Source organism: Loxodonta africana, chromosome X, assembly GCF_030014295.1.
Source record: "Loxodonta africana isolate mLoxAfr1 chromosome X, mLoxAfr1.hap2, whole genome shotgun sequence".
NCBI classification, from domain to species: domain Eukaryota; kingdom Metazoa; phylum Chordata; class Mammalia; order Proboscidea; family Elephantidae; genus Loxodonta; species Loxodonta africana.
In genome coordinates, this window is record NC_087369.1 from 65,082,906 (window position 1) to 65,154,994 (window position 72,089).

General features: G+C 38.2%; 1 protein-coding gene across 1 annotated transcript; it reads right to left on the minus strand.

Moving 5' to 3' along the window:
• Window positions 1-2,974: 2,974 nt before the first annotated feature.
• LOC111747763 (serine/threonine-protein kinase WNK3-like) lies at window positions 2,975-40,955 on the minus strand. Its single transcript, XM_023539341.2, has 5 exons — window positions 40,932-40,955; window positions 39,846-39,910; window positions 36,336-36,483; window positions 7,880-7,996; window positions 2,975-3,240 (listed from the first exon to the last, which is right to left on the minus strand). The coding sequence occupies exons 1-5, from the start codon at window positions 40,953-40,955 to the stop codon at window positions 3,067-3,069; spliced, it is 528 nt and encodes a 175-aa protein (XP_023395109.2). The 3' UTR covers window positions 2,975-3,066.
• Between the last annotated feature and the right edge of the window lie 31,134 nt (window positions 40,956-72,089).

The following is a 72,089-nucleotide window of genomic DNA, read 5'->3' on the forward strand; positions in this document are numbered from 1 at the left end:
TTCTGACTCTCAGGATAGATGACAGATATACTATGCTCCTGATAGAGCAAGTTTCTTAATTTTTCATCCAGAGTTTTAATTCGGTTGTCTGCAAACTCCATTTTTGGAGGTCTTTCCCCATCTGATTCCAGGATAGTCGTAGGTAGAAAGGTAGTTGGTTCAAGGCCTGGGGTCTGAGTGGGAATGACTGTTTTAAGAGAACTTGCTTCAGTGTTCACTGTGGTTTCTCCTTCTTGGTAAATAAATTCTGCATCCACAGTTGGCTGCTGTACCAATAAGGATTGAGGCTTTTGATCAGACATAAATGCTGGAGTTGTAAGAGAGTTACCAGCAATCTGGGTTGACTCTCCGGGATGGGTCATAAGTATATCAGCTTGACTGGCAGCTTGACGATACGGATACACAGGTAGGAATATGCATGCCTGGTTGGTGAATCCCTCACATTCAACTGGAATGGCACAAACTGAAGTAGTAGTATAACTGGAACTACTAGTAACTGGTGCCAATATCTGCCTGTCATCTTCCACTTGATAAAGTAGAGCTGGCTGCTCAGTTTCTACACTAGCATATTCAGAAATCTTACCATCAACTAAATCCTTGTGTTCTGACTCGAAGGTAAAAAGTGCATGCTGGCATGGATTATTTTCTATAGTGGGCAGTGTGTCTTGTGATATTTCCTTATTACTTGTGTTTCTCTGACCTGAAATAATAACAAAGAATGGATGAGCATGTATTAGTAAGTTCGAAGCATGGACTGGTACCAAAACTCAACAGAGATAGGAAGAACAAAAGGCAAATGAGAACCTGTGTGAAAGTACTCTTGTAAATAAGACTCGAAATATACAGAATTCAATCTGTCAAAGAAAAAAAACTTTCTTTATCTCATAAATATTACATTAAAAGTAGTTTAAGTAAAATCCTAATATTAATGTACTCAAAAAAGCTCATGAAAATTCTTACAAGCATAAAGCACTCAGGAAAACAAGTTAAAGATATGGTATATATTTTACATCTCCATTCCTCAGAGTCTGGATAAAGCTGCCAGAGTATTAAAACTTACTATAAAGTGGCTGTAGCCCAGGAACTATAGACAGAGAATGCTGAAGAGGAGGAGACTGAGCCTCATGATTTCTTATTGTTTGATTGATACAGAATCGCCACCGACCAACTGGGGATGACTGAGGGGCAGACTCATCTGTAGAAAAAAATGAACACATTATTAAGTAACTATCAATTTTTTCACCTTACTAAGGAAACTATTTTAAAACACCATTTTGTCTTATACTTCTACTTCCAACAGCACTAGGATATGTGTAATTTATAAGACCAGGCCCTGCAACCTGACAGTCTAATGACCTAAGCACAAGATATCTTTAGAGTAGGATTTTAGACTTTACTGAAACAAATACTGTATCAACAGCGATTAGAAGTAAGGCCTTTTTTGAAAAAATGGAAAGCACCTTTTTCCATTAAAACCTGTATCTTTTATTCTGTATCCTGATTATGCTGGTGATTAAAGAAACCTGGGCGAGTATTAAAATTCACAGAACTGTTCACCAAAAAAAGTCAATTTTGTTGTATGCTGGTTTTTTAAAAAAAATAAAATAAACACCTACACCTTTACTCCTACTTTGTAAATTTATTCAAATAAGTAACTCTCTTTTATATTTTACCCTATGTTGTCAGCCAGAAACTTGCCCAGACCAGGCAAATAAGACACAGGATCCAGGCATACTGTCATGGATTGAATTGTGTCCCACCAAAGTATCTGTCAAACTGGCTTGGTAATGATTCCCAGTATTGTATGATTATCTACCACTTTGTCATCTGATGTAATTTCCCTGTGTTGTAAATCCTATCACTATGATTTAATGAGATGGATTAGCAGCAGTTACACTGATGAGATCTACAAGATTAGATAGCATCTTAAGCCAATCTCTTATGAGATATAAAAGACAGAAGCAAGTAGACAGATGGGGGGACCTCATTCCACCAAGAAAGCAATGCCAGGAGCAGAGTGCATCCTTTGGACTCAAGGTTCCTGCATGGAGAAGCTCCTCGTCCAGGGGATGATTGATGACAAGGACCTTCCTCCAGAGCCGACAGACAGAGAAAGCCTTCCCCTGGAGCTGATGCCCTGAATTTGGACTTCTAGCCTACTAGACTGTGAGAAAATAAATGTCTTTTTGTTAAAGCCACCTACGTGTGGTATTTCTGTTATAGCAGCACTAGATGATTAAGACACATACTAACACAGTCAAACTAAATTTCAGGTTAATGGCATCTGGTTCCATTACTCCTACACCACATTTTGCCTCTTCATGTCAATATAATTCCTTGAGAGAGCTTCATTTGTCTATGGCCCTTTTCCCTCTCCCAGATACTCCTAATATATCCATGACCAGAGCTGAGAAGAACAAAGATATGAAGTAATCAGGAAAGAAAACAGAACACCCCATTTCAGTCCCTGACAGTTTATCCAGTATCTGATTTATAAAAACTTATCAGTGATGACAGCAGGTTAAGGAAGATCACTAGTGAAATGAAATCAAGATATGAATGACTATTAAAATATGTGGCAAACTTAGAACATAATGATTTCAATTAGAAAGTTTCTGTCCCTCTCATATCAGGGGAAGAAAAAACTTACAAGTTAAGTTTCAAACAGTTAAGCTGTTAAAAGACATCAGTACTGTGACGGCTTTTCTGGTAACACCATATGACAAATCAGAAATAAGTTAATGATACAGAAAACCAGTACTTGGAAGAAATTTGGAGAATGGTTTCTTACTTCTGGGTTATAAGGTCATTTCAAGATGTGGGAGAACCTACATTAACAATTTATCAACTCCTTTATTGGCTAATATCTTTTCCAAAGACGGTCTGTAAATTAAAGTTTCCAAACGTCTCGCTTCAAAAGCCAAACGGTAAATTTTATTAAATATACTTACTGGTGGTTTGAGTGGATGCAGAAATTATCTGTACTTGTTCAGATGATCCTGTCTGAATTAAAAATGAATATATAAATAAAGAAGCTCCTGATATATAACCAAGAAGACCTATTTACTAAATAATTGCTCTTACTTGGTTACTGTTGGATTCCACAGTAATAGAGTCAACTCCAATGGCTCTTTCTGCAGCAAATTGGACATGAAGGATCTCCTGGGCTTGACCTACAATAGCCCTCAATTCTTCTACAAATTTTTCTTTCTCAATTTCCAGCACAAAGTTATCTTCAACCTGCCAAAAAAGTAATTCTAATTATGAAAATGAACTTAGTTTCTTCAAAATTAAATATTGCATCAATGATGACCACAATGAAGAACAATTTTAAAATTGAACATTTAGGTCCAAATGCCACAACAGAGTTAACAAACACAAGTAATAAAATGCCACACAACACATTAAATTATTGTTTCTATTTTGACAACCCCCCCATATATCTATCAGTTTGTCGTATTGTGGGGGCTTGTATGTTGCTGTGATGCTGGAAGCTATGCCAGTGGTATTCAAATATCAGCAGGGTCAACCATGGTGGACAGGTTTCAGCTGAGCTTCCAGACTAAGACAGACTAGGAAGAAGGACCCGGAGGTCTAATTCTGAAGAGAGTTAGCCAGTGAAAACCTTATGAATAGCAGCGGAACACTGTCTGATACAGTGCTGGAAGATGAGCCCTTCAGGTTGGAAGGCACTCAAAAGATGACTGGGGAAGAGCTGCTTCCTCAAAGTAGAGTAGACCTTAATGATATGGATGTAGTCAAGCTTTTGAGACCTTCATTTGCTGATGTGCCATGACTCAAAATGAGAAGAAACCACTGCAAACATCCATTAATAATCAGAACCTGGTATGTACAAAGTATGAATCGAGGAAAAATGAAAATTATCAAAAATGAAATGGAATACATAAAGATCGATATCCTAGGCATTGAACTGGACTGGTATTGGTCATTTTGAATCAGACAATCACATGGTCTACTATGCCGGGAATGAAAACTTGAAGAGGAATGGCATTATATTCATCGTCAGAAAGAACAGTTCGAGATCTATCCTGAAGTACAACACTGTCAATGATAGGATAATATCCATACAGCTACGAGAAAGACCAGTTAATACAACTATTTTTCATTCAAATTTTCACATCAACAACTAAGGACAAAGATGAAGAAATTGAAGATTTTTATCAAATTGTGCAGCCTGAAATTGATGGAACATGCAACAGAATGCACTGATAATTACTGATGATGGGAATGCAAAACTTGTAAACAACGGTGAAGGCTAAGTAGTTGGAAAAGATGGCCTTATTGAGTAGAAACCATGCTTGAGATCACATGACTTAATTTTGCAAGACCAATGACTTCTTCACTGCAGATACCTTTTTAAACCAACATAAACGGCGACTATACACAGAGACCTTGCCGGATGGAATACAAAGGAATCAAATCAACTACATCTGTAGAAAGAGATGATGGAAAAGCTCAATATCATCAGTCAGAACAAGGCCGGGGCAGACTGCAGATCAGACAATCACTTACTCATATGCAAGTTTAAGTTGAAACTGAAGAAAATTACTAGTCCATGAGAGCCAAAATACAACCTTGAGCATATTCCACCTGAATTTAGAGACCATCTCAAGAATAGATTTGACATGTTCAACACTGATGACCAAAGACCAGATGAATTGTGGAATGACATCAAGGACATCATACATGAAGAAAGCTAGAGGTCATTAAAAAGACAGGAGAGAAAGAAAAGACCTAAATGGATATCAGAAGAGACTCTGAAACTTGCTCTTGAATGTCGAGTACCTAAAGCAAAAGGAAGAAATGATAAAGTAAAAGAGCTGAACAGAAGATTTCAAAGACTCAAGAAGACAAAGTAAAGTATTATGATGACGTGTGCAAAGACCGGGAGATGGAAAACCAAAAGGGACAAAAACTCTTGGCATTTCTCAAGCTGAAAGAACTGAAGAAAAAATTCAAGCTTGGAGTTGCAATACTGAACGATTCTATGGAGAAAATATTAAATGATGCAGGAGGCATCAAAAGAAGCTGGAGGGAATACACAGAGACACTACACCAAAAAGAACTGGTCGATGTTCAACCATTTCAGGAAGTAACATGTGATCAGGAACTGATGGTACTGAAGGAAGAGGAGCAAGCTTCACTGAAGGCATTAGCGAAAAACTGGGCTCTGGGAACTGACAGAATACCAACTGAGAAGTTTTAACAAATGGATGCAGCGCTAGGTGTGCTCACTTGTCTATGCCAAGAATTTGAAAGCCAGTTACCTGGCCAATCAACTGGAAGAGACCCATATTTATGTCCATTCCCAAGAAAGGTGATCCAACCGAATGCGGAAATTAGTGAACAATATCATTAATATCACATGCAAACAAAAGTTTGCTGAAGATCATTCAAAAGTGGCTGCAGCAGTATATCAAGAGGAAATTGACAGAAATTCAAGCCGGATGTAGAAGAGGACATAGAACTGGGGATATCACTGCTGATGTCAGTCAGGTGGATCCAGGCTGAAAGCAGAGAATACCAGAAAGATGTTTACCTGTGTAAAGGCATTCGACTGTGTAGATCAGAACAAATTATGGATAACATTGTGGAGAACAGGAATTCCGAACACTTAATTGTGCTCATGAGGAATCTGTACATAGATCAAGAGGCAGTTGTTCGGACAGAACAAGAGGATACTGATTGGTTTAAAGTCAGGAAACCTGTGCATCAGGGTTGTATCCTTTCACCACACCTATTCAATCTGTATGCTGAGCAAATAATCCAAGAAGCTGGACTATATGAAGAACGGGGCATTAAGGATTGGAGGAAGATTCATTAACAACCTGTGTTATGCAGATGACACCACCTTGCTTGCTGAAAGTGAACAGGACTTGAAGTACTTACTGATGAAGCTCAAAGACCACAGCTTCAGTGTGGATTACACCTCAACATAAAACCAAAATCCTCACAACTGGACCAATAAACAACATCATGATAAATGGAGAAAAGATTGAGGTTGTCAAGGATTTCATTTTACTTGGATCCACAATAAACGTCCATAGCAGCAGCAGTAATGAAATCAAAAGATGCATTGCATCAGACAAATCTGCTGCAAAAGACCTCTTTAAAGAGTTGAAAAGCAAAGATGTCACCTTGAGGACTAAGGTGCGCCTGACCCAAGCCATGGTGTTTTCAATCACCTCTCATACATGTGAAAGCTGGACAATGAATAAGAAAGACTAAAGAAGAACTGACATCTTTGAATTGTGGTGTTGGTGAAGAAAACTGAATATACCATGAACTGCCAAAAGAACGAACAATCCTGCCTTGGAAGAAGTACAACCAGAATGTTCCTTAGAAGGAAGGATGGTGAGAATACGTCTCATATACTTTGGACATGTTATGAGGAGGGATCAGTCCCTGGGGAGTGACATCATGCTTGGTAAAGTAGAGGGTCAGCAAAAAAAAGAAGACCCTCAACGAGATGGATTGACACTGGCTGCAACAATGGGCTCAAGTAGAACAATGATTGTGAGGATGGCACACAACCAGGCAGTGTTTCATTCTCTTGTGCATAGGGTTGCTATGAGTTGGAAGAGACGTGGCACCTAACAACAACAATAACAACAATTTTGACACCACAGACACTTGTGAGATTGGCAATACCTATTAAAGAAATCAGCATTAAAAAAAAATCTAGGGTTGTATATATGGCTTGGAAACCCTGCTGGTGCAGTGGTTAAGAGCTAAGGCTGCTAACCAGAGCTATGGCTGCTAACCAAAATGAAAAAAAAAAAAAGGAAGGCGGTTTGAATTCCATCAGGCACTCGGAAACATTATGGGAAGTTCTACTCTATCCTATAGGGTCTCTATGATTCGGAATTGACTCAACGGCAACAAGTTTGGTTTTTGATATATGGATTGTCATTTGAAGACCATAACTGAGACAACGTATATGTTTAAAATTAGGATGGCTAAACTCAAAAGCTTTTAAATCACAAAATCAAACACCTCAAAAGATGTTAAAAAATGGTCCAGAACATCTTATATGAGGATTAAACATTCATGGGAAACACCCATGAAGAGAAAGTTCAGAAAATACTGTGTTTAACATGAGGCAGAACTGACATAATGATTAACATTTAAAATGTTTAATTCTGCTTGACAAGGAATGCATATTCAATGAAAATTGGCAGTAAGAAAAACATTTATACATTCTCCCTGCCACCCTAGCCCAAACTCAACAAAAAAGGGGAAAATACTAACTGAAGCCTAACAATTCAAAGAGGGCCCCTGGTGATGCAGTCATTAAGCACCCAGCTGCTAACCAAAAAGTTAGTGGTTCAAACCCACCAGTTACTCCTTGGAAGAAAGATGCAGCAGTCTGCTTCTACAACCTTGGAAACCCGATGGGGCAGTTCAAACAATTCAAAGAAAATATGAAAACTAAATAAAATGATGAAATAATTTGAGCACCTATATGCAGGATGTTAGTACACATTAGACTCATCCAGGGAGCTTTACAAACTATTGAGGCTTAGGCCCCACTTCCATAGATTCAGCTTTAATTAGGGACTCAAAAAATGGGATTGTTTTTAAAAAGCTCTTCAGATGATTTTAACAAGCAGCCAGAAAGAACCACTCATCTAGATTATCTCTTAATGAGCTACCCCTCCTTTATATTTTCCAGATAAATAAATTTAATCCAGAGGAGATGTAGTGAGTCACCCTTGATCATAAACTCTTTGGCCTGTACAAAATTTAAAAAACAGGACACTAAAAAGAAGATGGCTCTGAATAAAAGGGGGGAGAGTTAGGGTGAAAAAGAGGCAGAAAATTCTGAAGGGAAATAGTTTCGCTTTATTGTACTTACCATATAGTCTGCAATATCCTCTGGAGCATCACCATCAACATCAAACTTAAAGGTGACCATCTTGTTGTTGTGTGTCTCCAGCTGACACTCCACCATGTTGTCTCCAGAGGTCGACACCTGAGCACAAACATTTTACCAGTTTAAATGTCATTGTCTTCTCCATGCAAATTGTGCAGGGAAGATCTAGATGAATTCACTACAATACATGGGGGAAATGGTTTAAATGGTTCAGAATCTAAAAAGATCGTTTTTCCCTTGGTGAAGTACTACCTAAACTGTCATTCTGTGACAAAGCTAAGAAGCTCAAATTACTTAGCAAAAAATGAGTTAGGAATGTGATCCTGTGTTAGTGGGAAAGAGAAGTGAACACAACTTTTTTTTTTCTTTTTCATTGTACTTTACATTAAGGTTTACAGAACAAATTACCTTCTCATTAAACAGTTAGTACACATACTGTTTTATGACATGGGTTAACAACCCCACAACATGTCAACACTCACCCTTCTCGACCTTGGTTCCCTATTACCAGCTTTCCTGTCACCTCCTGCCTTCTAGTCCTTGCCCCTGGGCTGTTGTGCCTCTTTGGTCTCGTTTTGTTTTATGGGCCTCTCTAATCTTTGGCTGAAGCATGAATCTCAAGAGTAGCTTTTAGGGTGTCTGGGAGCCATACTGTCGGGGTTTCTCCAGTCTCTGTAAGGCCAGTAAGTCTGGTCTCTTTTTTTGTGTAAGTTAGAGTTTTGTTCTACATTTTTTCCAGCTCTGTCTGGGACCCTTTATTGTGCTCCCTGTCAGAACAGTCAGTGGTGGTAGCCAGGTACCATTTCGCTGTACAGGACTCAGTCTGGTAGATGCTGTGGTAGTTGTGGTACATTAGTCCTTTGGACTAATCTTTCCCTTGTTTCTTCAGTTTTCTTCATTCTGTCTTGCTCCCAAAGGGGTGAGACCAGTGGAGTACGTTAGATGGCCGCACACAGGCTTTTAAGACTCCAGATGCTACTCGTCAAAGTAGAATGTAGAACATGTTCTTCATAAACTATGCCAATTGAGCTAGATGTTCCCAGAGAACACAGTCCCCATAGCCCTCATCCCAGCAATTCAGTCCCTCAGGGAGTTTGGATGTGTCTATGGAGCTTCCATGACCTTGCCTTGTACGGGTTGTGCTGGCTTTCTCAGAATTGTGCACTGTTTTACCCTTCACCAAAGTCACCATTTATCTATTGTCTATTTAGTGTTTTTCATCCCCGTTCCTCCCCTCCCTCTTAACCATCAAAGATTCTTTTTGTGTGTAAACTTTTTCATGAGTTTTTACAGTAATGGTCTCATACAATATTTGTCCTTTTGTGATTGACTTATTTCACTCAGTATAATGCCCTCCAGATTCATTCATGTTATGAGATGCTTCACAGATTCATCATGGTTCTTAATCGTTGTGTAATACTCCATTCCATGTATGTACCATAGTTTCTTTATCCATTCATCTGTTCATGGGCATCTAGGTTGTTTCCATCTTTTTGCTATTGTGAACAATGCTGCAATGAACATGGGTGTGCATGTCTCTATTCGTGTGACGACTCTTAGTTCTCTAGGATATATTTCCAGGAGGAAGACTGCTGGATCATATGGTATTTCTATTTCTAGCTTTCTAAGGAAGCGCCATATCATTTTCCAAAATGGTTTATCATTTTCCATTCCCACCAGCAATGCATAAGAGTTCCAATCTCCCCGCACCCTCTCCAACATTTGTTATTTTCTGTTTTTTTTATTCGAGCCAGTAATGCTGGAGTGAGATGGTATCTCATTGTGGTTTTGATTTGTATTTCTCTAATGGCTAGTGATCTCTAGCATTTCCTCATGTGTCTGTTAGCCACTTGAATGGCTTGTTTGGTGAAGTGTCTGTTCATTTCCTTCACCCATTTTTTAATTCGATTATTTATCTTTCTGTTGTAGAGGTGCTGGATTTTCCTATAGATTAGAGAGATTAGACCTTTGTCTGATTTGTACTAGCCAAAATTTTTTCCTAGTCTTTAGGTGCTCTTTTAACTCTGTCTGTAAATTCTTTTGATGAGCATAAGTGTTTAATTTTTAGAAGATCCCAGTTACCTAGTTTATCTTCTGGAGTTTGGAGTTTGTGTGTTGTTGGCTATGGATTGTATCCTGTTAATGCCGAGTATTAGTGTCTCTAGTGTTGATCCTATTTTTTATTTTACAAACTTTATTAGTTTTTTGCTTTATATTTGGGTCTTTGATCCATTTTGAATTAGTTTTTGTGTATGGTGTGAGATATGGGTCCTGTTTCATTTTTTTGCAGGTGGGCATCCAGTTTTGCCAATGGCATTTATTAAAAAGACTATCTTTTCCCCATCTGATGGACTTTGGGCCCTTGTCGAAGATCAGGTGACCACAGGCGGATGGGTTGACATCTGGGTTATCAATTCTGTTCCATTGATCAAGGTATCTGTCGTTGTACCAGTACCAAGCTGTTCTGACTACCGTAGCTGTATAGTAGGTTCTGAGGTCAGGTTCTGTGAGTCCTCCTATTTTATTCTTCTTCTGCAACAGTGCTTTACTTATCTGGGGTCTCTTATCTTCCCATATAAAATCAATGATTAGTTTTTACATCTCTTTAAAGAATGTTGTTGGTATTTGGATTGGGATTGCACTGTATTTGTGAATACCTTTGGGTAGAAATGTCATTTTCACAATGTTGAGTCTACCTAGCCATGGGCATGTTATGTTTCTCCATTTATGTAGGTCTCTTTTGGTTTCTTGCAGTCGTGTTTTGTAGTTTTCATTGTATAGGGAGTCTTTGGGATTCCTATGTATAGTATCATATTATCTGCAATAAGGGACAGTTTTACTCCTTCATTACCAATTTGGATGGTTTTTTATTTTTCTTGCTTTATTGCTCTAGCTGGGACTTCCAGAACAATGTTAAATAGGAGTGGTGATAAAGGGCATCCTTGTCTTGTTCCTGTTCTCAAGGGGAATGTTTTTAGTCTCTCGCCATTAAGAATGATGCTGGAGGTTGGTTTTGCATAGATGCGCCATATTATGTTGAGAAATTTCCCTTTTATACCTATTTAATTGGGAGTTTTTATCAGGAATGGGTGTTGGACTTTCTCGAACGCCTTTTCTCCATTACTGAGGTGATCATGTGATTCTTTTCTTTCATTTTATTTATGTGGTTTATTACACTGACTGATTTTCTAATGTGTCCACCTTGCATATCTAATATGAATCCTACTGGGTTGTGGTGTCTTAATTCTTTGATATGATGCTGAATTCTATTGGCTAGAATTTTGTTGAGAATTTTTGCATCTATATTGATAAGATATATTGATAAGAGATATTGCTCTATAATTTTCTTTTTCTGTGACGTCTTTGCCTTGTTTTGGTATCAGGGTTATGCTGGCTTCATAGAATGAATTCGGAAGTATCCCTTCCTTCTGTATGTTCTGAAATATTTTGAGTAGCACTGGTGTAAGCTCTTCTCTGAATGTTTGGTAGAATTCTCTAGTGAAACCATCTGGGCCAGGGCTTTTTTTTTGTTGGAAGTTTTTTTAAATTACCTTTTCAATTTCTTCTCTTGTTATAAGTCTGTTCAGATTTTCAATATCGATTTGTGTTAGTTTGGGTTGGTAGTGTGTTTCTAGAAATTTGTCCATTTCCTCTAGGTTTTCAAATGTGTTGGAGTCTAGTTTTTCATAATACTCTGTCATGATCCATTTTAATTCAGTTGGGTCTGCTGTAATATCCCCCATTTCATTTATTTGGGTTATTTCTGTTCTCTCCCATTTTTCTTTTGTCAATTTTGTCAGTGGCTTGTCGATTTGGTTGATCCTTTTAAAGAACAAACTTTTGGTTTTGTTGATTCTATTGTTTTCCTATTCACTATTTCATTTATTTCTGCTCTGATTTTCATTATTTCCTCTCTTGTGGTGGCTGTGGGCTTCTTTTGCTGTTCTCTATTTGTTTGAGTTGTGAAGCTAATGTTTTGCTTTTGTCCGTTTCTTCGTTTCTGATGCGTGCATGTATTGCTATAAATTGACCTCTGAGGGCTGCCTTTGCTGTGTCCTAAAGGTTTTGGTATGATGCATTTTCATTCTCATTTGATTCTAGGAATTTTTTAATTTCATCTCGGATTTCTTCCATTACCCAGTGATTTTAAAGAAGGGTGTTATTCAGTTTCCATGGAACTGAGTTTTTTTTTTCTTTGCTCTTCCTGTTGTTAATTTCTACTTTGATGGTGTTGCAGTCAGGGAAGATACTTTGTATTACTTCAATGTTTTGGATTTGTTGAAGGTTTCTCTGTGCCCTAATATGTGGTCTCTTCTGGAGAATGTTCCATGTGTGTTGGAAGGGAATGTGTACCTTGCAGTTGTTGGGTGGAGTGTCCTATATATGTCTATGAAGTCAAGGTGGCTGATTGTGCCCTTTAGCTCTTCTGTATTTTTGTTGGGATTCTTTCTAGATAAAACACAACTTTTTAAGAAAGGAAAAAAAGTAAAAAATCACTATACTTATGGACAATGAAAACATCTAAATAAAGTCATTCACTTCCAAAACTCTCTCACCCCCACAAATGACTCTTTAGGAGAAGAAGTTGCACCATAAGAGAAATATAAACTAGTCCAACCTTTCTAGAAACCGACATAGCAACATACATTTAGAAACTTTAAAAATCGTTATATTCCTCAATAAGAAGTCATAGGAGCAGACTCGAGCAATTGGAATGAAGAGTGGGGGACCTGGAGGACAAGGGAATTGACACCAATATACCTGAAATAAATCAGATAAAAGAATTAAAAAAAATGAAGAAACCCTAAGAATCATGTGGGACACTATCAAGAAGAATAACTCGGGTGTGCTTGGAGTCCCAGAACAGGGAGGGATAACAGAAAATACAGAGAGGATAGCTGAAGATCTGTCGGCAGAAAACTTCCCTGACATCATGAAAGACGAAAGGATATCTATCCAAGATGCTCACTGAACCCCGTATAAGATTGATCAAAAAAGAAAATCACCAAGACATATTATCATCAAACTTGCCAAAACCAAAGATAAAGAGAAAATTTTAAAAGCAGTCAGGGATAAAAGAAAGGTCTCCTACAAAGGAGAATCAGTAAGTTCAGACTATTCAGCAGAAACCATGCAGTCCCGAAGGCAATGGGTTGACATATATAGAGCACTGAAGGAGAAAAACTGCCAGCCAAGGATCATATATCTAGCAAAACTCTCTCTCAAATAAAAAAATATTAAGGTGAAATTAAAACATTTACAGATAAACACAAGCTTAGAGAATTTGCAAAAACCAAACCAAAGCTACAAGAAATACTAAAGGAAATTGGTCAGAAAATCAATAATATCAGATACCAACACAACACAAGGTCACAGAACAGAACATTCTGATATCAACTCAAATAGGGAAATCTCAAAAACAAATTAAGATTAATTTTAAAAAGAAAAAAATACTCAAAACAGGGAATCATTGAAGTCAATATGTAAAAGATCACAATAATCAAAAAGAGGGACTAAATACAGGAGGCATAGAACTGCCAAATGGAGAGGGAAACAAGGCGATATAGGACAATACGAGTTAGGTTTTCACTTAGAAAAACAGGGGTAAATATTAAGGTAACCACAAAGAGGTATAACAACTCCATAACTCAAAATAAAACCAAGAAAAACATAATGACTCAGCAAACAGAAATTCAATTACTATGAATATGAGGAACACATAATTTACAATGGAAAACGTCTCAGCACAAAAAATAAGTGGAAAAATGAAATTGTCAACAACGCACATAGAAAGGCATCAAAATAACAGCACTAAAAAAAAACACATACTTATCTATAATTATGCTGAATGTAAATGGACTAAATGCACCAATAAAGAGACAGAGAATCTCAGACTGGATAAAGAAACACGGTCCGTCTATATGCTGCCTACAAGAGACAGACCTTAGACTTAGAGACACAAACAAACTAAAACTCAAAGGATGGAAAAAATATATCAGGCAAACAACAAACAAAAAAGAGCAGGAGTAACAATATTAATTTCGGACAAAATAGACATTAAAGTTAAATCCACCACAAAGGATAAAGAAGGACACTACATAATGATAAAAGGGACAATTGATCAGGAAGATATAACCATACTAAATATTTATGCACCCAATGACAGGGCTGCAAGATACATAAAACAAACTTTAACAGAACTGAAAAGTGAGATGGACACCTCCACAATTATAGTAGGAGACTTCGACACACCACTTTCGGAGAAGGACAGGACTTCCAGTAAGAAGCTCAATAGAGACACAGAAGACCTAATTGCTACAATCAATCAACTTGACCTCCAAAAAACACAAAATAATAAATGTTGGAGAGGCGGCGGAGAGATTGGAACTCTTACAAACTGCTGGTGGGAATGTAAAATGGTACAACCACTTTGGAAATCTATCTGGCGTTATCTTAAACAGAAATAGAACTACCATACAACCCAGAAATCCCACTCTTCGGAACATACCCTAGAGAAATAAGAGCCTTCACACGAACAGATATACGCACACCCATGTTTATTGCAGCTCTGTTTACAATAGCAAAAAGCTGGAAGCAGCCAAGGTGTCCATCAATGGATGAATGGTTAAATAAATTATGGTATATTCACACAATGGAATACTATGCATCGATAAAGAACAGTCAGGAATCTTTGAAACGTTTCATAACATGGAGGAACCTGGAAGGCATTATGCTGAGTGAAATTAGTCAGAGGCAAAAGGACAAATATCGTATAAGACCACTATTATAAGATCTTGAGAAATAGTATAAACTGAGAAGAACACATACTTTTGTGGTTACGAAGGGGGGTGTGAGTGAGGGTGGGAAAGGATTATTTACTGATTAGTTATATAAGAACTACTTTAGGTGAAGGGAAGGACAATACTCAATACACGGAAGATCAGCTCAACTGGACTGGACCAAAAGCAAAGAAGTTTCCGGGATAAACTGAATGCTTCAAAGGTCAGCGAAGCAAGGGTGGGGGTTCGGGGACTTCTAAGTCAATTGGCAAAATAATTCTATTATGAAAACATTCTACATCCCACTTTGAAGTGTGGTGTCTGGGGTCTTAAATGCTAACAAGCGGCCATCTAAGATGCATCAATTGGTCTCAACCCAGCTGGAGCAAAGGAGAATGAAGAACACCAAGGTCACACAATAACTATGAGCCCAAGAGACAAAAAGGGCCACATGAACAGAGACTTACATCATCCTGAAACCAGAAGAACTAGATGGTGCCCGGCCACAACCGATGACTGCCCTGACAGGGAGCACAACAGAGAACCCCTGAGGGAGCAGGAGAACAGTGGGATGCAGACCCCAAATTTTCATAAAAAGACCAGACTTAATGGTCTGACTGAGACTAGAAGAATCCCGGCGGTCATGGTCCCCAAACCTTCTTTTGGCCCAGGACAGGAACCATTCCCGAAGAGAACTCATCAGACATGGAAGGGACTGGACAATGGGTTGGAGAGAGATGCTGATGAAGAGTGAGCTACTTGTATCAGGTGGACACTTGAGACTGTGTGGGCATCTCCTGTCGAGGGGAGATGGGAGGGTAGAGAGGGTTAGAAACTGGCAAAATCGTCACAAAAGGAGAGACTGGAAGGAGGAAGCTGGCTGACTCATTAGAGGGAAAGTAAGTGGGAGTATGGAGTAAGGTATATATAAGCTTATATGTGACAGACTGACTTGATTTGTAAACTTTCACTTAAATCACAATAAAAATTATTTTTTAAAAATTGTTATATTCTTTGACGCGCTGATTCCACTTACAAATCTATCATAAGGAAATAATCAATAGATGTATGCAGAGGCAGGGCCAAGATGGCGGAATAGGCAGAAGCTTCCAACGACCCCTCTTACAACAAAGACCCCCCCGAAAATACTGAAACGATTATATTTCTGACAAGCTAGGAGCCCTGAACAGCAAAGGCAAAGTTAGAAAATGGAATGAGCGGCAGGGGGAGGGAGAGATGATTCAGAAGCGAAGAGGACTTGTTGGACATGAATCACTAGGATCCCTCAGGTACCACTCCCAGGAGTGGCTGCGGCAGGCGAGTGGTAGCGTTCGATTCCATTTTCCTCAGGGAGAAGCAGCCAGCCACACAGTGTACTCTCACCTCCGGAACCAGAAAAGAATGGCACTCTCGGGAAAAACTAAGTACTTGCGGATATTTTACCATGCCCCCTGCCCCCAAGCCGGCTTCAGAGGCTGTTGATTCCCCTGGGCCAGAGATAGGCCCTATTGAGTGCTGGGAACCATTCAACCGGCCTTCGAGAAGGAAAAAATTCACAACTGGGGGAAAAGACAATTTGCCACCTCCACTAACCTGAGGATTTCAGGACAGAAGCGGCTCCTATCCAGACATAAACGGTCCGTAACTTTGAATACCCTTCCCCTCTGCATGGACATGTGTGGGCCTATTTTGGGAGATTAGGCCCTTCTTCACAGACTGCAACTGTTTCAGCTGGGCAGTAGAGAGGTGGGTGTTTGATGTTTGACATTGCTTTGCCTACTAAACAGGATTCTCACCTATGCACATCAGGGGCCTAAGGACTGGTGGCTCCACTCAGGTCGCCCAGCCTCCTGCAACAGGGGTCCAAGGATAACTGGTACCTCCCAGTCCTTACAACCAAAAACACTGGGTGCCCATGGTCCGTCTTCACAACACACCCACCTCTACACTCTAGGGAACAGGAATGTGCTTTCCTCAGAGACACTAGGGAGATGATTCTCAGCCCCAAGCCTTGTTCAGTGCGTGATCCCCTGCTGAAACTGGATACCGGTACCTACGCCAAACACCCCTACCCTCTAATACCGTAGGGCAGAGCCTGTACCACACACCAGAGCTGAATCCATACAAGAAAAGTGAATGGACTCCAAGACTGATATATCTGATAACAGCTCTAGCCATCTGGTGACAGGAAGTCAGAGCTTCAAAGGCAAAAATAATCAAGCTAGCTCACTAAAGCAATCCACTTGGGCATATCAAAGCAAAATAAACAAGCTATCATAAAATAAGTAAACATAAAATTAATATAACTTACAGATGGCTCAGAGACAACAGTCAGTATCAAATCACATAAATAAACAGACCATGTCTGGTTCAACAAGCTCTCAAAACAAAGAATCAAGTGATCTACTAGATGAAAGTGCCTTCCTTGCATTACTGGATGCAGAATACAAAAGATTAATACACACAATCCTTCAAGAGATCAGGCAATACGCAGAACAAGCCACGGAACACACAGATAAGGCAGCTGAAGAAATTAAAAAGGTGATTCAAGAAAATAATGAAAAATTTAACAACCTGCAAAAATCCATAGACAGCAATCAGACATTCAGAACTAGCAATCAAATTACAGAATTAGACAATTCAATAGAAAGTCAGAGGAGAAGAACTGAGGAATGGGAAGGCAAAATTGGTAAGCTTGAAGATAAAGCACCTGGCACCAATATTTGAAGAAAAATCAGATAAAAGAATTTTAAAAAATGAAGAAAGCTTAAGAACCACGTGGTACTCTATCAAGAGAAATAACCAACCTAGGAGTGGCTGGAGTACCAGAACAGGGAGGGATAGCAGAAAATACAGAGAGAATTGCTGCAGACTTGTTGGCAGAAAACTTCCCTGATATCATGAAAGATTAGAAGATATCTATCCAAGATGCTCATCAAACTCCACATAAGGTAGATTTTAAAAGAAAGTCACCAAGGAATATTATAATAAAACTTGCCAAAACCAAAGACAAAGAGGGAATTTTAAGCAGCAAGGGATAAATGAAAAGTCACCCACAAAGGAGAGTCAATACGAATAAGCTTGGACTACTTGGCAGAAACCACGCAGGCAAGAAGGGAATGGGGTGACTTATATAAAGCATTGAAGAAAAAATCTTCCAGCCAAGAATCATATATCCAGCAAAACTGCCTCTCAATTATGAAGGTGAATTCAGGACATTTCCAGATAAACAGAAGTTTAGGGAATTTGCAAAAACCAAATCAAATCCATAAGAAATACTAAAGGGAGTTCTTTGGTTAGAAAATCAATAACATCAGGTATCAACCCAAGACTAGGACATTGGACAGAGCAATCAGATGTCAACCCAGACAGGGAAATCACAAAAATAAATCAAGATAAAAAAACACTCAAAACAGGGAAACAGCTTTGGTATCATGTAAAAGAAGACAACATTAAAACAACAAAGAGGGACTAAGAAATGTAGTCACAGATCTTTCATATGGAGAGGAAGACAAGGCAATATAAAGGAATAAAGGACAGCTTTAAACGTAGAAAAGCAGTGGTAAATATTAAGGTATCCACAAAGGAGATTAACTATCCTATGCATCAAAATAAAATACAGCAAAAAATAATGACTCAGCAGAAAAAAAAAATCAACAAAAGCGAGTAAGAGGAAAAGACAACATATAAACTACTCAGCACAAAAAATTAAGTGGAAAAAGAAACTGTCAACAACACGCAAAAAAAGACATCAAAATGACAGCACTAAATTCATACTTATCCATAATTATGCTGAATGTACATGGACTAATTGCACCAATAAAGGGACAGAGACTGGCAGGATAGATAAGAAAACACAATCTGTCTATATGCTGCCTATGAGAGACACATCTTAGACTTGGGGACACAAAGAAACCAAAATTCTAAGGATGGAAAAGAATATCTCAAGCAAACAACAATCAAAAATGAGCAGGAGTGGCAATATTAATTTCTGACAAAACAGACATTAAAGTTCAATCCCCCACAAAGTGTAAGAAAGGACACTATATAATGATCAAAGGGACAATATATCAGGAGTATATACCCATATTAAATATTTATGCACCCAATGACAGGGCTGCATTTGCATAGAGCAAACTCTAACAGGATTGAAAAGTGAGATACACAGCGCCACAATTATAGTAGAAGACTTCAACTCACCACTTTTGGTGAAGATCAGGACATCCAGAAAAAGCTCAATAAAGACACGGAAGACCTAAATGCCTAAATCAACCAACTTGACCTTATAGACATAGACAGAACACTCCACCCAAACAGCAACCAAGTATACTTTCTTTTCTAGTGCACATGGAACATTCTCTAGAATAGACCACGTAGTAGGTCATAAAGCAAGCCTTAGCAGAATCCAAAACACTGATTACAAAGCATCTTCTCTATCCATAAGGCCATAAAAGTAGAAATCAATAAGAGAAAAAGCTGGAAAAAGAAATCAAACACTTGGAAATAGAACAACACCCTGCTCAAAAAAGACTGGTTATAGAAGACATTAAGGATGGAATAAAGATTTTTACTGAATCCAATGACAATGAAAACATATCCTATCGGAACCACTGGCACACAGAGAAAGCAGTAATCACAGGTCAATTTATATGAACAAATGCACACCTACAAAAAGAGCATAGGCCCAAAATCCATGAATTATCGCTAAACCTTGAACAAATAGAAAGAGAGCAACAAAAGAAACCTTCAGGCACCAGAAGAAAGCAAATAATAAAAATTAGAGCAGAATTAAATGAAATAGAAAACAGAAAAACAATCGAAATTAACAAGACCAAAAGCTGGTTCTTTGAAAAAATTAACAAAATTGATAAACCACTGGCCAAACTGACAAAAGAAAAACAGAAGAGGAGGCAAATAACCCAAATAAGAAATGAGATGGGCGATATTACAACTGACCCAACTGAAAATGAAAGAATCATATCAGATAACTAGGAAAAATTGTATTCTGACAAATTTGTAAACCTAGAAGAAATGGATAAATTTCTACAAACACACTGCCTGCCTAAACTAACAAAAACAGAGGTAGAACAACTAAATAGACCCATACCAAAAGAAGAGATTGAAAAGGTAATCAAAAAACTCTCAACAAAAAAAGCCCTGGTCCAGACGGCTTCACTGCAGAGTTCTACCAAACATTCAGAGAAGAATTAACACCTCTACTACTAAAGGTATTTCAGAGCATAGGAAAGGACGGAACACTCCCAAACTCATTCTTTGAAGGCAGCGTATCCCTGATATCAAAACCAGGTAAGGACACCACAAAAAAAGAAAATTACAGACCTATATCCCTCATGAACTTAGATATAAAAACCCTCAACAGAATTCAACTACATATTAAGAAAATAATTCACAATGACCAAGTGGGATTCATACCAGGTATGCAGGGATGGTTGTACATTACAAAAACAATTAATGTAATCCATCATGTAAATAAAACAAAAGACAAGAATCACATGATTTTATGAATTTCTGCAGAAAAGGCATTTGACAAAGTTCAACACCCATTCATGATAAAAACTCTCAGCAAAACAGGAATAGAAGGAAAATTCCTCAACAGAATAAAGGGCACTTTTACAAAGCCAACATCATCCTAAATGGAGAGAGTCTGAAAGCATTCCGCTTGAGATCGGGAACCAGACAAGGATGCCTGTTATCACCACTCTTATTCAGCATTGTGTTTTACGTCCTAGCCAGAGCAATTAGGCTAGATAAAGAAATAAATGGCATCCAGATTGGCAAGGAAAAAGTAAAATTATCTCCTTTTGCAGAGGACATGATCTTATACACAGAAAACTTTAAAGAATCCACAGGAAAACTACTGAAACTAATAGTGCAGCAGAGCATCCAGATACAAGATAGACATACAAAAATCAGTTGGATTCCTCTACACTAACAAAAAGAACATCGAAGAGGAAATCGCCAAATCAATACGATTTACAGTAGCCCCCAGGAAGATAAAATACTTAGGAATAAATCTTACCAGAGGTGTAAAAGACTTATACAAAGAAAACTGCAAAACACTTCTACAAGAAACTAAAAGAGACCTACATAATTGGAAAAACATACCTTGCTCATGGATAGGAAGGCTTAACGTTGTAAAAATGTCTATTCTACCAAAAGCGATCTATAGATACAATGCAATTATGATCCAAATTCCAATCATATTTTTTAATGAGATTGAGAAAGAAATCATCAACTTCATATGGAAGGGAAAGTGGCCCCGAATAAATAAAGCATTACTGAATAAGAAAAACAAATTGGGAAGCCTCACTCTACCTGATTTTAGAACCTATTACACCGTCACAAGAAACCCTGTTGGCGTACTGGTTAAGTGGTACAGATGCTAACCAAGAGGTCGGGAGTTCGAATCCGCCAGGTGCTCCTTGGAAACTCTATCGGGCAGTTCTGCTCTGTCCTAGAGGGTCGCTATGAGTCAGAATCAACTCGACGGCAGTGGGCCTTAGGTTTTAGTATACCACCACAGTAGTCAAAACAGCCTGGTACTGATAAAACTACAAATACACAGACCAACGGAACAGAATTGAGAATCCAGACATAAATCCATCCACATATGAGCAGTTGATATTTGACAAAGGCCCTAAGTCAATTAAATGGGGGAAAAGACAGTCTTTTTTAACACATGGTGCTGGCATAACTGGATATCCACCTATAAAAAAATGAAACAAGACTCACACCTCACACCATGCACATAAATAAACCCAAAATGGATCAAAGACCTTAACATAAAATCTCAAATGATAAAGTTCACGGAAGAAAAAATAGGGACGTTAGGAGCCCTAATACATGGCATCAACAGTATATAAAACATGACTAACAATGCAGAAGAGAAACTAGATAACTGGTAAGTCCTAAAAATCAAACACATATGCTTATCCAAAGACTTCACCAAAAGAGTAAAAAGAGGACCTACAGACTGGGAAAAAGTTTTTAGCTATGACATTTCCGATAAGAGCCTGATCTCTAAAATCTACATGATACTGCAAAAACTTACCTACAAAAAGACAAACAACCCAATTGAAAAATGGGCTAAATATATGAACAGGCACTTCACTAAAGAAGACATTCAGGTAGCTAACAGATACATGAGGAAATGCTCACGATCATTAGCCATTAGAGAAATGCAGATCAAAACTACAATGAGATACCATCTCACCCCAACAAGGCTGAGATTAATCCAAAAAACACAAAATAATAAATGTTGGAGAGGTTGTGGAGAGTCTGGAACACTTATACACTGCTGGTGGGAATGTAAAATGGTACAACCCCTTTGGAAATCGATTTGGTGCTTCCTTAAAAAGCTAGAAATACAACTGCTATACGATCCAGCAATCCTACTCCTTAGAATATATCCTAGAGAAATAAGAGCCTTTACATGAACAGACATGCACACCTATGTTCATTGCAGCACTGTTTACAATAGCAAAAAGATGGAAGCAGCCAAGGTGCCCTTCAACGGATGAATGGATAAATTATGGTATATTCACACAATGGAATACTATGCATCAATAATGAACAATGATGAATCCATGAAATATTTCATAACATGGAAGAATCTGGAAGGCATTATGCTGAATGAAATTAGTTGCAAAAGGACAAATATTGTATAAGACCACTATTATAAGGACTCAAGAAATAGTTTAAACAGAAGAAAATATTCTTTGATGGTTAGGAGAGGGGGGAGGGAGGTTAAGAGGGAGGGTATACACTAATTAGATAGTAGGTAAGAACTACTTTAGGTGAAGGGAAAGACATCACACAATACAGGAGAGGTCAGCACATCTGTACTAAACCAAAAACAAAGAAGTTTCCTGAGTAAACTGAATGCTTTGAAGGCCAGTGTAGCAGGGGCGGGGGTTTGGGAACCACAGTTTCAGGCAACATCTTGGTCAACTGGCATAATAAAATCTATTAAGAAAACATTCTGCCTCCCACTTTGGAGAGTGGCGTCTGGAGTCTTAAATGCTAGCAAGCACCCAGCTAATATGCATCAGTTGGTCTCAACTTACCTGGATCAAAGGAGAATGAAGAACACCAAAGACACAAGGTAATTATGAGCCCAGGAGTCAGAAAGGGCCACATAAACTAGAGGCTACATCAGCCTGAGACCAGAAGAACTAGATGGTGCCCAGCTACAGCCGATGACTGCCCTGACAGGAAACACAACAGAGAACCCCTGAGGGAGGAAGAGAGCAGTGGGATGCAGACCCCAAATTCTCATAAAAAGACCAGACTTAACGGTCTGACTGAGACTAGAAGGACCCCAGCGGTCATGGTCCCCAGACCTTCTGTTAGCCCAAGACAGGAACATTCCCAAAGGAACTCTCCAGACAAGGACTGGACTGGACAATGGGATAGAAAATGGTACTGGTGAAGAATGAGCTTCTTGGATCAAGTAGACACATGAGGCTATGTTGGCTTCTCCTGTCTGGAGGGGAGATGAGTGGGCAGAGGGGGCCAGATGCTCATCGAATGGACACGAAAAAAAAGAGTGGAGGGAAGGAGTGTGCTCTCGAAAAAAAAGAGTGGAGGGAAGGAGTGCGCTCTCTCATTAGGGGGAGAGCATTTTGGAGTATATAGCAAGGTGTATATAAATTTTTGTACAAGAGACTAATTTGATTTGTAAACTTTCGCTTAAAGCATAATAAAAATTAAAAAAATAGATATATAGTAAGATTTGTGTTCAAGGATATGTGCTACAGAGGGAGAGAGAAAGTTAGCCAGAAAAAGAAGGTAGACTGGCAGAAAGAACCTATGTGAGGAATAACATAACACTTCTGTGAAATGGAGTATCTAATGTAGCCACTTAAAATACCATGTTATTGAAAAATTACTTTATGACACAATAAAATGTACTATATGCATATATATATGTAAAGTTTCAAAAAAGGCAGGATATAAAATTGCACGTGAGTTTAAACATCCATTCAAAATTGGTTATACATATGGGCTTTAAAGTATAATCTGAGTTCAGATCTATCATTTGCTAGAACTTTAGGCAAATTATTTTACATCTATGAACTTTAGTGTCTTCGTTTGTGCAGAAGAGTATATTACCACCGACCATACAGGGCTACTGAAAAATTAAACGTATAACATTTGCAGTGCCTTTCCCCCCCCAGTTGCCACTAAGTTGATTTTGACACATGGCGACTGACCTCATGTGTGTCAGTGTAGGCCTGTCAGAGTAGGGTTTTCAATAGCTGATTTTTTCAAACTAGATGGCCAGGCCTTTCTTCCAAGGTACCTGCAGGTGGATCTGAACCACCAAACTTTCAATTAGCAGCTGAGTGCTTAACCATGTGCACAACCCAGATACTCCATTTGGGGTGTCTAGTACAGAAGAATTCAGTAAGTTTTTGCTACTATTATTATTAGTAGTATTACAATCTTAATCATGTAAAATGGTACTGATACATTAAAAAAAGAGATGGGAATAAAAAAAATGGGAGCTATCTCTGAATGGTGGGATTACAAGTGATTTTTATTTTCTTCCTTATATTTCTCCAAGTTTAACAATTAACACATAATACTTTTATCAGGAATTTTAATTTTTTTATTGTACTTTACATGAAGGTTACATAGCAAACTAGTTTCAAATTAAACAATTAATACACATACTGTTTTGCGGCATTGGTTGTCAACACCATGACATGTCAACCCTCTCCCCTTCTTGACCTTGGGTTCCCCATTACCAGCTTTCCTGTCCACTTCTGCCTTTTCGTCCTTGCCCCTCGGCTGGTTTGCCTATTTAGTCTTGTATTGTTTTATGGGCCTAATCTTTGGCTGAAGGGTGAACCTTAGCAGTGACTCCATTACAGGGTTGTAAGGCTATTCCGGGCCATACTATCGGAGTTTCTCCACTTTCTGTCTGACTAGTAAGTCTGGTCTATTGTGTGCATGTGTTAGAATTTTTTCTACATTTTTTTCTACTTCTGTCCAGGTCCCTCGATTGTGATCCCTGTCATAGCAATTGGTGGTGGCAGCCAGGCACCATCTAGTTGTGCTGGACTCAGTCTGGTGGAGGCTGTGGTAGTTGCGGTCCATTAGTCCTTTGGAATAATTTTTCTCGTGTGTCTTTGGCTTTCTTCATTCTCCCTTGCTCCAGATGGAGTGAGACCAGTAGAATATCTTAGATAGCCGCTCACAAGCTTTTAAGACACCAGATGCTACTCACCAAGGTAGAATGTAGAACATTTGCTTTATAAACTATGTTATGCCAATTGATCTACATGGTCTCCACAGATCTCAGCGCAGTAATTAGTTCCCTGAGGGAGTTCGGATGTGTCTGTGAATCCTTCATGATCTTGCCCTGGACAACTTGTGCTGGCTTCCCACGTATTGTGTCTTCTCCTTCACCAAAGTTACCACATATCTATTGTCTATTTAGTGTTTTTCTCTCCCACCCACCCCCCCTTGTAACCATCAAAGATTTGTTTCTTTTTGTGTGTAAACCTTTTCATGAGTTTTTATAGTAGTGGTCTCATACAGTATTTGTTCTTTTTTGATTGACTTATTTCACTCAGCATAATGCCCTCTAGATTCATTCAAGTGTGACATGCTTCGCAGATTCATCATTATTCCACAGCATTGCATAGTATTCAACTGTGTGTTCATACCATAGTTTGTTTATCCATTCATCTGTTGATGGGCATCTAGGTTGTTTCCATCTTTTTGCTATTGTTAACAATGCTGCAATGAACAATGGCGTACATATGTTTATTAGTGTGACAGCTCTTATTTCTAGGATATATTCCGAGGAGTGGGGTTGCTAGATTGTATGATATTTCTATTTCCAGCTCTTTAAGGAAGCACCACATTGTTTTCCAAAATGGTTTTTATCATTCTACATTCATACCAGCAGTGCTTAAAGTTCCAATCTCCCCACAGCCTCTCCAAAATTTTCATTTTCTATTTTTTTGGTTTATGCCAGTGTCATGGATTATGTCCCCCCCCCCACCCCAAAACTTGTGTATTAACTTGGTTAGGCCATGATTCCCAGTATTCTGTGGTTGTCTTCCATTTTGTGATTGTGATTTTATGTTAAAGAAGATTAGTGTGGGATTGCAACACCCTTACCAGTTCACATCCCTGATCCAATCATAAAGGGAGTTTCCCTGCTAGTGGACTGCACCACCTGTTATCTCTCAAGAGATACTTATGGTGGAACTACTGACCTTTGGAACACTTGCCCAAGCAGGGCAGATGCAGGTTTAAGACCCCAGAGGCAGAGAGGCCAGGAAACAGAAGCTGAAGAGACAAGGAACATAAGAAGCCGAGCTGCCTCAGTCTCAAATGGTATGGCCATGACCTCAGGGGTGGAGCCATGGCCTCTGGTGTTTCTAAGGATGGAGTTGCCATTCAAATGGACTAGGAGAATGGTGCACCTAAAGCCTAGGCAGCAGAGTTGCTGTCACAGTGGGCCTGGAAGGCGGAGGTCAAGCCCAGGGCCAAAAGGCCTCCACTCAGAATCCAGAGAGTATGGCCAATACCTAGAGTCTAGAGAGCAGGGTCATTGTGTAAATTGTCTCAGAGAACAAAGAATTACTTTATGCCTTCTTTCCCTCCAATTTCTCCTATTTGTAATGGAAATGTCTAGCTTGTGCCTATTCTACCATTGTATTTTAGAAGCAGATAATTTGTATTATAGATTTCACAGATGGAAGAGGAATGTTCGGATTTTGGACTTGGAGTTAAGACTTTTGCTATGATATGATGGGATGAATATGATTTGCATTTTGCAAGAACATGATTTTCTGGGTGCCAAAGGGTCATGTCATGGACTAAATTATGTCCCCCCCACAAAATGTATGTATTAACTTGGTTAGGCCATGATTCCTAGTACTCTGTGGTTGTCCTCCATTTTGTGATTGTAATTTAATGTTAAAGAGGATTAGGGTGGCATTGTAACACCCTTACCAGCTCACATCCCTGATCTAATACAAAGGAAGTTTCCCTGGTGTGTGGCCTGCACTGCCTTTTATCTCTGAAGAGAAAAGGGGAGCTAGCAGAGAGTTGGGGACCTCATACCATCAAGAAAGCAGCACCGAGAGCAGAGCACCTGAGAAGCTCCTCGACCAGGGGGAGATTGAGGACAAAGACCTTCCTCCAGAGCTGACCAAGAAAGAAAGCCTTCCCCTGGAGCCGATGCCCTGAATTTGGACTTTTAGCCTACTTTACTGTGAGGAAATAAATTTCTCTTTGTTAAAGCCATCCACTTGTGTTATTTCTGTTATAGCAGCACTAGGTAAGACACCCAGTAATGCCTGGGTGAGATGGTATCTCATTGTGGTTTTGATTTGCATTTCTCTAATGGCTACTGGTAATGAGCATTTCCAGGTGCTTGAATGACTTTTTGGTGAAGTACCTGTTCATAGCCTTTGCCTATTTTTGAATTGGATTATTTGTCTTTTTGTTATAAAGGTGTTGGACTTTCCTACAGATTTTAGAGATTAGACTTTTGTCTGATTTGTAATAGCCAAATTTTTGTTCCCAGTCTGTAGGTCCTCTTTTTACTCTTTTGGTGAAGTCTTTTCATGAATGTTAAGTGTTTAATTTTTAAGATCCCAGTTATCTAGCTTATCTTCTGGTGTCTGTGTATTGTTGGTCATGGTTTATATCCTGTTAATGCCGTATATTAGGGCCTCTAGCATTGCCCCTATTTTTTCTTCTATGATCTTTATACTTTTTGGTTTTATATTCAGGTCTCTGATCCACCATTAGTTTTTGTGTATTGTGTGAGGTATGGGTCCTGTTTCATTTTTTTACAGGTGGACATGTAGTTTTGCAAGAACCATTTGTTTAAAAGACTGTCTTTTCCCTTTTTTTCCACATTTGATGGACTTTGGGCCTTTGTCGAAGATCAGGTGACTGTAGGTGGATGGATTTACATCTGAATTATCAATTCTCTTCCATTGGTCAATGTGTCCGTCGTTGTACCAGTACCAGGCTGTTTTGACTACCATAGCTGTATAGTAGGTTCTGAGGTCAGGTATTGCAAGTCCTCCTACTTTACTCTTCTGCAATAGTGCTTTACTTATCTGGGGCCTATTCCCTTCCCATATAAAGAAAATGGTAACTTTTCCCATCTCTTTAAAGAAAGCTGTGGGTATTTTCATTGGGATTACATTGTATTTGTAGATTGCTTTGGGTAGAATAGGGTCACTATGAGTTGGAATCGACTTGACGGCACTGGGATTTTTGGTTTGGGTAGAACTGACATTTTCACAATGTTAAGTCTACCCATCCATGAGCATGGTATCTTTTTCAACTTATGTAGGTCGCTATTGGTTTCTTGGAATAGTGTTTTGTAGTTCTCTTTGTATAGGTCTTTTACATCCCTGGTTAGGTTTATTCCTGGTGGCGAAGTGGTTAAGACCTCAGGCTGCTAACTAAAAGTTGGCAATTCAAATTCACCAGCCGCTCCTTGGAAATCATATGGGGCAGTTCTACTCTGTCCTATAGGGTTGTTATAAGTCAGAATCGACTCAATGGCACACAACAACAACAACATAAATGGTATCAAATTTCTTGATTTTCTTTTCGTAGTTCTCTTTATTGGTGTAAAGGAATCCAACTGATCTTTATATGTTTATCTTGTATCCTGCTGCTCTGCTGAATCTATTAGTTTCGGTAGTTTTCTCGTGCAGTCTTTTGGGTTTTCTATGTATAGTATCATATCATCCGCACATAGTTTTACTTCTTCCTTACCAATTCTGATGTTCTTTCTTTTTCTTGCCTTATGGCTTGAGCTAGGACTTTCAACACAATGTTAAATAGGAGTGGTGATAAAGGGTATCCTTGTCTTGTTCCTGTACTCAAGGGGAATGTTTTCAGCCTCTCTGCATTAAGAATGATGTCAGCTGTTGGTTCTGTATAGACGTCCTTTTTGTGTTGAGGAATTTCCCTTCAATGCCTATTTTATTAGGAGTTTTTACAAGGAATGGGTGTTGGACTTTGTTGATGCCTTTTCTCTGTCAATTGAGATGATCATGGGATTCTTTTACTTCTTTTTATTTATGTGGTTTATTACACTGATTTTCTAATTGTGAACCATCCTTGCATAAAAGGTATGAATCCCAGTTGGTCGCAGTGTATTATTTTTTTGATATGATGGTACATTGTATTGGTTACACTTTTGTTGACAATTTTTGCATCTATATTCATGAGAGATATTGGTCTGTCATTTGCTTTCTTTGTGGTGTCTTTGCCTGGTTTTGGTATCAGGGTTATTATGCTGGCTTCGCAGAATGAATTCAGAAGTATCTCTTCCTTTTCTATGTTCTGAAATATTTAGAATAGCACTGATTTAAGCTTTTCTCTGAATGTTTGGTAGAATTACCAAGTGAAACCATCTGGGCCAGGGCTTCTTTTGTTGGGTGTTTTTTTAATTATTATTATTACCTTTTCAATCTCTTCTCTTGTTGTGGGTCTGTTCAGATTTTCTTCACTTTGTGTTAGTTTGCGTAGGTAGTGTGTTTCTCGGAATTTGTCCATGTCCACTAGGTTTTCAAATTTGTTGGAGTATAGTTTTTCATAGCACTCTGTTACGATCCTTTTTATTTCAGTTGGGTCTGTTTTAGTATCCCCTATTTCATTTCTTATTTGGGTTATTTGTATCTTTTCCTGTTTTTCTTTAAGTGAGCATTGACTTTTTATTTAATCTTTCATTTATTGTGCTTTAAGTGAAAGTTTATGAATCAAATCAATATCTCAGACAAAAACTTATACACACCTTGCTAGGTACTCCTAGCTACTCTCCTCCTGAGATAGCACACTCCTCCTCTCCACCCTGTACTCCCCGTGACCATTCAACCAGCTACTGTCCCTGTCTGCATTCTCATCTTACCTCCAGACAGAAGCTGCCCACATAGTCTCGTGTCTACTTGAGCCAAGAAGCTCACTCCTCACCAATATCATTTACTCTCTTATACTCCAGTCCAATCCCTGTTTGAAGAGTTGGCTTTGGGAATGGCTACAGTCTTGGGCTAACAGAGGGTCCAGGGACCATGACCCCTGGGGTCCCTCTAGTCTCATATCATTAAGTCTGGTCTTTTTACAAAAATTTGAGGTCTGCATCCCACTGTTCTCCTGCTCCATCAGGGATTCTCTGTTGTGTTACTTGTCAGGGAAGTCATTGGTGGTAACCGGGCACCATTTAGTTCTTCTGGTCTCAGACTGATGTAGTCTCTGTTTTATGTGGCCCTTTTTGTCTCTTGGGCTCATATTTACGTTGTGTCTTTGCAGTTCTTCATTCTCCATTGCTCCAGGTGGGGTGGGACTAATTGATGCATCTTAAATGGCCTCTTGATAGCGTTAAAGACCCCAAACACCACTCACCAAAGTGGGATGCAGAACTTTTTCTTAATACACTTTGTTATGCCAAATGACCTAGATGTCTCCTGAAACCATGGTCCCCAGACCCCTGCCCCTGCTACTCTGGTCTTTGAAGCATTTGGTTGTATTCAGGAAACTTCTTAGCTTTTCGATCAGTCCAGTTGTGCTGACCTCCCCTGTATTGTGTTGTCTTTCCTGTCGTCTAAAATACTTCTTGTCTACCACCTAATTAGTGAATACCCCTCTCCCTCCCTCCCGACCCTCATAACCATCAAAGATTATATGTTCCGTGTTTAAACTTGTTCTTGAGTTCTTGTAATAGTGGTCTCATACAATATTTGTCCTTTTGCAACTGACTAATTTCACTCAGCATAATGCCTTCCAGATTCCTCATGTTTCACAGATTCATCATTGTTCTTAATCGTTTCATAGTATTCTACTATGTGCATATACCATAATTTATCCATTCATCTGTTGATGGACACCTTGGTTGTTTCTATCTTTTTGCTATTGTAAACAGTGCTGCAAATGAATATGGGTGTGCATATATCTGTTCATGTGAGGGCTCTTATTTCTCTAGGATATATTCCAAGGAGTGGGATTGCTGGATCGTATGGTAGTTCTATTTCCAGCTTTTTAAGGAAGCACCAAATTGATTTCCAAAGTGGTTGTACCATTTTACATTCCCACCAGCAGTGTATAAGTGTTCCAGTCTCTCCACCACCTCTCAACATTTATTATTTTGTGTTCTTTGGATTAATGCCAGCCTGGTTGGGGTAAGATGGTATCTCATTGTAGTTTTGATTTGAATTTCTATTTTTTTTGATGGGTTTAATGGCTAATGATCATGAGCATTTCCTCATGTATTTGTTAGCCATGTGAATGTCTTCTTTGGGGTGAAGTGCTTGTGCATAGCCTTCGCCTCTTGTTCTTCTCTTGTGAATTTGGCCAATGGTTTGTCGATTTTGTTGATCCTTTCAAAGAACAAAAAAAAAAATTTTTTTTTCAAAGAACAAACTTTGGTTTTGTTGATTCTTTGTATTGCTTTTCTGTTCTATTTCTGCCCTGATCTTTATTATTTCCTTTCTTCTCGTGTCTTTGGGCTTCTTTTGCTGCTCTCTTATTTCTTCGAGTTGGAGTGCTAACATTTTGATTTTGTCCTTCTTCTTTTTCAATGTGTGCATCTGCAGCTATATAAATTAGCCTCTGAGCACTGCCTTTGTTGTGTTCCAAAGGTTTAGGTATGATGTGTTTTCATTTTCATTTGATTCTAGGAATTTTTTTATTCCATCTTTGACTTCTTCTATTATCCAGTGGTTTTTAAGCAGGATGTTTCTCAGTTTTCATGTATTTGATTTTTTTTTTCCTTGCTTTTCCTGTTATAAATTTCTACTTCTTGTTATGGGTCTGTTCAGATTTTCATCACTTTGTGTTAGTTTGTGTAGGTAGTGTGTTTCTAGAAATTTGTCCATGTCCACTAGGTTTTCAAATATGTTGGACTATAGTTTTTCGTAGTACCCTGTTATGATCCTTTTTATTTCAGTTGGGTCTGTTTTTAGTATCCCCTATTTCATTTCTTATTTGGGTTATTTGTATCGTCTCCTGTTTTTGTTTGTTTGTTTGTTTGTTTTTTAAGTGAGCACTGACTTTTGTATTATTTTGTATTATCTCAATGTTTTGGATTTTGTTGAGGGTTACTTTGTGGCCTGAGACGTGGTCTATTCTGGAGAATGTTACACAGGTATTAGAAAAGAATGTGTAATTAGTTGCTGTTGAATGGAGTGTTCTATATGCCTGTGAGGTCAAGTTGGTTGATTATGGTCTTTAGATCTTCTGTATTTTTGTTGAGTTTCTTTGCAGATGTTCTGTTGTTTATCGAGAGTCGTGTGTTGTATTCTGCTACTATTATTGTGGAACTATCGATTTCTCTTTTCAGCGCTGTTAAGAATTTGTTTTATATATTCTGCAGCCCTGTCATTGGGTATGTAGATATTTGTTATAGTTATGTCTTCAGGGTGGATTTTCCCTTTAATCATTATATAATGCCCTTCTTTGTCTTTTATCGTGGATTTGGTTTTAAAGTCTATTTTATCTGTGATTAGTATTGCCACTCCTGCTCTTTTTTGGTAGTTGTTTGCTTGATATATCTTTTTCCATTCTTTGTTTATTAATAAATTTATGTCTTTGTTTCTAATGTGTGTCTCTTGTACACAGTATGTTGATGGGTCCTGTTTTTTTTTTTTTAATCCATTCTGTCACTCTCTGTCTCTTTATGGGTGCATTTAAGCCATTTACGTTCAGTGCTGATTACAGACAGGTATGAGTTTATTGCTCTCATTTTGTAGTGCTTTGTGGTGCTGACGTTTTCTTTGTTCCTCTTACTCTTCTGTGGTGAATTTGTGTGTGAATTTTTTTGTGTAATTTTTTTGTTTCTTTTGTTTTTGTAGATTTTGTGTTTACTAAGAATTTATGTTTTCCTTCTTTATTTTGATGAGTAGATTTGTTAAGATTTGTTAAGTTTCTTTGTGATTATCTTAAAATTTTCTCCTATCATCCTAAATTTAAACCAGTCTTTTATTACTTGATAACGACTTGACTCCCCCACCATTTCAAAGTTCTATACCTACACCGTTTACTTCCTCTTTTATTTTTCTGACATTGTAGTCATTCATAGACTGACGTCTCTGGTTACCCGCTGTAAATTTTTAAAAATTTTGTTTTATCCTTGAGAGTTTATTATATATAATGGTACCTGGCTGATGCTGTCTCATGTGCTAGATTCAGGTTGTCATCTAAAATTGGTTCTCTAACCAAAGGACACACTTAAATAATCCTTGTATGTTTGGTTTGGTTTTTATGTATTTCCTTAATTTCTGTTTATCTGGAAACGTCCTAATTTCACTATCATATTTGAGAGAGGGTTTTGCAGGATATATTATTCTTGGTTGGCTGTTTTGCCTTTCAAGATTTTATGTACGTCATCCCATTGCCTTCTTGCCTGCATGATTTCTGTTGTGTAATCAGAGCTTGGTTTTACTGTTTCCTGCTTTTACGTCACTTTTCATTTTCCTCAAGCTGTTCTCAGGATTCTTTGTGTTTGATTTTAGCAAGTGTGATTATGATATGCCTTGGTGATTTTTTTTTGGGGGGGGGTCTATCCCATATGGAGTTTGTTAAGCTTCTCGGATAGTCAGTTTTTCATCTTTCATGGTATTAGGGCAGTGTTCTGTCAGCAAATCTTCAATGATTCTCTCTGTGTTTTCCATTTTCTCCACCTGTTCTGGAGCTGCGATCACTCGCAAATTTTTGCTTTTAATTGTACCCCACATCATTCTCAAGGTTTCATCATTTTTCTTTGTTCTTTTCTCTGATTTTTGCTCAAACAAAGTGGTATGCAAGCATTTGTCTTCAATTTCACTGATCGTGTGTTCCATTGTTTCAAATGTCTCCTAAAACCTTCTTATACTGTCCAGTTCTGAAATCTTGTTGTTTATCTTATGGATTTGTAATTGCTGTTTTTGTATGATTGCTAGTTGTTTACTTATTTTGACATTTTGTTCCTGTACTATTTTCCTGATTTCTTCCATTATTTTGTCTTTGTTTTCCCTTATTTTGTCTGTATTTTTCATTACATTGTCTATTTTTCCTTATTTTTGTCTGCATTTTCCTTCATCCATTAGAGAATCCTGAATATTAGAATTCTGAATTCCATATCAGGTAGTTTTAGTGCCTTTGCCTCTAGCAGAAGGTCATCTGGTGTTTTATTTTGGTCTCTTTCTGAAGCCATCTTCTCCAGTTTTTTTTTTGTAATGTTTTAATATTGTCTGCTGCCTCCAGGACATTCAGGATTTTCTTCCTTTACTGATTGTAAATTTGATTGTTTCATCCTGCTTTTTGTTTTATTTGGTTATGTCTGGGCAGGTGGGCTGGGTGTGTTTAGTTGCTTACTTACCTGTGGGCACGATACTTATCACCACCTTATCCAAGTGGGCAGGACTGGTCACTCAGCTATGGTGCAGCTATAGAGGGGTGGTGGTGGGTAGTTTGCAGCATAAAGTGGGGTGATGGGGTAGGGCTGGGGGCACTTCAGGGTAGGGTCCGGGGCATGGCACTTGGCAAACAGTGCAGATAGGCAGGAGGGAAAGGAAATGATGCAATGTGCATAGCTAAGTGGGTAAGTGAAAGAAGAGAGAAACAAAGGCAAAAAGTGAAACAAAAAGTAAAAATGAAGTAGAAAAAAGTAAATAAAATGGTGGTGTGATAGGATTCGGTGGGTGGGAGCATGGCAGACCTGGTGAGGCCATGACCTGTTGGCTCACTAGCTGAGCTGTGTGGCTCGGCATGTACAGAAGCAGTGTTAGTGGTGCACGGGGCTAGATGAGCGGCAGAAAGGAAAGGGGAAAGAGTGGGAAGAAACCAACAATTAAACAAACAAGTAAAGAAAATACAAGTCATAAAAAAACAACATTGTGGTCAGAGCACTGGCCACTGCAGGTGGCGCAGAACTGGGGTGGCGGTGAGGTGATATCTCTCTTGCCGGGTGGCATGGCACGGCTCATCAGGAAGGGGTGGAGTCAGCACAGGGCCTAGTGGGAGGGAGAAGGAAAAGGGGAAGGTGAAAGATAGAGAAAAATATAAAATATGGCATTGAGGAATCTGGCCTGTGGGGGTGGTGCTGACCCAGAGGGCCATGTGCCAGAGGCTCTCCAGCTGAGCAGTACAGCACAGCCCACCAATAAGTTGGAGGCAGCACATGGGGCTAGGTGGATAGCAAAGGGAAAGGAAGAATGGGAGAGAGGGAGAAGAAACAGTAACAAAAACAAACAATAAAACAGAAATAAAAATTTCAAAACAAATGAACAAACAAACATTAAATAAATAAATAAAATGGCACTGAGGGAGCTGGTCAGTGACCTAGGGATGCAGTGTGTACTGAATCTCCAACCGAGTTGTGCAGCACGGCCCCTTCAGAAGGGGCAGAGGCAGTGCACATGGCTGGGTGGGTGGGAGAAAGGAAAGTAGAGACAGAGAAGAAAAAGAAAACAAGAATAAAAGAAACAAAAGAACAAAGTAAACAAACCAAAAAATCACAGTCCGTCAAGAAAGGGAGTGGATGGCACATGGGGCTGGCGCGGTGTGAGAAAGGAAAGGAAGGAAGGGAGAGAGACAGAAGCAACAGAAGAAGCCTCAAAAACAATATCAAAAAACAAACAAACCAAAGAAAAAACTAAAATAAAAAGAACAAAGCAAATAAACCAAAAAATCACAGCCTGTCTGGAAGGGGAGGGGATAGCACACAGGGGTAGTAGAGCAGGAGAAAGAAAAGGGAGGAAGGGAGTGAGAGAAGGGCAATAAAAAAAGCCAAAAAAGCAATATAAAAAAACAAACAAACAAAAATACAAACCCAAACAAACAAACAAAAATGGCACTGAAGGGGCCAGATTGTGGGAGTGGGGCAATCCCTATCAGCAGTGAGCTAGTGTGTCTCTCTGGCCAAGCAACCATGCCCATTAGCAAGTAGCAGAGGCTGCCTAGAAGCAAGAAGGTTGGGGGTAGTGGGAAAGCACATATCCCTAGTTACCAGGTGCTCTGTCTCCTGCTGGGAGCTCTATGAAGTTTCCTTCCTGTCTGAGTTCTTTGGCGGCTGTAACCCAAGATGGCGAATCCAGGTGGTAGTAAGCTGGTATCTCTCCAGCCGAGCAACCACGGCCCATTGGCAAGCAGTGGAGGCCGCCTAGAGGGAAGAAGGGTGTGAGGAGGGAAAGCGTGTATCCCTGGTTACCAGGTGCTCTGTCTCCTGTTGGAAGTTCCATGAAGTTACCTTCCCGTACTCCCTGTCTGAGTTCTTTGGCAGCTGTAGCCCAAGAAGGCAAATCCAGCCACGTTAGCCAGTAGGGGGCCTCCACTCTGTAGCTCTTCTCGTTCTCTGTTCTCTGTCAGTTTCTTATTCCAGTCGGTGCTTGGTCGAGTTCTTTATTCCTTCATTTGGTACTTAAGGTTTCAGGATTGATGTTTGTATCTGTTTAACTTAGTTTTTTGGGTCTCTGCTGCAGAAGGATGGTGTGGTGCCTCTGTCTGTAGTGCTGTGTTGGCTCCACCTCCAGGAATTTTTTTTTAACTGGGGGAAATGTTACTTTAGAGAGGGTTTCACAATACTCTATACCCACTTCCTCAGCAACATCACCCCTTGCCAACCCACCAGACCCCTACATGCACTCTTAACGAAAACATATTTACATACTGACCTGAAGAACAATAAGCTGGAATTTAGTCCCCTTCTCTGGTCGGGGACAGGAAGCTCTTCTCTGTTTAATCCGATCTTGTTTGCCATTTCCACTTGAGTTATCAGGACTATTGGTGTTTTCCTTCATAGCTGCTACATCATGATTCAAGCTAGTAGTGAAAAAAAAGTAACACTTGTTCAACTTCTCACAGCAGACAACATTCTGTAATTCTCAAAGCCCAATATTTAACCCAAATGAGAGTTAACATCTGAAATTCTTTAACGACTGGGGTCATTCCAATCCTGATATATAAAAAAAAAAACCCTGATATAGTAAGTATTAAAGTCTAAGGAAAACTTCAAATTATAAAATCATAAATAATAAATTCAATGAAAATGTATTGGTGGTTCAGTGGCAGAATTCTCGCTTTCCCTGCTGGAGATCCTAGTTCAATTCCTAGCCAATGCACTTCATGTGTGGCCACCACCCATGTGTCAGTGGAGGCTTGCATGTTCCTATGATACTGAACAGATTTCAGTGGAGGTTCCAGACTAAGATGGACTAGGAAGAAAGGCCTGGAAATCTACTTCAGAAAATCAGCCAGTGAAAACTCTATGGATCACAACAGTCTGATCCACAACAAATCATGGAGATGGTGTAGGACTGGGCAACAATTTCTTTCCATTGTGTGTGGGGTCACCATGAGTTGGGAATGGACTTGACAATGGCTTACAACAATAACACCCTTTTAAAAAGTTCTGACTGAACAACGTTGTGACTATACTAAAAGCCACTGAATTGTACACTTTAATGGGGTGAATTGAAGGGTACATGAATTATATCTTAATGTTGTTGGCTGCTGTCAAGTTGACTCCAACTTGTGCCTCACGTACAACACAACAAAATGTTGCCCAGTCCTGCATCATGCTCACATTCGCCAGCATGTTTGAACCCATTGTTGCAGCTATTGTGCCAATCTATCTCACTGAGGGTCTCCCACACCTTCACTGGCCCTCTAGTTCACCAAACATGATGTCCTCCTCCAGTGGTTGATCCTTCTTGATGATGTGTCCAAAGCAAATGAGTCAGATAATATTCTCCTGTGATTCGTAAGATTTTCATTGGCTAACTTTTGGAAGTAGATTTCCAAGCCTATCTTCTAAATCTTCTTAGACAGGGAACTCCACAGAAACCTGTGGTATTTGACATACCAGTGGTATAGCTTTCAGCATCCTAACAATACACAAGCCACCTCAGTACAACAAATTGACAGACGGGTGGTAGATATCTCAATACATATTGCATTTATTTGGCAGATATCTTCTCACATGGTAGTACTGCCAGTGATGGACCTCTGTGAAACCTTTTATTTTGGGATGCTCTAGATCAATTTTATCTTGTTTGTTTTGAGGTTCCTTCATTAATATGTTTAAATAAAATTTCTAAAAACCAATTCTAACTTAAAATATGTCCATTTATATAACAATCTCAACATACGACAGACAGACTAAGTGTGACATACAGGAACAGTACAGGAGGCAGAACAAGAAAGGAAAATAAATGATGTGAAAACAGTTCAACATGATTAACTGTAATTGGTTGTATTTTGTAGGTTCAAATCAATATGATTATGAAAGCATAGAATAAGTTTTAGTTTATCTGGGTCAAAGGTATTTTTAGCTCTTTCTTTAATAAACTTGAGATACTTTAATAAATACAAAAATTCTAATAGAATACATTTGAAATTTAAATTATAAAATTGGTAAGCACCAAACTGTTATCACTTAAATTTTTAGGTAAGCCCTTTCTCCTAAAAATTACTCATGAAACATCTACATAAAGATAGATAAGAAGAGATAAAAATAACTCCTAAATTTTTTGTGTGCCCATGTAAAAAAGAATTTGCATAAATACAAGTAGTGGAATAAGGTATGTTAATGTAACCCTTGGAGTTTTTTTTTAACATGCAGAGAAATGGCAGTATCAAATAACCCTCTTCAGAAGATAAAAGGAACATAATTCTAGTTAATGGTTTGTATCATTCACATTCAAAGTTACCTTAAAACACTAGTTTCATGTTTGGGACAAGATGGCAGAAACATGTATCTCCCTGTTCCTCCTTCCTAAGTACAACTTAAAATTCTGAAAATAATACAGTATACAATCATAGGAGAGCTCTGAATGGTGAAAAGATGAAAGCAGACTGGCTAGTGACACCCAGGACTTGAGGAAAAACATTGCAGCTTGGTGTCTCCTGATAACCTGCCCAGCAACAAAAGGCAATGCAGATCCAGCATCTCCAGATCCCCTACCCAGCAGCACTGAAGGCCTGAGACCAGGCCTGGGGAAGTACTATCTCTGTCCCTTGACCAAGCATCTCCCCTCCTGAACCTAGTGGCAAGAGACCCAGAGAAGTACATTCTGTCCCCGACAGGCAGCACCAACAGGAAGCCCCAGGGCCTCAGGTGAATGAGGCAGACTGGAAGAGCACTACAAAGGCTCTGGAAAAAATTGTCATTAGAACAAGATCACACAAAAGTAGGTCAGGACCCATGTACCCTGTGAAAAAACAAGATTTAAATAGGATCCAGAGTCAACTAACATAATATTCAAAACATCCAGGTGGGAATCAAAAATCCCTTGTCATATCCCAAACTAGGAAAATCACAACTTAAATGAGAAAAGACAATCAACGGATGCCAACACCAACATAAGTCAGATATTGGAATTATCTGACAAGGATATTAAAGCAGCCATCATCGAAATGTTTCAATGAACAATTACAAATTCCCTTAAAACAAATGAAAAAATAGAAAATCTCGCAAAACAGAAGATATAAAAAAGAACCAAGTGGAAATTACAGAACTGAAAAAATTCAATAAAAGAAATAAACTCACTGAATGGGCACAAAAGCAGAATGAATACAACAGAGGAAAGAATCAGTGAACGTGAACACAGGACAACAGAAATTACCCAATTCGAACAACATAGAGAAAAATACTAGTTTATAACTCCCAAATAATAACACAATTATATATATAGTTATTACTTATTTCCTCAAATTAGTTAAAATTTTATTCTATATTAAATTATTTCTTACTTCTTTTTTATCTCTATAAGCTTTTCTTAGGAAAGAATAGCATAAAGAGAACAAAAAAATAATTATCTCACAATCCATACGATTTATGATCACTACTGACATAAACAGAAACCTTGGTGGCATAGTGGTTAAGAGCTATGGCTGCTAACCAAAAGGTCAGCAGTTCGAATCTACCAGGCGCTCCTTGGAAACCCCAAGGGGCAGTTCTACTCTGTCCTTTAGGGTTGCTATGAGTCAGAACTGACTTGACCGCAACATGTTCTTTTTATTGACATAAAAAAGTAAAAATAACACGTATAATTTTTACTAAACATATACACAAATACAAAAACAGAGAAGCTTCTGTGGTCAAGACACACTAAGATCCTAATGAGTGCACATAGTTAATCACATGCTCATTGTTCTCACGGTATTAATTTAAAGATGCTTACCTATGAACTAAATCCGATTTTAGAAGAGCTGACTGTTGTTCAACTCCAGCTGGCTGGGATACAGGCTGTAAATAGTATAGAAATAAAACTTGTCACGGTAACAGTTAAATTTCAAGATAGAAATGCAATTTGCTATTTTAGAAAACATGATTGTTACATTTGATGTTTTGGTTATCTCAAAACCAGGTAGAATATCTATATTATTGTCTATAAAAAAATTTTTTTATAGGTCTATATAAATCACATTGTTGATGTTACTACCAAAGATAAAAGAAAAATAAAATGTACTCTTAATCGTCAACATTTTTATTTAAAAAGACAGCATTGTTTTATGCACTTTAGTTTCCATTGTTTTTCAATGGCATACACTATTATTCATCTTCCAGTCCTGACTGTAAAGCTACTACTAAAAAGTTGAGTTGCTTTCATTACACAAGATAAATCAATGAATCATTTTAATATATTGCGTGGTATGTATGTCTCTCTCTTGCTACTTTTAAAAAGTATCTTTTCACTAAACTACTGCTAATTATTCTTTTGAGACATTAGTATCCAGTAGCGCAACACCGGCTACCGGGGGAAAAATTTAAACCTGCTAAGGAGGCAAATACCAACCCTCTTAAAAAAAAGTTCCAAACACTATTCTGTGCACAGTCGTTGGTGACAGCATAGAGTAATCTTAAAATGCAAATGTAAAAGTCTGGAGCAAGATGACAACATGCGCAGCTGATACTCCCATCCCTCACGAAAACGCCAAAAACAAACATACAAAAAAACCAAGCAGAAACTGAAAGAACAAACGTTGTCAGAACTCTGGAAACCATTAAGAGATTACAGCAACTAAACGACTGATGAATCAAAACCAAAACCCAAACCCACTGCCATCGAGTTGCTTCCAACTCATAGTGACCCTATAGGACAGGGTAGAACTGCCCCGTACGGTTTCCATGGAGCACCTGGTGGATTAGAACTGTGGACCTTTTGGTTAGCAGCTGAGTTCTTAACCACTATGTCACCAAGGTTTCCAAATCAAGAAAAAGGCAACATATAAATGGTAGGAAAGCGTTGGTTTTCTACATGCCATACCCGACACCCTTCATGGCTCGGCATGGCAATCTTAAAACAGATGGCCAAAACTCCCAGAGAGGGAGCCTGGTCTCTGGCTCTAGATGGGACAGAGCAAACATTATTTGCAAATTATTGTGTGTCTGGGGGCTGCCTGAAGGTTCACATCTCAATTTGACCTATACTGGAGCTCATGCCAGACAGAGAGGTAGCAGGAAACCACTGTCATTGCCTGTAGCTGGCTGGGGCTAAGGAGCATCATTAAGACATAAAATAAGTGCCTAAAGACTGGAAGGACAGGTCAGAGAGTATCTTTTGGAAATTAAGGCTTTCGAAAGCATATGAAAGAATCAACAAAGGCAGACACATGCTCAGGGCAAGACACATGCTCAGAAATTACCTGAGAAGAGTCTACGCTTTCACCTCGGGCTGATCTGTATGTTCAGTGTAAGCCTGGCTAAATATTGAAGGTGGTGGCAGGTACAGAACCATTTTGCAAAGACAGAAATGATTTTCTTCCTTTTATTTTCTTTTTACCCCCGGCATTAAACAAAATCTACCAAGACACCAGCTGAACACAAATTAAGAAACACAGACTTCAATGTCCACAAATGTTCAAGGCAATCATTGTGAAAAAAGTTACTGGAAGTCACTAAACAAATGTACTACTACAGCCATTAACAATTGTAAACAAAAAACAAAACACAGAAGCCAGCAAAATCAGGCAAAGGGGTAGAATTTGATTTCCAGAGTTGCCATGTTAAAATATTCAAATGTCCAGGTTTCAAGAAAAAAATTACAAGGCACACAAACAAACAGGAAGAAAGACCCATTTAAAAGAACAAAATAAAGAAACTGAAACCATCCCTGTGGAAGCCCATGTAATGGATATATTAGACAAAATCATTAAAACAACCATAAGAGCTAAAGGAAAACATGGACTAAGAACTCAAGGAAATCAGGAAAACAACACAAGAACAAAATGAGAATACCAATAAAAAGATAAAAATTATACAATGGAACCAAACAGAAATACTGGAGCTGAAAATTACAATAACTCAAATGGAAAACTGACTAGGGGGTTCAACAGAAGATTTGGTCCAGCATAAGAAAAAAATTAGCAAACTCAAAGACAGGACAATTGAAATTATCAAGTCCAAGGAGCAAAAAGAAGAATAAAGAAAAGGAAACAAAGACTAAGGGTCTTGTGGGAAACCATCAAACAAATCAAAATATATGTTATGCAAGTCCCCAGAAGGAGGGAAGACAGAGAGAGAAGAAAGAATATTTGAAGAAATAATGGCTGAAAAGTTCCAAATTTGATGAAAGACATGAATCAACACATACAAGAAACTCAAAGAACCCCAAGTAGGAAAAAGTCCAAAATATCCACACCGAGACACTTTATAATCAAACTCTCAAAACAAAGATAAAGAGAGAATCTTGAAAGCAGCAAGAGAGAAGTGAATCATCACATAAAAGGGACTCTGAATAAGATTTAGTGCCAATTTCTCCTCAGAAACCCTGGAGGCCAGAAGGTGGTGAAAAGACATAGTGAAAGTACTGAAATATATTTAAAGACATATTTAAAGTGTCAACCAAGATGTTTGTATGCAACAAAACTGTTCCTCAAAAATGATGGTAAAATTAAGATATTCTCAGATAAACAAAAGCTGGGTGAGTTCATCACCAAAGATCAGTCTTATAAGAAATGATAAAAGGAGTTGAAATAGGTTGAAATAAAAGGACACCACACAGTAACTAGAAGTGCATGAAGAAAAAAACGATTGCCAGAAAAGGAAATTTTATGGGTAAATATAAGGCCAGTTTTATGATTTTTTGGGTACATAATAATTATAGATTTATGTTATTGGGAACATAATATATAAAGATTTAGTTTGTGACAATAAAAAACAGAAAGAAGGAGGAGTGGTATAGCAACAGATTTTGTGTATATTATTTAAGTTGGTATCATTTTAAACTTGGTTGTAATAAATGAAGGAGCCCTGATGGCACACTGGTTAAAGCACTCAGCTGCTAACTGAAAGGTATGTGGTTCAAACCCACCAGATGCTCCATGGGAGAAAGGTGTGACAGTCAACTTCCATAAAGATTTTTGCCTTGGAAACCTTATGGGGCAGCTCTACTCTGTATGACATGGTCACTATGAGTCAAATTGACTTGACAGCAATGGGTTTTTAGTTTCATCATAAATGTACGATGTTAAATCAAATCCCCATAGTAACGACGAAGAAAATATCCTTTAAAAATATGCAAATGCAAAAAAGAAAGGAATAAAAAATGGTTCACTACAAAAAATCAACTAAACACAAAATATTGGAGAAAACAAAGGACAAACATATATATATAAATATAAAACCAAACCCGTTGCCGTCGAGTTGATCCTGATTCATAGTGACCCTACAGGACAGAGAAGAACTGTCCCATAGGGTTTCCACAGAGCAACTGGTGGATTTGAACTACTGGCCTTTTGCTTAGCAGCCAAATTCTTAACCACTGTGCAACCAGGGCTCCATATATATATATCACAGAAATAGAAAAAGAGCAGAAGTCCTTCTTCATCAGCAACTAATTTAAATGAAAATGGTTTAAACTGTCTAATCAAATGGAAAAATGGATTTAAAAAAATGCACAATACAGCTACATGCTGTCTACAAGAGACCCACTTTAGATTCAAACACACAAATAAGTTGAAAGTAAGATGGGGAAAAAACATTCCATGCAAATAGAGAACTGAGATGCCTACATTACATTCAGATAAAACACACTTTAGGTTAAAATGTGTCATGAGAGACAAAAAAGGACTCTATATAATGATAAAAAGGTCAACTTATCATGAAGATATAACAATTATAAATACATATGCACCTAATAATAAAAAGAGCCCTAAAATATATGAAGCAAACATTGACAGAAAAAAAGAGAAATACAGTTCTACATTAATCATCAGAGACATCAAAATATCATTTTCAATATGGCTTGAACATCTGGACAGAAGATCAATAAGAAAACAGAAGACTTAAACAACACTATAAAGGAACTTGCCCAAACAGATACATATAGAACACTCCCACCCAAAACAGCAGAATACACATTCTTTTCCAGTGACCATGGATCATTCTAAAGAATAGACCATGTGCTGTCACAAAAAAAGTCTCAATAAATTTAAAAAGATTAAAATTAAATAAAGCATCTTCTCCAACCACAATGGAATGAAAGTGCAAACCAGTAACAGAAGGAGAAATGGAATTTTCATAAATATGTAGAAATTAAACAACATATGGATCAAAGAAATTATTTAGCAGTATCATTAATATTACACACAGGTAAAATTTTGCTGAAGATCATTCAAAAGTGGTTGCACCAGTACATCAACAGCGAACTGCCAGAAAATCAAGCCGGATTCAGAAGAGGACACGGAGCAAGGGATATCATTGCTGATGTCAGCTGGATCCTGGCTGAAAGCAGAGAACAACAGAAAGATGTTTACCTGTGTTTTATTGACTATGCAAAGGCATTCGACTATGTGGATCATGACAAATTATGAGTAACATTGTGAGGAATGGGAATTCCAGAACACCTGACTGTGCTAATGAGGAACCTGTACATCAAGAGGCAGTCGTTCGAACAGAACAAGGGGATACTGATTGGTTTAAAGTCAGGAAAGGTGTGCGTCAGGGTTGCATCCCTTCAGCATATTTATTCAATCTGTATGCTGAGCAAATAATCTGAGAAGCTGGACTATATGAAGAAGAACGGGGCATCAGGATTGGAGGAAGACTCATTAATAACCTGCATTATGCAGATAATACAACCTTGCTTGCTGAAAGTGAAGAGGAACTTGAAGCACTTACTGATGAAGATCAAAGAAAGCCTTCAGTATGGATTACACCTCAATATAAAGAAAACAAAAATTCTCACAACTGGACCAATAAGCAACACCATGATAAATGGAGAAAAGGTTGAAGTTGTCAAGGATTTCATTTTACTTGGATCAACACTCATGGAAGCAGCACTCAAGAAATCAAAGGATGCATTGCATTGGACAACTGCTGTAAAAGACCTCTGGTAAAGTGTTAAAAAGCAAAGATACCACTTTAAGGACTAAGGTGTGCCTGACCCAAGCCATGGTGTTTTTAGTTGTCTCATATGCATGTGAAAGTTGGACAATGAATAAGGAAGACCAAAGAAGAATTGATGCCTTTGAGTTTTGGTGCTGGCAAAGAATACTGAATATACCACAGGCTGCCAAAAACACGAACAAGTCTGTCTTGGAAGAAGGATAGCCAGAATGATCCTGAGAAGCAAGGATGAGACTTTGTCTCACATAATTTGAATGTGTTACCAGGAGAGACCAGTCCCTGGAGAAGGACATCATGCTTGGTAAAGTGATGGGTCAGGGAAAAAGAGGAAGACCCTCAATGAAATGGAGTGACACAATTGCTGTTCAAGCATAACAACGATCACAAGGATGGCGCAGGACCTAGCAGTGTTTTGTTCTGTTGTACACAGGGTTGCTATGAGTCGGAACCAACTTGACGGCACCTAACAACAACAAAATGGATCAAAGAAGAAATCACAAGGGAAATTAAAAAACACTTAAGAGATGAATTAAAATGAAAGTACAACATACCAAAACTTAGGGAATGCAGCAAAGGCAGTGTTCAGGGGACATGCAAATGGCTACCAAACACATAAAAAGATGATCAACGTCATTAGCCATGGGAAAGATGCAAATTGAAACCACAGTGAGATACCACTCCACTCCCATTAAGGATGGCTAAGAAAACAGAAAATAGCAAATGTTGGACAGGATATGGGGAAACTGGAACCCTTATCCACCGCTGACAGGGATACTAAGTGTTCCATCAGTTGTGCAAAACAGTTCCTCAAGAAACTAAAAGTAGAACTACCATAAAAAAAAAAACAAAAACAATTCCACTCCTAGGTGTATGCCCAGAAGACATGAAAGCAGATTCAAAAAAATACTTGTACAACAATGCTCATTACAATTCTTTTCACAATAGATGAAAAGATGGAAACAAAATAAATACCCATCAGTGGATGAATGCATAAACAAAATATGGTACATACATATGATGGAATACTACTCAGCCAGCAAATCTTGATACATGCTACAATTGCGGTTGAAGATATTACAGTAAATTAAATAAGTTAAGCACAAAAGGACAAACATTGTATGATCTCAATTATATAAAACGACAAGTAGTTGTAACGGATGGGAAGAAGAGGAAAAAGAGGGATTATTGCTTACAGAGAATGGAGTTTTGGTTTATGGTGATGGAATAATCACAACTGATTACTGTAATTCCTGTCAAAAAGTTGTACACTTGGGGGCGGGGCCAAGATGGCTGACTAGGTAGAAGCTACCTCGGATCCCTCTTGCAACACAGACTCGGAAAAAAAAGTGAATCGATCACACACATGACAATCTACGAATCAAGACCATCAAACACAGATCTAAAGAGTTGACCTGAGTGAAAGAGACTGAGAACAAACAACCACAGGGAAGCAACGACTGCTTTCGGAGCCTGGAGCCAGCATCCCAGTCAGAATACCGTGGCGCCGGGCTTTGGACTGGACGCAGGGGAGCTGAGCACGGCATCCTGATTTGTAAACTTTCACTTAAAGCACAATAAAAATTATTTTTAAAAAAAGTTGTACACTTGTAAAAAGTTAAATTGTATGATATATATACTTACAACGACAAAAAAAATTAGCTGCTGAGGCTGTTTATGAACAACCAAACACCTCATGGGATTTGGTTCCTTGGTTAGGAGGGTTAAGGTCATGGTTTATTGGGACATCACAGTTAATTGGCCTACTAACGTGTTTAGTGCTTCTGTACTACCTCTTAGTTCACTGTGTAGTGCCTTGGGTTTTAAGGCTTGCAAGCCTCCATACAAAGCACAGCAATTGGTCTCTGGTCATGTGGAATAACAGAGGAAGAAGGAGAGTCTGCTTCCATGAACAACTGCCTCCTTTCCCATGAGACCAGAAGAACTAGATAGTGCACAGTTACTATTACTGAACATTTTTTTAACCATTCTTTTTTTATGTGTGTGTCTGTATGATTTAGGTGAAAGTTTACAGGGCAAATTAGTTTCTCTTTAACAGTTAATACACAAATTGTTTTGTTACACTGGATGCCAACCCCATGATGTGTCAGCACGCTCCCCTTTTTCACCCCAGGTTCCCTGTTTCCATTCGTCCAGTTTTCCTGTCCATTCCTGCCTTCTCATCTTTGCTTTAGGGCTGGTGTGCCCATTAGTCTTGTATACATGATTGAAATAATATGAAGCACAATCCTCACATGTTATTGTTGGCCCTATAGACCTGTCTAATCTTTGGCTGAAGGGTGAACCTCAGGAGTGACTTCAGTACTGAGTTAAACGGGTGTCTGGGGGTCATACCCTTGGAGTTTCTCCAGTCTTTGTCAGACCAGCATGCCTGGTCTTTTTGTGTGTGTGTGATTTTGAATTTTGTTCTATATTTTCCTCCCACTCTATCCAGGACCCTCTATTGTGACCCCCACCAGAGCAGTTGGTGGTGCACCATCTAGTTGTTCTAGGCTCAGTCTGGTGGTTGTGGTCCACTAGTCGGTTGGACTCATCTTTTCCTTGTGTCTTCGGTCTTCTTCATTCTCCTTTGGTCCAGCCAGAATGGGACCAGTAGATGTATCTTAGATGGCTGCTCACAGGCTTTTAAGACTCCAGTCACTACTCACCACAGTTGGATGCAGAAAATTTTCTTTATAGACTATGTTATGCCAATTAAGCTAGATTTCCCCTGAGACTATGGTCCCCAGCACTCTGCCCAGTAGCTCAGTCTCTCAGGGCATTTGTATGGGTCTGTAAAGCTTGTATGACTTTGCCCTGGCATTACTAAACATTTTGGTGAAAGATTCTATAGACGAATTCTGATCAAAAGTGGGAAACGCAGAATAGAATTTGAAATTTTCATGGAATCCAGAATTTCTGGAGCCACAGAGGATAGATGAACTCCTGAAACTATTGCCCTGAGATAATCTTTAAACCTTAAACCAAAAATATCCCCAGAAGTCTTCTTAAAACAATAGTTTAGCCAAACTAGAAAAGAATGTCTACCTTGAGGAGTGTGCTCTTTCAAAATCTATCTATATGGGATCAAACTGACAACAGCAACTAGAAAGATTAGATATGAAACTTAGTAGGCAGCCAGTTTATGTTAATGGGGGAATAAAAACTCAGAGGAGGGGGAGAATGCTTGCCCAAGTCAAAAAATGTAATCAATGTCACTGAATTGAACATGTAGGAACTGTTGAATTGGTGTATGTACTGCTGTGTATAATCTCAAAAACAATAATAAATTAATGTGGAGATATTACTACCAATGTGACAGAAATAAAAAGGATTATTAGACAGTTGTATCAACAATTGTAAGACAATAAATTAAAAAAAAATTACATAGTCTAAACGAACCGGATGAATTCCTAGAAACACATAAAATACATAAATTGACTCAAGAAAAAATAGACAATCTCAGTGGAGCTATAACAAGTGATGAGATTGAATCAATAATTGAAAACTTCCCAATGAACAAAATTCTAGAAATAGATTGCTTGGTAGAATTCACTGGTGAATTCTACTAAACACTTGAATAATTAACACCAATCCTTCCCAAACTCTTCCAAAAACTAGGAGGAGGGAACACTTCCTAATCCATTTTATGAAGTCAGCATTACCTTGATACCAAAGACAGACAATAACATTAAAAGAAAATTACAGACCAATATCCTTTATAAATATTGATGGAAAAATTCTCATGGAAATACTAACGAATTGAGCTGCATATTAAAAGCTGTATGCTGATATACCATGATCAAGTGAGAACTACCCCAGGAATACAACAGTGCTTCAACTACAAAACTCAATCAATGCAATAAACCACATTAATAGAACAAAGGAAAAGAACCAGATGATCATCTCAGTTGCTGCAGAAAAGGCATTTGACAAAATCTAGCACCCTTTTATGATTAAAAAAACACTGAACAGACTAGAAAAAGAAGAGAAATTCCTCAACATGATAAAGGACACAGCTAACATCATACTCAGTGGAAGACTGAAAGCTTTCTCTGAAAGATCAGGAATAAGACTAGAATGCCTGCTTTCACTATGACTGTTAAATATTGTACTGAAAGTTCTACCCAGAGCAAATAGCCAGGAAAAATAAAGCACATCCAAAACAGAAAGGACAGCATGATCTTATACATAAAAAATCCCAAAGAATCAAAAGAAAGCTACTAGAGCTAATAAAAGAACTCAGAAAGTTTCAGGGTACAAGAACAACACACAGAAATCAGTTATGTTTCTATATACGGCAATGAACAATCTGAAAAGGAAACTGAGAAATCGATTCCATTTACAATACCATGTGAAACAATAAAATACCTAGGAATAGATTTAACAAGGAAGGTGAGAGACTTTTACACTGAAAACTGTAAAACATTACTGAAAAGGTGGGGCTAAGATGGTGGAGTAGTCAGATGCTTCCTGTGGTACCTCATACAACAAAGACCTGAAAAAACATGTGGCACGCTAGGAGCCCTGAACATCAAAGGCAAAGTCGAGGAATCGGACTCAGCAGCACAGGGAGGCAGAAACAGTTCAGAAGCAGTGAGTAGTTGCCAGACCTGACCCAGTAGGAACCGGCACCTCACAGGCTGATTCTGCTGGCGCCCGCACGCTGAGGCAAGCAGTGGTGTTCAGAATTCGTTTACCATATTGGGAGAGAATAAGCAGCGGACAGTCTGCTCAACCCTCCAGAACAAGCGAAAAGCAGCCCTCAATTGGCAAAAGATAAGTATCTGCGTTTAACTTACCTGTGGATGCAAAAATACCCCTTCGGGAAAAAACTCTCTCCCATGTATCTGCTCCCTTCCCACTCTGTGCTGGGTCCCAACCAGCTGCATCCCCTGGGTCAGCAGAAAGACCCTGAGCCATTCTCCTGGCCTTGGAGAGGGAACTAATTAACAAATAAGGAAAACAATCTGCTGGCTCACCTAAGCCGGGAACATAGGAAAGAAACAGCTCCTTTGCCTAGGCACAGGCATATGGGGTCAATGGGCTTTGAATGCCTTTCACCCCTGTGTAGACTGTGAGGGCCCATTTCAATAGCACAGGCCCTCATTAGCACAGTACAACATGGTATATACCTGAAGTCTAATGTCAACTGTTTCAGCTACACGATGGACAGGCAGGTTGGTGACATTTGACACCACTCTGCCTATTGAGTAGGGTCCTCACCTACCGACAACAGGGGACTGAGGACTGATGGCTCCACCCATGACACCTAGCCAACCACGACAGGTGTCCAGGAATAGGTGGTGCCTCCCAGTCCTTATAGCCAACAGCAGTGGGTGCCCACAGCCTGGCTGCAAAACCCACCCACCTATGCGCTTTAGGGAACAGGGACAATCTTTACTCACAGACACTCAGGAGCAGTTGTCAGTCCCCTGCCTTGCTCACCTCATGACCCCCTACTGCACCTAAATGCCTGTGCCTACACCAATCACCCCTGCTCGTCTAGGAACTCAGGTGAGAACCTGTGCCACAAACTTGGTGACTCACTATCTGGTCACCGGAGCTGAATACACACAAGAAAAGTGAACGGAGTCCTGTGCTCACATACCTAGTAACAGCTCTAACCACCTGGTGACAGTACATTAGAGATTAAAAGGAGCAAATAATGACACTAGCTGACTCGAGCAGCCTATCTGGGCATATCGAAAACAAAACAAAACAAGAAACTAGGACGTAGTAAGCAAACATAAAATAAATAAATACAATAACTTACTGATGGTACAGGGACAATAGTAAATATCAAATCACATCAAGAGGCAGACCACGATGGCTTCAACAAGCTATCAAAACAGACAAGAAATCCCCCGGAGGAAGTGAATTTCCTAAAATTATAGGAGGTAGAATACAAAAGATTGACATACAGAACTCTTCAAGAGATCAGGAAGGAGATCAGGCAAAACACAGAACAAGCCAAGCAGCACACAGAATAAGCATGAGAGGAACTTAAGCAGATTAGAGAAGAGCATAATGACGAATGTAAGAGGCTGCAAGAATCCATAGAGAGCAGACAGAAATTTAGAATATTAAAAGTAAAATTTCAGAATTAGACAATTGAATAGAAAGTCATGATAGCAGAACTGAGGCAATGGAAGTCAGAATTAGTGACACTGAAGATAAAGCACTTGGCACCAACATATTTGAGGAAAAATCAGATAAAAGAATTAAAAAAATGAAGAAACTCTAAGAATTATCTGGGACTCTATTAAAAGGAATAATCTATGAGTGACTGGAGTACCATAACGGGAGGATAACAGAAAATACGGACAGAATTAATGGAGACTTGCTGGCAAAAAACTTCCCTGATATTGTGAAAGACGAGAAGATATCTATCCAAGATGCTCACCGAACACAAGGTAGATCTCAAAAGAAAGTCACCAAGAGATATTATAATCAAACTTGCCAAAACCAAAGATAAAGAGAGAATTTTAAGAGTGGCTAGGGATAAACGAAAAGTCACCTACAAAGGAAAGTCAATAAGAATAAGCTCGGACTATTTTTTTTACTCATGAGAAACCGTGCATGCAAGAAAGAAATAGGATGACGTATTTAAAGCCTTGAAGGAAAAAAAACTGCCAGCTGAGAATTATATATCCAGCAAAACAGTCTCTCAAATATGAAGGTGAAATTAGGACATTTCCAGATAAACAGAATTTTAGGGAATTCATAATAAGCAAACCAAAACCACAAGAAAATACTAAAAAGTCCTCTGGTTAGAAGGTCAATAACATCAGATAACAAAACTAGAACAAAGGACAAAGCAACCAGGTATCGACCTGGATAGGGAAATCACAAAAGTAAATCAAAGCTAAAACACTCAAAACAGGGAAACAGAGATGTCATTATGTAAAAAATCACAACATTAAGACAAAAAAGAGAGACTAAAAAATGTAGTCATAGATCTTTCATATGGAGAGGAAGCCAAGGCAATATACAGAAATAAAAGATTAGTTTCAACAGAGAAAACCAAGAGTAAATATTAAGGTAGCTACAAAGGAAACCAACAGTCCAACCCATCAAGATAAAAAACAAGAAAAACATAAAGACTCAGCAAATACAAAATCAAAACAATGAAAAAGAGGAAAACAAAATATATGGTAAAGAAAATATATAAAGAAAAATGACACAGCACAGAAAATTAAGTGGAACAAAGACAATGTCAACAACACACACACAAAAAAGTCATCAAAATGACAGCACTAAACTCATATCTATGGATAATATGCTGAATGTAAATGGACTAAATGGACCAATAAAGAGACAGTGGCAGAATGGATAAGAAAACACTATCCATCTATATGCTGCCTATAAGAGACATGCCTTAGACATAAAGACACAAAAAACTAAAACTCAAAGAATGGAAGAAATATATCAAACAAACAACAATCAAAAAAGAGCAGGAGTCGCAATATCAATTTCTGACATAATAGATTTTAAAGTAAAATCTACCACAACGGACACGGAAGAACACTATATAATCATTAAAGGATCAACACACCAGAAGGACATAACCATAGTCAATATTTACACACCAAATGACAGGGCTCCCAAATATGTAAAACAAACTCTAACAGCATTAAAAAGAGACACAACTCCACAATAATAGTAGGAGACTTCAACATACCACTTTCGCTGAAGTACAGAACAACCAGAAAGAAGCTCAATAAAGACATGGAAGACCTAAATGCCACAATCAACTAAACTGACTTCATATGCATATATAGAACAGTTCACCAAACAGCAGCCAAGTAAACATTCTTTTCCATGGCATATGGAACATTCTCCAGAATTGATCACATATTAGGCCATTAAGGAAGCCTTAACAGAATCCAAAACATCGAAATATTAAAAAGCATTTTTCTGATCATAAAACCATACAGGAGAAATCACTGACAGAAAAAGAAAGGAAAAAATGTCAAACACATGGAAACTGAACACCTTTCTCAAAAACTACTGCGTTATATAGAAGACATTAAAGACGGAATAAAGAAATTCATACAATCAAATGAGAATGAAAACGCACCTTACCAGAACCTTTGGGACGCACCAAAAGCAGTGCTTAGAGGTCAATTTATAACAATCAATATACAGATCCAAAAAGAAAAAAGGGCCAAAATCAAAGAATTAACCCTGCAACTCAAATAGAGGAACAGCAAAAGAAGCCCTAGGGCACCAGAAGAAAGTAAATAATGAAAATTAGACCAGAACTAAACAAAACAGAGAATAGAAAAACAATCAAAAGAGTTAACAAGACCAAAACCTGGTTCTTTGAAAAGATCAACAAAATCTTTAAACCATTGGCCAAACTGACAAAAGAAAAACAGGAGAAGCAAATAACCCAAATAGGAAATGAGATGGGTGATCTCACAAGAGATCCAACTGAAACTAAAAGAATGAAAACAGAATACTATGAAAAATTGTACTCTAACAAATTTGAAAACCTAGAAGAAATGGATGAATTTCTAGAAGCACACTACCTACCTAAACTAATACAAACAGAGGTAGAACAATAAAATAAACCCATAACAAGAGACTGAAAAAGTAATTTATAAACTCCCAACAAAAAAAAAGCCCTAGCCCTGACAGCTTCACTGGAGAATTCTATCAAACTTTTAGAGAAGAGTTAATACCACTAATACTAAAGGTATTTCAGAACATAGAAAAGGATAGCATACTCCCAAACTCATTCCATGAAGCCAGCATAACCCTGATTCCAAAACCTGGTAAAGACACAAGAAAAGAAAATTACAGAGCAGTATTCCTCATAAACTTAGTCACAAAAATCCTCAACAAATGTCTCAGCAATAGAATTCAACAACATATCAAAAAAAATAATTCACCATGACCAAGTGGGATTCGTACCAGGTATGCAGGGATGGTTCAACATTAGGAAAACGATCAATGTAATCCACCACATAAATAGAACCAAAGACAAGAACCACATGATTTTGTCAATTGACGCAGAAAAGGCACTTGAAAAAGTCCAATACCCATTCATGATAAAAACTCTCAGCAAAACAGGAATAGAAGGGAAATTTCTCAACATAATAAAGGGCATTTACACAAAGCCAACAGCCAGCATCATCCTAAATAGAGAGAGGCTGAAAGCATTCCCCTGGAGAACAGGAACCAGACAAGGATGCCCTTTACCACCACTCTTATTCAACATTGTGCTGGAGGTCCTAGCCAGAGCAATTAGGCCAGAGTAAGAAATAAAGGGCATCCACACTGGTAAGGAAGAAGTAAAAGTAGCTCTATTTGCAGATGATATGATCTTATACACAGAAAACCCTATAGAATCAACAAGGAAACTACTAAAATTAATCGCATCTTTCAGCGAAGTATCAGGATACAAGATAAACATACAAAAATCAGTTGGATTCCTCTACACCAACACAGAGAACACTGCAGAGGAAATCACCAAATCAAAAGCATTTACAATAGCCCCCAAGAAGATAAAATACTTAGGAATAAATCTAAGCAGAGACATGAAAGACCTATACAAACAAAACCACAAGACACTACCGCAAGAATCCAAAAGAGATCTACGTAAGTGGAAAAACGTACCTTACTCATGGATAGGAAGACTGAACATTGTGAAAACATCTATTTCTACCCAAAGCAATCTAGAGATATGATGTAATCCCAATCCAAATTCCCATGGCATTTTTTAGTGAGATGGAGAAACAAATCACCAACTTCATATGGAAAGGGAAGAGGCCCTGAAGAAGTAATGCATTACTAAAAAAAAAAAAAAAAAAAAGAAACAAAGTGGGAGGCCTCACACTACCTGATTTTAGAACCTATTATACCGCCACAATAGTCAAAACAGCCTGGTACAGGTACAACAGATATGTAGACTAATGGAACCGAAATGAGAATCCAGACCCTATGAGCAGATGATATTTGACAAAGGCCCAAAGTCCGTTAAATGAGGAAAAGACAGTCTCTTTAACAAACTGTGCTGGCATAACTGGATATATATCGGCAAAAAGATGAAACAAGACCCATACCTCACAGCATGTACAAAAACTAACTCAAAGTGGATCAAAGACCTAAATATAAAATCTAAAACAATAAAGATCATGGAAGAAAACACAGGGGCAACACTAGGAGCCCTAATACATGGCATAAACAGTATATAAAACATTACTAACAATGCACAAACACCAGAAGAGAAACTGGATAACTGGGAGCTCCAAAAAATCAAACACTTAAGCTCATCCAAAGACTTCACCAAAAGAGTAAAAAGACAACCTATAGACTGGGAAAAAAAATTTGGCTACAACAAATCCAATCAGTGTCTAATCTCTAAATTCTATAAGATATTGCAAAACCTCAACAACAAAATGTCAAACAACACAATTAAAAAATGGGCAAAGGATATGATCAGGCACTTCACCAAAGAAGACACTCCGGCTGCTAACACATATATGAGGAAATGCTCATGATTATTATCCATTAGAGAAATGCAAATCAAAAGTACATGAGATACCATCTCACCCCAAGAAGGCTGGCATTAATACAAAAATACAAAATAATCAATGTTGGAGAGGTTGTGGAGAGACTGGAACACTTGTACACTGCTGGTGGGAATGTAAAATGGTACAACCACTTTGGAAATCAATTTGGCACTTCCTTAAAATTAGAAATACAACTACCATACGATCTAGAAATTCCACTCTTTGGAATATATCCTATAGAAATAAGAGCCTTCACACGAATAGATGTATGCATACCCATGTTGACTGCTGCACTGTTTACAATAGCAAAAAGATGGAAACAACGAAGGTGCCCATCAACAGATGAACGGATCAACAAAATTATGGTATATTCACACAGTGGAATAGTATGCAACAATAAATAATTATGATGAATCTATGAAACATCTCATAACGTAGAGGAATCTGGAAGGCATTATGCTGAGTGAAATTAGTTGCAAAAGGATAAATATTGTATGAAACCACTATTATAAGAACTCAAGAAAAGGTTTAAACACTGAAGAAAACATTCTTTGATGGTTACGAGGGTGGGGAGGGAGGGAGAGGTGTATTTACTAATTAGATAGAAGACAAGAATTATTTTAGGTGAAGGGAAGGACAACACACAATATAGGGGACGTCAGCACAACTGGAATAAGCCAAAAGCTAAGAAGTTTCCTAAACACAACCAAACACTTCGAGAGACAGGGTAGCAGAGGCGGGGGTTCGGGGACTATGCTTTCAGGGGACATCTAGGTCAATTCAAATAACAAAGTGTATTAAGAAAACATTCTACATCACATTTTGTTGAGTGGCATCTGGGGTCTTAAAAGCTAGCAAGCAGCCATCTAAGATGCATCAATTAGTCTCAACTCACCTGGAGCAAAGGAGAAAGAAGAACATCAAAGACACAAGGAAAATACGAGCTCAAGAGAAAGAAAAGGCCACATAAACCAGAAACTACATCAATCTGAGAGCGGAAGAACTAGATGTTGCCCGGCTACCTCCAATGACTGCCCTCACAGGGAACACAACAAAGAATCCCCGATGGAGCAGGAGAAAAGTGGGATGCAGAATTCAAATTCTAGTAAAAACACCAGACTTAATGGTCTGACTGAGACTGGAGGGTCGCCAGAGGTCATGGCCCCTGGTCTCTCTGTTAGCCGAAAACTAAAACCATTCTCGAAGCCAACATCTTCAGACATCAGATAACAACCAAAGACTAGAACACAGAATAACCAGATATCAACCCAGACAGGGAAATCACAAAAATAAATCAAAGCTGAAACACTGAAAATAGGGAAACAGAGACATCAATACGTAAAAGACGAAACCATTCCTACGAAAAAGAGAGACTAAATAATGCAGTCATAAAACTTTCATATGTAGAAGAAATCAAGGCGATATCAAGAAATAAAAGATTGGTTTAAACTTAGGAAAATATTAAGGTAACCACAAAGGAAACTAACAATCTTATACATCAAAATAAAAAACAAAAACATAAAGACTCAGCAAATACAAAATCAACAACAATAAAAATAAAAACGAAGTGAAAATACATAAAGAAAAATGACTCAGCACAGAAAATTAAGTGGAACAAAGAAACTGTCAACAACACACACAAAAAAAAGACATAAAAATGACAGCACTAAACTCATACCTATCAATAATTAACGTTGAATGTAAACGGACTAAATGTACCAATAAAGACACAGAGAGTGGCCAAATGGATAAAAAACATGATCCCTTTATATCATGTCCCTCTTTATCATATAAATCCAATGTTTGACTCCAAGGGCACTGTCTGATTTAAATTTGCATTTATTGTCAGTGACTCTTAGCAAAGTGCTATATATATATTGCTGTTGTTGTTAGGTGCCAACAAGTTGGTTCCGACTCATAGCAACCCTACGTACAACAGAGTGAAACACTGCCCGGTCCTGAGCCATCCTCACAATCATTGTTATGCTTGAGCCCATTGTTGCAGCCAGTGTCAATCCATCTCGTTGAGGGTCCTCTTTTTTTTCACTGACTCTCTACTTTACCAAGTATGCTGTCCCTCCCCAGGGACTGATCCCTCCTGATAACATGTCCAAAGTATGTGAGACATAGTCTCACCATCCTTGCTTCTAATCAGTATTCTGGCTGGACTTCTTCCAAGACAAATTTGAACGATCAAGGTATATTCAACATTCTTCACCAACACCATAACTCAAAGGCATCAATTCTTTGGTCTTGCTTATTCACTGCCCAGCTTTCACAAGCATATGAGGTGATTGAAAACACCATGGCTTGGGTCAGGCGCACCTTAGTCCTTAAAGTGACATATTTGCTTTTCAACACTTTAAAGAGATCTTTTGCAACAGATTTTCCCAATGCTAATATGTCTTTTGGAAACCCTGGTGGCGTAGTGGCTAAGTGCTATGGCTGCTATGCCAACAGTTTGGCAGTTTGAATCCGCCAGGCGCTCCTTCGAAACTCTGTGGGGCAGTTCTACTCCGTCCTATAGGGTCACTATGAGTCACAATCAACTCAACAGCAGTGGGTTTGGCTTGGGTTTTTAATACATCTTTGCTGTCTTGACTGCTGCTTCCACAGGTGTTCACTATGAATTCAAGCAAAATGAAATCCTCAACAACTTTAATCTTTTTTTTTTTGTATATCATGATGGTGCTTATTGGCCCAGTTGTGAGGATTTTTTTATGTTGAGATGTAATCCATAATGAAGGCTGTATTCTTTGATTGTTACTAAGTGCTTCAAGTCCTCTGCAATGTCAGCAAACAAGGTTGTGTCATCTGCATAATGCAAATTGTTCATGAGTCTTCCTCCAATCCTGATGCCCTGTACTTCTTCATATAGCCCAGCTTCTTGGATTATTTGCTCAGCATACAGTGTGAACAGGTATGGTGAAAGGATACAAACCATGCAGTATCCCCTTGTTCTGTTCGAACGATTGCCTCTTGCTCTATGTACAGGTTCTTCCTGAGCACAATTAGCGTTCTGGAATTCCATTCCTCACAATGCTATCCATAATTTGTTATGATCCACACAGTTGAATGCCTTTGCATACACAATAAAACACAGGTAAGTATCTTTCAGGTATTCTCTGCTTTCGGCCAGGATCCATCTGACATCAGCAATGATATTCCACGTTCCATGTCCTCTTCTGAATATGGCTTGAATTTCTGGCAGTTCCCTGTTGATGTACTGCTACAACCACTTTTGAATGATTTTACTTGTGAGTGACATTAATGATATTGTTCGATAATTTCCACATTCGGTTGAATCACCCTTCTTTGAAATAGACATAAATATGGATCTCTTCCAGTTGGTTGGTCAGGTAGCTGTCTTCCAAATTTCTTGGCATAGAAGAGCAAGCACAAACAGCGCTTCATCCATTTGCTGAAACATCTAAATTGGTATTCCCTCAATTCCTGGAGCCTTGTTTTTCGCCAATGTCTTCAGCGCACCTTGGACTTCTTCCTCCAGTACCATTGGATCTTGATCATATGCTACCTTCTGAAATGGTTGTATGTCGACCAATTCTTTTTGGTACAGTGACTCTGTATTCCTTCCATCTTTTTAATGATGCTTCCTGCATCATTCAGTATTTTGCCCATAGAATCCTTCAATATTGCAACTCAAGGCTTGAATTTTTTCTTCAGTTCTTTCAGCTCGAGAAATGCCAAGTATATTCTTCCCTTTTGGTTTTCTAACTGCAGGTCTTTGCACACTTCATTAGAATACTTTACTTTTGCCGTCTTGAACCCCCCTTTGAAATCTTCTGTACAGCTGTTTTACTTCATAATTTCTTCCTTTCACTTTAGCTACTCGACATTCAAGAGCAGGAAAAAAATCAGACGTTAGTCTGATAGAAATTTAATTATAGTATATCTATATTAAAGGATATTATGCAGCCCTTTTAAAATGTGCTAAAGTATATAAGACAATGTAATAAGTGGAAAAAGGTTACAAAAGAATATGTATAATTTGAACATATTAAAATTACATGGGTGTATGTGGTCTGGAAGAATACACACCAAGATATTAAAAAGCTTATCTATATTCACCTGCTTGGGTAATAAGAAAAAAATTATTAATTCAGTTTGTACAAACAGATTTATCAACCTAAACGTCCCAGGGCAGGTCCCCGTTATTTCAATACACAACATTATACTAGTTGTAAACAGAAGTAAAAATGAAACATTCCATTAGATTTGAAGGACATCTATATAAATGGCCCAGCATCTATTTGTCAATATTAGTATTGAAACTCCTATAAATATGACAAAATTTAATTTGGAATTATCAGATAAAAAGACATATGATCCAAACAGCAGCATGATTCTGAGGACCAACACAAAGTAACATTATTAATTACACTAATAGTAAGTGTTTATAAAATGTAATTCCAAATTGTTATCATAGTGTTTGTTTCTTTTCCCTTAATACATAGGCTTAGCCCATTGTTTCATCTTGCTAGGACTCTTCATAATTCTTTTAAAATTTCTTAAATATGAACATTTGGTAAATTGGATACAGTTTGCTGAATCTTTGGTATCGCTAAAGTAACTGTTCTCAACATCTAAATAGTGATTGTCAAACAGCTAATTGCCTAATCTATAATTAGAAGTTATTCTAATTTATCCAGAAAACAATTCCTCAGTATGGGTTAACTAAAGAGCCCTCGTGGCACAGTGGTTAAGCATTTGGCTGCTAACTAAAAGGTCCTTGGTTCTAATCTACCAACTGCTCCACTGGAGAAAGATGTGGCAGTCTACTTCTGTAAAGATTTACAACCCTGGAAACCCTATGTGCCAGTTGTACTCTGTCCTATATGGTTGTTATGAGTCAGAATCCAGTCAAGAGGGGGTGAGGGGGTTGTTTGATTGTTTTATGGGTTGACTAGTTGAGGAGGGGAGCTGTAGTGGCAAACTGGTTAAGAGCACGGCTGCTAATAAAAAGATCAGCAGTTAAAATCCACCAGCAGTTCCTTGGAAACCCTATAGTGCAGTTCTATTATGTCCTATAGGGTCACTATGATTTGGAATCTACTTCATGGCAATGAGTTTGGTTTTACTTGGGGAGTAAGGGAAGGGCAGGATATGGTAAATTCTGCTCATCTTTCCCCCTCCTCCACCTTCAAATCCAAATGAAAGAAAGGCAACAATCCGTTCTCCTAATGCCAACATGATATCTCAGCAGTATCATTTTATGTCTTACAGTCCAGTCTAATCTATGTCTGAAGAGTTGGCTTCGGGAATGGTTTAAGTTTCGGGCTAACAGAGAGTCTGGGAGCCATGTCCTCTGGAGTCCCTCCAGTCTGTAAGACCATTAAGTCTGGTCTTCTTACTAGAATTTGAGTTCTGTATCCCACTATTTTCCTGCTCCAACAACAGAACTGTTGTGTTCCCTGTAAGGGCAGTCATCGACTGTAGCCGGAACCATCTAGTTCTTCTATTCTCAGGCTGACTTAGTCTCTGGTTTACGTAGCCCTTTCTGTCTCTTGGAAACCCTGGTGGCGTAGCGGCTAAGTGCTACGGCTGCTAACCAAAGGGTTGGCAGTTTGAATCCGCCAGGCGCTCCTTGGAAACTCCACGGGGCAGTTCTACTCTGTCCTATAGGGTGGCTATGAGTCAGAATTGACTCGATGGCAATGGGTTTGGTTTTTGGTTCTGTCTCTTGGGCTCCTATTTTCCTTGAATCTTAGGTGTTCTTCATTCTCCTTTGCTCCGGGTGGGTGGAGACCAATTGATGCATCTTAGATGGCCTCTTGCTAGCATTTAAGAACCCAGGCACCACTCATTAAATTGAGATGCAGAATGTTTTCTAAATATGTTTTCTTACGCCAATTGACCTAGATGACCCCTGAAACCATGGTCCACAGACCCCCAACCCTGCTACTCTGGCTTTTGAAGTGTTCAGTTGTACTTAGAAAATTTCTCTGCTTTTGGTTTAGTCCAACTGTTCTAACGTCTGTATTGTGTGCTCTCTTTCCCTTTCCCTAAAATAGTTCTCTTCTACGACCTAATTAGTGAATACCTCTCTCCATCCTTTCCTCCCCACCCTCGTAACCATCAAAGAATATCTTCTTCAGTGTTTAAACTATTTCTTGAATTCTTAAAATACTGGTCTCATACAATATTTGTCCTTTTACAACTGACTACTTTCACTCAGCATAATGCCTTCCAAATTCCTACATGTTACAAGATGCTTCATGGATCCATCATTGTTCTTTATGTATGCGTAGTATTTCATTGTGCGAATATACCAAAATTTATTTATCCATTCATCTGATGATGGGCACCCTGGTTGCTTCCATATTTTTGCTATTCTAAACAGTGCTGAAATGAACATGGGTGTGCATATACCTGTTTGTGTAAAGGCTCTTACTCCTCTAGGATATACTCCAAGGAGTGGGATTCCTGGATTGTAAGGTAGGTTCATTTCCAAGTGCCAAATCGATTTCCAAAGTGGCTGTACCATTTTACATTCCCACCAGCAGTGTATAAGTGTTCCAGTCTCTCTATAACCTCCCCAACATTTATTATTTTGTGTTTTTTGTATTAATGCCAGCTTTGTTGGGGTGAGATGGTATCTCCTTATAGATTTGATCTGCATTTCTCTAATGGCTAATGATCCTGAGCATTTCCTCATGTATCTGTTAGTTGCCAGTTATCTAGTTTTTCTTCTGGTGTTTGTGCGTTGTTAGTAATGTATTGTATACTGTTTATGCCATGTATTAGAGCTCCTAGCATTTTCCCTATTTTTTCTTCCACGATATTTATCCTTTTATATTTAGGCCTTTGATCCATTTCAAGTTAGTTTTTGTGCATGCTGTGAGGTATGGGTCTTGTTCCATTTTTCTGCAGATGGACATCCAGTTATACCACCACCATTTGTTAAAAGAGACTGCCTTTTCTGCATTTAACAGACTTTGGGCCTTTGTCAAACATCAGCTGCTCATATGTGGATGGATTTATGTTTGGATTCTCAATTCTGTTCCATTGGTCTATGTATCTGTTGTTCTACCAGCATGAGACTGTGGTGGTATAACAAGTTCTAAAATCAGATAGTGTGATTCCTCCCACTTTGTTCTTCTTTTTCAGTAATGCTTTATTTATCTGGGGCCTATTTCCCTTCCCCATATGAAGTTGGTGATCTCTTTCTCCATCTCATTAAAAGATGTCATTGGAATTTGGATCGGAATTGCATTGTATCTATAGATCGCTTCCGGTAGATTAGACATTTTTACAATGTTGAGTCTTCCTATCCACGAGCAAGGTGTGTTTTTCCACTTACGTAGGTCCATTTAGGTTTCTTGCAGTAGCATCTTGTAGTTTTCTTTGCACAGGTCTTTTAAGTCTCTGCTTAGATGTATTACTAAATATTTTATCTTCATGGGGGCTACTGTAAATGGTATTGATTTGGTGATTTCCTGTTCGATGTTCTCTTTGTTGGTGTAGAGGAATCTAACTGATTTTTGCATGTTTATCTTGTATCCTGATACTTTGCTGAATGCTTCTGTTAGTTTCAGTAGATTTCTTGAGGGTTCTTTAGGGTTTTCTGTGTATAAGATCATGTCACCTGCAAATAGAGATACTTTTACTTCTTCCTTAACAATCTGGATGCCCTTTATTTCTTTACCTAGCCTAATTGCTTTGGCTAGGACATCCAGCACAATGTTGAATAAGAGTGGTGGTAAAGGGCATCCTTGTCTGGTTCCCGTTCTCCAGGGGAATGCTTTCAGATTCTCTCCATTTAGGATGATGTTAGCTGTTCGCTTTATATAAATGCTCTCTATTCTGTTGAGGAATTTCCCTTCTATTCCTATTTTGCTGTGTTTTTATCATGAATGGGTGTTGGATTTTGTCAAATACCTTTTCTGCATTAATTGGTAAGATCACATGGTCATGTCTTTGGTTTTATTTATGTGATGGATTGCACTGATTGTTCTTCTAAGGCTAAACCATTCCTGCATACCTGGTATAAGTCCCTCTTGTGGTGGTGAATTATTTTTTTGATACGTTGTTGAATTCTACTGGCTAGAATTTTGTTGAGGATTTTTACGTCTAAGTTCATGAGGGATATAAGACTGTAATTTTCTTTTTTGTGCTGTCTTTTTTTTTACCTGGTTTTGGTGTCAGGGTTATGCTGGCTTCATAGAATGAGTTTGGGAGTATTCCACCCTTTTCTACACTCTGAAATACCTTTAGTAGTAGTGGTGTTATCTCTTCTCTGAACGTTTGGTAGAATTCTCCAGTGAATCTGTCAGGGTCAGGGCTTTTTTTTAGTTTGTTTTTTTGTCCCTGGGAATTTTCTAATTACCTTTTCAATCTCTTCTTTTCTTATGGGTTTATTTAGTTGTTCTATCTCTGTTTGTGTTAGTTTAGGAAGTAGTGAGTTTCTAGAAATTTGTCCACTCGCTCCAGGCTTTCAAATTTGTTAGAGTACAATTTTTCATAGTAATCTGGTATGATTCTTTTAATTTCAGTTGGGTCTTCTGTGATATCACACATATCATTTCTTATTCTGGTTACTCGCTTCCTGTCTTGTTTTTCTTTTATCAGTTTGGCCAGTGGTTTATCGATTTTGTTAATCTTTTCAATGAACCAGATTTTGGTCTTGTTAATTGTTTTTCTGTTTTGTATTTCATTTGGAAAACCTGGTGGAATACTGGTTAAGAGCTATGACTGCTAACCAAAAGGTCGGCAGTTTGAAGCCACCAGGCGCTCCTTGGAAACTCTATAGGGTGGTTCTACTCTGTCCTACAGGGTCGCTATGAGTCAGAAAAGACTCGACAGCAGTAGGTTTGGTTTTGCATATTTCATTTAATTCTGATCTCCCTTTTATTATTTGTTTTCTTCTGGTGCATGAGGGTTTCTTTTGTTGCTCTCTTTCTATCTGTTCAGGTTGTAGGGATAATTCTTTGATTTTGGCCCTTTCTTATTTTTGGTTGTGTGCATTTATTGCTATAAATAGACCTCTGAGCACTGCTTTTGCTGTGTCCCAAATATTCTGATACGAAGTGTTTTCATTTTCATTGGATCCTATGAATATCTTTATCCCATCTTCAATTTCCTCTATAACCCCATCATTTTTGAACAGGTTGTTGTTCAGTTTTCAAGTGTTTGATTTCTTTTCCCTGCTTCTTCTCTAATTGATTTCTACTTTATAGCTTTATGGTTAGAGAAGATGTTTTATTTCAATGTTTTAGATTCTGTTAAGGCTTGCTCTATGATGTAATATGAGGTCTATTATACAGAATGTTCCAGATGCATTGGAAAAGAAAGTATACACGGCTGCCATTGGGTAGAGTGTTCTGTATATGTCTATGAGGTCAAGTTGCTTGACTGTGGCATTTGATCTTCCGTGTCCTTTTTGAGCTTCTTTCTGGATGTTCTGTCCGTCATCGAAAGTGGTGTATTGGTATACTATTATTATTGGGGAGCTGTCTGTCTCAGTTTCCAATACTGTTAGAGCTTGTTTTCTGTCTCCTGAAGCCCTGTACTGGGTGCAAAAATATTTTATATAGTTATAAACTCCTGGTATTTTGTCCCCTTAATCATTATATAGTGTCCTTCCTTATCCTTTGTAGTGGATTTAACTTTAATGTCTATTTTGTCAGAAATTAATATTGCCACTCCTACTTTTTTGACTGTTGTTTCTTGATACATTTTTTTTTCCATCCTTTGGGTTTTAGTTTTCTTTTGTTTTTAAGTCTAAGGTGTGTCTCTTGGAGGAAGCATGAAGACAGATTGTGTTTTTTTTAACCATTCTGCCACTCCCTGTCTGTTTACTGCTACATTTAGTCCATTTACATTCCACGTAATCATGGATAGGTATGAATTTAGTGCTGTCATTCTGAGGTCTTTTTTCTGTGTTGTGAACAGTATCCTTCTTCTATTTCATTTTCTGTGCGGAGTAGTTTATATTTATATATTGTCTTCTCCTCTTCTTCATTGTTCTTTCTGTTTTTACTGAGTCTTTGTTTCTCTTGTATTTTACGTTGATGTGTAGGATTGTTAGTCTCCTTTGTGGTTACCTTAATATTTACCCCTATTTCTGTAAGTTTAAGCCTTTTATTTATTTTTTTTATCTTTTAATAACAATTTTATAAAATAATTTTTATTGTGCTTTAAAAGTTTACAAATCAAGTCAGTCTCTCACACAAAAATCCATACACAACTTGCTACACACTCCCACTTGCTCTCCCCTTAATGAGACAGCCCGCTCTCTCCCTCCACACTCTCTTTTCGCATCCATTTCACCAGCTTCTAACCCCTTCCACCCTTTCATCTCCCATCCAGGCAGGAGATGCCAAAATAGTCTCAAGTGTCCACCTGATCCAAGAAGCTCACTCCTCACCAGCATCCCAGTCCAATCCATGTCTTAAGAGTTAGCTTCAGGAATGGTTCCTATCCTGGGCCAAAAGAAGGTCTGGGAGCCATGACCACCGGGTTATTTCCAGTCTCAGTCAGACCATTAAGTCTGGTCTTTCTATGAGAATTTGGGGTCTGCATTCCACTGCTCTCCTGCTCCCTCAGGGGTTCTCTGTTGTGTTCCCTGTCAGGGCAGTCATCAGTTGAAGCTGGGCACCATCTAGTTCCTCTGGTCTCAGGATGATGTAAGTCTCTGGTTCATGTGGCCCTTTCTGTCTCTTGGGCTCATAATTACCTTGTGTCCTTGGTATTCTTCATTCTCCTTTGATCCAGGTGGTTTGAGACTCATTGATGCATCTTAGATGGCTGCTTGCTAGCATTTAAGACCCCAGACACCACTCTTCAGAGTGGGATGCAGAATGTTTTCTTCATACATTTTATTATGCCAATTGACTTAGATGTCCCCTGAAACCATGGTCCGCAAACCCCTGCTCCTGCTACGCTGGCCTTCGAAGCATTCAGTTTATTCAGGAAACATCTATGCTTTTGGTTTACTCCAGTTGTGCTGACCTCCCCTGTATTGTGTGTTGTCTTTTCCTTCAACTAAACTAGTTCTTATCTACTATCTGAATAGTGAATACCCCTCTCAGATCCTCCCTCCATGCCCCCTCTCAAAGCCACAAAAGAATGTTTTCTTCTCAGTTTAAACTATTTCTCAAGTTCTTATAATAGTGGTCTTATACAATATTTGTCCTTTTGCAACTGACTAATTTCATTCAGCATAATGCCTTCCAGGTTCCTCCACGTTATGAAATGTTTCGCAGACTCCTGACTGTTCTTTATTGATGCATAGAATTCCATTGTGTGAATATACCATAATTTATTTATCCATTCATCTGTTGATGGGCGCCTTGGTTGCTTCCACCTTTTTACTATTATAAACAGTGCTGCAATAAACATGGGTGTGCATATATCTGTTCTTGTTAAGGCTCTTATTTCTCTAGGATATATTCCAAGGAGTGAGATCGCTGTATTCTATGGCAGTTCTATTTCTAGCTTTTTAAGGAAGCACCAAATCGATTTCCAAAGTGGTTGTACCATTTTACATTCCCATCAGCAGTCTATAAGTGTTCCAGTCTCTCCATAGCCTCTCCAAAATTTATTATTTTATGATTTTTGGATTAATGCCAGCCTTGTTGCAGTGAGATGAAATCTCATTGTAGTTTTGATCTGCATTTCTCTAATGGCTAATGATCGTGAACATTTCTTCATGTATCTGTTAGCTACCTGAATGCCTTCTTTAGTGAAGTTTCTATTTATATCTTTTGCCCATTTTTCAATGGGATTATTTGTCTTTTTGTAGTTGACTTTTTGCAGTACCATATAGATTTTAGAGATCAGACGCTATTGGAAATGTCATAGCTAAAAACTTTTTCCAAGTCCGTAGGGAGTCTTTTTACTCTTTTGGTGAAGTCTTTGGATGAGCATAGGCATTGGATTCTTAGGAGCTCCCAGTTATCTAGTTTTTCTTCTACATTCTTAACAATGTTTTGTACACTGTTTATGCCATGTATTACGGCTCCTAAAGTTGTCCCTATTTTTTCTTCCATGACCTTTATCATATTTTATTTTATATTTAGGTCGTTGATCCATTTTGAGTTAGTTTTTGTGCGTGGAGTGAGGTATGGTCTTGTTTCATTTTTTTGCAGATGGATATCCAGTTATGCCAGCACCATTTGTTGAAAAGACTGTCTTTTCCCCATTTAACTGTTTTGGGGCCTTTGTCAAATAACAACTGCTCACATGTGGATGGATTTATGTCTGGATTCTCAATTCTGTTCCATTGGTCCATGCATCTGTTGTTGTACCAGTACCAGGCTGTTTTGACTACTGTGGCGGTATAATAGGTTCTAAAACCAGGTAAAGTAAGGCCTCCCACTTTGTTCTTCTTTTTCAGTAATGCCTTATTTATCCGGGACCTCTCTCCCTTCCATATGAAGTTGGTGAGTTTTTTCTCCATCTCATTAAAGAATGTCGTTGGGATTTGGATCAGAATTGCATTAAATATATAGATCATTTTGGGTAGAATATACTAAATGTATAGATCATTTTGGGTAGAATATACATTTTTATAATGTTAAGTCTTCCTATCCACGAGCAACGTATGTTTTTCCACTTATGTAAGTCTCTTTTGATTTCTTGCTGAAGTGCACTGTAGTTTTCTTTGTATAAGTCTTTTACATCTCTGGTAAGATTTATTCCTAAGTATTTTATCTTCTTAGGGGCTACTGTAAATGGCATTGATTTGATTTCCTCTTTGATGTTCTTTTTGGTAGTGTAGAGGAAGCCAACTGATTGTTGTAGGTTTATCTTTTATCCCGATACTCTGCTGAACTCTTCTGTTAGTTTCAGTAGTTTTCTGGAGGATTCCTTAGGGTTTTCTGTGTATAAGATCATGTCATCTGCAAATAGAGATACTTTGACTTCTTCCTTGCCAATCTGGATGCCCTTTATTTCTTTATCTAGCCTAATTGCTCTGGCTAGGACTAACTGCTCTGGCTAGGACACAATGTTAAATAAGAGCGGCGATAAAGGCCATCCTCGTCTGGTTCCTGATCTCCCTGGGAATGATTTCAGGTTCTCTCCATTTACGGTGATCTTGGCTGTTGGCTTTGCATAAAAGCCATTTATTATGTTGAGGAATTTTCCTTCTATTCCTTTTTTGCTGAGGGTTTTTATCATGAATGAGTGTTGAACTTTGTTAAATGCCTTTTCTGCATCAATTGATAAAATCATGTGATTCTTGTCTTTTGTTTTATTTATGTGGTGGATTACATTAATTGTTTTTCTGATGTTGAACCATGCCTGCATACTTGGTATGAATCCCACCTGGTCATGGTGAATTTTTTTTTGATATGTTGTTGAATTCTATTGGCTAGAATTTTTTTGAGGATTTTTGCATCTATGTTCATGAGGGATATAGGTGTATAATTTTCCTTTCTTGTGGTGTCTTTACCTGGTTTTGGTATCAGGGATATGGTGGCTTCATAGAATGAGTTTGGTAGTATTCCGTCCTTTTCTATGCTCTGAAATACCTTTAGTAGTAGTGGTGTTATCTCTTCTGTGAAAGTTTGGTAGAACTCTGCAGTGAAGCCGCCCATACCAGGGCTTTATTTATTTATTTATATTTTTTGGAGTTTTTCGATTACTTTTGCAATCTCTTCTTTTGTTGTGGGTTTTTGTTTTGTTTTTTACCTCTGTCTTAGTTTAGGTAGGTAGTGTGTTTCTAGGAATTCATCCATTTCTTCCAGGTTTTCAAATTTGAGTACAGTTTTTCATAGTAATCTGATATGATTCTTTGAATTTCACATGGATCTGTTGTAATATCGCCCACGTCCTTTCTTATTCGGGTTATCGGCTTCCTCTCCTGTTTTTCATTTGTCAGTTTGGCCAATGGTTTATCAATTTTGTTGATTTTTTCAAAAAAACAGCTTTTGGTCTTGTTAATTCTTTCAATTGTTTTTCTGTTTTCTATTTCATTTAGTTCAGCTCTAATTTTTATTATTTGTTTTCTTTTGGTGCTTTTGGGTTTCTTTTGTTGCTCTCTTTCTATTTGTTCAAGTTGTAGGGATAATTCTTTGATTTGGGCCTTTTTTTCTTTTTGGATGTGTCCATTTATTGATATAAATGGGCCTGTAAGCACCGCTTTTGCTGTGTCCCAAAGGCTCTGATAGGAAGTGTTTTCATTCTCACTGGATTCTCTGAATTTCTTTATTCCATCCTTAATGTCTTCTATAATCCAGTCTTTTTTGAGCAGGGTATTGTTCAGTTTCCAAGTGTTTGATTGCTTTTCCCTGCTTTTTCTGTTATTGATTTCCACTTTTATGGCCTTATGGTCAGAGAAGATGCTTTGTAATATTTCAATGTTTTGGATTCTGCTAAGGCTTGCTTTATGACCTAATATGTGGTCTATTCTAGAGAATGTTCCATGTGCACTAGAAAAGAAAGTATACTTGGTTGCTCTTGGGTGGAGTGTTCTGTATATGTCTATGTGGTCCAGTTGGTTTATTGTGGCATTTAGATTTTCCCTGTCTTTATTGAGTTTCTTTCTGGATGTCCTGTCGTTCACCGAAAGTGGTGTGATGAAGTCTCCTACTATTATTGTGAAGCTGTCCATCTCGCTTTTCAATGCTGATAGAGTTTGTTTTATGTATCTTGCAGCCCTGTCACTGGGTTCAAAAATATTTAATATGTTTATATCTTCTTGGTGTATTATCCCTTTAATCATTATATATTGTCCTTCCTTATCCTTTAAGATGGATTTAACTTTAATGTCTATTTTGTCAGAAATTAACATTGCCACTCCTGCTCTTTTTTGATTGTTCTTTGCTTGATACATTTTTTTCCATCGTTTAAGTTTTAATTTGTTTGTGTCTCTAAGTCTAAGGTGTGTCTCTTGTAGGCAGCATATAGACGGATCTTGTGTTTTAATCCATTCTGTCACTCTCTGTCTCTTTATGGGTGCATTTAGTCCATTTACATTCCGGGTAATTTTGGGTAGATAAGAATTTAGTGCTATCATTTTGATGTCTTTTTTGTGTGTTGTTGACAGTTTCTTTTTCCCACTTAATTTTATGTGTTGAGTAGATTTTCTTTGTATGTTGTCCTTTCCTCATATTTGTTGTTGTTGATTTTGTTTCTGCTGAGTGTCTATTTTTCCCTTGTATTTTATTTTGATGAGTAGGATAGTTTGTCTCCTTCTTGGTTACCTTATTATATACCTCTATTTTTCTAAATTTAAACCTATTTTTTTTTGTATCATCGTATCTTCCTCTCCATATGGAAGGTGTACGATCACACTTCTTAGTCCCTCTTTCTTATTTTAATGTTGTCTTCTTTTATATAATAACATCACCGTTACCCTGTGTTGTGTGTTTTTTTTTTAATCTTGTTTTATTTTTTTGGATTTCCCTGTCTGGGTGGACTTCTGGATGCTCTTGCCCAGTGTTCTAGTCTTGGGTCGATACCTGATATTATTGATTTTGTAACCAAGAACTCCCTTTAGTATTTCTTGTAGTTTTGGTTTGGTTTTTACGAATTCCCTCAACTTGTGTTTATCTGGAAATGTCTTAATTTCACCTTCATATTTAAGAGACAGTTTTCATGTGTATATGATTCTTGGCAGACAATTTTTTTGCTTTCAATTTTTTAAATATGTAATCCCATTGCCTTCTTGCCTGCATGGTTTCTGTCGCGTAGTCTGGGCTTATTCTTATTGACTCTCCTTCGTAGATAACTTTTTGTTCATCCCTCGCTGCTCTTATAATTCTCTATCTTTGGTTTTGGCAAGTTTGATTATAATATGTCTTGGTGACTTTCTTTTAAAATCTACCTTATGTGAAGTTCGATGAGTATCTTGGATAGATATCTTCTCATCTTTCACAATATCAGGGAAGTTTTCTCCCAACAAATCTTCAAGAATTCTCTACGTATTTTCTGTTATCCCTCCCTGTTCTTGTACTCCAATCACTCGCAGATTATTTCTCTTAATAGAGTCCCATATGATTCTTAGGATTTCTTCATTTTTTAAATTATTTTATCTGATTTTTCTTCATATATATTGGTGCCAAGAGTTTTATCTTCTATCTCACTAATTCTGCCTTCCAATTCCTGAATTCTGCTTCTCTGACTTTCTACTGAGTTATCTAATTCTGAAATTTTATTTTTAATCTCCATTTCTGATTGCTGTCTCTCTGTGTATTTTTGCAGCTTATTAAATTTTTCATTATGTTCTTACAATAACCTTTTTAATTTCTTCAACTGCTTTATCTGCATGTTCCTTTGCTTGTTCTGCCTTTTGCCTGATCTCCTTCCTGATCTCGTTCCTGATGTCTTGAAAAGTTCTGTATATTAATCTTTTGTATTCTACATCTGGTAATTCCAGGAAGGCACTTTCATCTGGAAGATTCCTTGATTCCTTGTTTTGAGAGCTTGTTTAAGGGATCATGGTCTGCTGCTTTATGTGATTTCATATTTACTAGTTTCTACGAGGCATCTGTAAGTTATTGTATTAATTTATTTTATGTTTGCTTACTGTGTCCTAGCTTCTTGCTTTGTTTTGTTTTGATATGCCGAAATAGGCTGCTTAAGTGAGC

Bases quoted from the DNA above. Each gene is read 5' to 3' on its own strand.
- LOC111747763 (XM_023539341.2), bottom strand. From the start codon at position 40,955: ATGCCGAGCCATGAAGGGTGTCGG. The intron at 7,997-36,335 runs GTCAGTATGTAA...GTTTGTGCTCAG, and splicing joins TCCAGCTTATTGTTCTTCAG to GTGTCGACCTCTGGAGACAA. The intron at 3,241-7,879 runs GTAAGTACAATA...CTTTTTTGGCAG, and splicing joins AGGATATTGCAGACTATATG to GTTGAAGATAACTTTGTGCT.